Raw genomic sequence first — 53,066 nt, forward strand, 5'->3', positions numbered from 1 at the left:
AATTGCCACACACGTGACCAGTGGGATCTCATTTTACACCTGATCAGACATGTAGTCTCTTCTCTATTTACTTATAAAATTAGGATTAAATTTCAAACAGGTAATTTCTCATTTAATCTTCCTGATATGAAATCATGTATGCTGCATAAATGCTGATTACTTCAAATTTCTTTGAATTTCAACTCCTCCCTACACTAATAAGTTAAACATAAAGTATTGCGTTGTTTTCATTTTCACAATGACAGTTACAATTCATGAAATATTCAAATTTTAGTAGCCATAGAACTGCCATGCAAAACTTGTATATTACCTTGCATACTTTTTTTGTTCTTTATGACAAAAGAGATCATACTTCTTTTATTTTTAATCCTGTATCTCCTTACCCTATATTGGTATCATGTGGAAATAAGACAAAGATACTAATTTCATTTGTGAATTTAACTCTTGAAATAAAGTGGAAAGACCACAGAAGTTTTTATATAGGTGAAAGATGTGATGCTTGATTGTACTCTCCAAAGCAAAACATGAGTTGACAGAAAGCACTTGCATTCCACCATTCTGTTTTACTGTGCATGCCAAAGAGCAGAGAGTTGACTGTCTCACAGATATTTCTAGTTCTGGATGAAGAGCTCACGAAGAAAAATATCTTGAGGAAAACTGTCTGTTCTTTTTTTTCTTTCTTTCTTTCTTTTTTTTTTTTTGGGGGGGGGGGGGGGGGTGGATAATATGAATGTTACAGACAGCCTAGCCTCTAGTCTGGCCAAGCCTCACATCTGAAAATATATCCAGAAATACAATGTAGTATGTTATTAGATGTGCCTGCCATCTGTTACACTGTAGCTGCTGAGAAGGCTGAACAAGAGCTATCAGTTCATGTCAAAGAAACTTTGATTGACATTATTATTTCCATCTACAGAAAAGCAGCAAATGAAAGGTCATCCTTGAAAGACTTTCAGTGTCTGCATAACACAGATATTAGGAAGATCCTTAAAACATGCTAACACAAGGCAGTCATCTCTAAAGATGTGTGTTAACAGGCTTCATATGTGGCCAGCATTAACATGCTTTTTTCAATAAAAAATTACAGCAGGGTAGTGAAAAGCAAACGGCACAGAAGAAGAAAGCTGGTGAAGATGCTCTGGTTGTGCAGATGTGCATAAAAATGAGACAGGCTACCATTACGACAACATTTAGAAGCCAAACTCAAATAGCAGTTGCATTGAAGCCATCAGTCACACAGTCTGCTCTGAACACAAAATCTTCAGCAGCAGGACAGAAAAGCAATGGCTCCACCTCAAAAGTGTCACAGAAAAGTAATATCGCAAGTTCTAAGACAGCTTTTCCATCTGAGATTTAACCAAACCTGATGAGTGGATCTTAAATCTTCTTAAATTTCTTGCTTAAATTTCTTTCTACTGATCATCCTCTGATTTCTGCCAAATTTCTACTGACACTGTAGAACAATAGAACACACAAAGAAACATTTGCGTGGGACTGCATAAGAGGTCTAAAAACATGACAGGGTGTAAGTTACTTAATAAAACAAGAGCATCACTGTGCATTACTCCCAGGCTGGGATAGGACCAGGTCTGCGCCAACCACCAGGTGGAGCTCCAGGTGCTGGACTTGGTCCTGGTCTTGGTCCAGGCCTCGAACCAGGTCTGGCACCGGGCCTCGATCCTGGTCTGGAGGTGGGTATGGTAGATCCTGGTCTTGACGACATTGGAACAGTTGATTCAGGTCTACTGGTCAGTCTGGACCCGCTGCGAGGATAGTACTGAGGGCCAAGAGAAGGAACAGTTTGCTTGAGATCAGTAGGTCCACAAAACCATGCACACTTTGTACAATCATATAACATTAGTTATCAACAGCTTTTCAGTGCACTGCAACAATTGTCTTTACATCACAGAATAATAACACTTTTACAAAGCATGTTACGCTAATGATCATAAAACAAAGTATTGCCAAGTTGAAACACTAGTATGTAACCCATCCCATTTCTTGAAATTTTGTCTCTTCATGGCACTATGCCATCAGGCTTCCAAGTTGTTGAGTAGAGTATTTCAGAGTAATAAGAATGGAATGATTATATGCTGAAGAAATTATAGCAGGAGGTGCATCATCCAGATTTGGATTCAACACCTTCGAAATAGGGTAAAAACAGTAAGAAACAAAACAAAAAACCTTTGGGTGGATGGTAAAACACGTTAGGCACAATATCTGAATTTGGTACCCAGACTAATAAATAATCTAAGTTTTGTGGTAGTCTATTTGACAGTAGTTTATTGGATAGTACTTTTTTTGAGGACTTTACTTGATGGTATATCAGTTGTAGTTTATTTGATGGAAGTTTGTGCATTCACTGTAAGCAAGAGTTCACTAACCAGCTGTTAAACCCTTGTTTATAGGACTTCTCATTAAAACATCAATCCAAAGATATGGGGGGGGGGGGGGGGGGGGGGGGGAGAGAAATCTTTGTAATGATGTATGACAAGACAGATCAGGGCAACTACCTCCCGAGGACAACTACCCCTCGGCTAAATATTGGTTAGTGATAAGGACAGAGTAAAGATTCAGGTTAGAGTGAGGTGTAGGGTTAGACTTTGGGTTAGGGTTAGGTTTAGGATTAGGATTAGGGTTATGGTCAGGGGAAGGGTCTGGTGTAATTGTCTGGAGGGTAATTGCCCTAGAACCATGGCAAGGATTTACCTTGGGTTCATAATCTTCTAGGGCCATCCTGGAAGCCTCCTCTCTGAGCATTTCCTCGTAATCCCTCTCTGCCTGGTTCTCAGCCTCAAGCTCATGTTGGAGCCTCACTCTGGCTTCTTTCTTCCTCTCTCTTCTCTCCGTCATCTGTAAGAAAAACGTTTGACCATTGGTCATTCAGTCATGTAGTTACAATAAACACTCTCCTCCATCAGAGGCTGTTTATGTCTGACAGAGGAAGTAAGTCCTTAATGCATTAATTTTGAGACAAACCTTATTCACCCACTGAATCACAGATGCATTTAATGAAATTGCAATGCATCATGAAAGATTCAGAATTGAAAAGCTTGATTACAGCATATGACTCTCATCTACTGTATACGGCATATATTTTAGTGAGTGTCAATTTTTCACAAATCGGGATTTCTCAACAATTTCACGGGTGGTTAAATTCGCGATTGTAGATTACAGCACTGAACAGAAAAATGTGAGTGTGCAAGTCACATTCATGTCGAGATCAGAGTTGCTAGTTTCACAATTTTTAAATTCGTGAGTAGCACCCGACTCGCAAAATTCAGGAAAATAAAAACCTCAAGAAATATTTGGCATACATGTATACAATAGTCTACATACTAATGTACAGAAACATCAAACTCATGGCCGAAAAGTTCCGGTCAGATATCAATAACATCATTTTGTCATGAGTCAAAGGGAAGGTTCTAGAGGCACTGATAAAAGGACTGTGACAAAGTGGTAAAACCTTTTAAATACAGTCAAACTCGGATACCTCGAATTCGTCGGGACTGAAGAAAATGGTTCGACGTACGCGAATTTCGAGGTACGCGTACGTCGAATTTTCTTCGACTTATCCGATGTTTATCGATGTTCAACGTTTATCGATGTTCAACATGGTGTCTGTTATATTGCCTACTGATTGTTTGCATGCTTGTCAATTTGAATTGAATCAACTTTTATATGAATGAATTGAGTGAAAATCGGAAATGAAATCAAAATTTCAGAAATAAAGATTTTGGTGGCCCGATCGCGCCACCAAAAAAAAAAAAAAAAAGTCGGATGTTTGCCTTTACTTTTCAAAATGAACAGCAGTAACAACCGGCTACGTAAGATGCTAAAATAAATGTCAGAGTTTCGCGTTTACTTGTGGAAATGAATGACGGTAATATTCGACTCGGTATGATACTAAAATAAATGTCGGATGTTTGCTCATACTTTTGGAAATGAATAACGATAAGACTCAGCTCCGTATGGTGCTAAAACTAATGTTAGATATTTGATTTTGCGTTTGGAAATGAATAAGGATAACATTCGGCTCCGGAAGACGCTGAAATAAATGTCGAATTTTTCCTATGACGTTCGGAAATGAAAAACAATAACATTCAACTCCGTACAATGGTTAAATAAATGTCGGATGTTTCCTTATACTTTTGAAAGTAAATAGCAATGGCATTCGGCTCCGGAAGATGCTAAAATAAATGTCAGATGATCGTTTTTATGTTCGGAAGAAAATAGCAGTAATATTCTGCTCCATCATGTCCATATGATGCTAAAATAACTGTCTGATGTTTGCTTTTAAATTTCGAAATGAATAACAGTAACATTCAGCTGCGTTTAATGGTAAAATCAATGTTTGATGTTTGCTTTGACGTTCGGAAAAGAGTAACAATAACATTCAACTCCTGACAATGATGAAATAAATGCTGGATGTTTGCTTTTTTGTTCGAAAGTAAATTGCAATAACATTTAGCTCCGGAAGATGCTAAAATAAATGTCGAATGTTTGCTTTGATGTTCTGAAGTGAATAACAATAATATTCAACTCCGTACGCTGATAAAATAAATGCCGGATGTGTGCTTTTACGTTCGAAAGTAAATGTCAATAGCATTCAGCTCCGGAAGATGCTGAAATACATGTCGAATGATTGCTTTTACGTTTGGCATGTTTGGAAGTGAACAGCAGTAACATTCTGCCCCATACGATGATAAAAAAAAAATATTGGATATTTGCTACGGTACATTTCATAATAAATATCAGTAACATTCAGCTATACGTTTCATAGTCCAAAATGTCTGATATCTGCCTTGACGTTCAAAAATGAAAAACAGTAACATTCGGCTCCGTGCGATGATAAAATAATTGTCAGATGATTCATTTCACTTTCGGAAGTGGACAGCAGTAACATTCCGCTCCGTTCGATAATGAAATAAATGTTGGATGTTTGAAATGAATAACGGTAATATTCTGCTCCGTACGATGCAAAAATAAATAACAGATTGTTGCTTTAACATTTGGAAATGATTAATGGTATTAATCCGCTCAGTTAGATGCTAAAACAAATAGCGGATGTTTGCTTTCACGTTTGGAAAAATGGATTAGGATAGTATTCAGCTCCGTAAGATTCTAAAATGAATGTCGGTTGTTTGCTTTTACATTTAAAAATGAATAACGGTATCTTTCGGCTTTTTACAATGCTAAAACAAATGTCGGATGCTAACAAATGTCAGCAAATGCTCCCATTTTCTCATTTCAAACGTAAGTTTTGACCTCCTCAATATATGGGCATCAACTTTTATAATAATATCTACGCCTATTTGTCAAGTCTTTAAACACAGAGTAAGATGATTGAATTTTCTATTCATTTGTTTTAGACATGGACATCTGCATCACTTCAATAATGCTTAATATTAATTTGTCTATGTTTAGTAGGACCGATTTAGTTTTTCTAATGTTTTTCCTGATTTTTTTTTTTTGTCACCAGATTTTACTTTCGACCACCAGAAAATAAAAATCAATGATATTGGTGGCCCAATAAAACTTAGTGCGGAGCCCTGTGTATTCTATTCTTCATTGTGATCGGCCTATACTTCCAGATTTTCATAATCGCATTGCTGGAAAAAAAAAAAGTTCAGTGCTTGCGTTCTCGGGGAAGTAAACTTCGTGAAAGGCAAAAAAAAAAATAGTTAAAAAAAAGGCACTACGAGGTAGATTGATGTTTTGACAGTGGAGCGTGATTACTGGCAAAGATATAACTGTCAACGTAAGCAGGTGCGCCCCGACGGTTGAGAAATCTACGCGCACGGTATGACTGTCTCGATCAAAAATCAAAACACAGTGGTTAAAGAAAAGCAAATGATGGGGCTGCGCGTAGTGCTATCGTAAAGCACTCCATTGGCACGGGTGCTATGTGCATACCATGTACGTGTGTTGGTAGGTGTTGGGGATTTTCCTTGTCAGCTGTGTATCGGGTGTTTCTTCTTGGGCGCGCGATTGTTCTGGTCTCAGAATATTTACAATCGAGTGTGAAAACATGTGACATGTCTTCGCTGTCCACGCGCGCTTAATCGGAGATGCTGAGTGATGTTTACCATTTCGATTCGAGCAACATGCTGGGAAAAACAATAAGTTAATTAAGATCGGGACATTAGATTTCCCTTCGAGGTAACCGAACTTCGAGTTATCTTTTTCGAGCTACGCGAATTTTAATACACGGAAACTCCATAGGAACAATCCGGACTTTCATTTTGCCCCCGAGGTAAGTGATATTCGGCTTATCCGACGTCGAGGTATCCGAGTTTGACTGTACTTCTAAGTTTCCCTTCAAACATAGCTCTTTGCACTGAAGATATGTTCCTCTGGGGGCTCATCACTACAGCATGTGGTCCATCAGAGCATCCTTCTAACCAGTCACGCAATATTTGGAGCATCCCAGGTATGTATTGCATGTTTGCATGGACTTGGCAACCATATGAACAAAGAAACTATACAAACACCAATAACAGAAATGTCCTTTGTGCAACCGCATAGACATCTCTCTTCTGTTATTTAGTTTAACATTTCCTCATCTAAATACCACAATTATTATGAGGTAATCCACAAGTAGAAAGCAGTCGTACAGCAGAACAAATTTGTGTCAGATTTCCTTCACTAAAAAGTTCCAGACTCACTCCACCACATGACCTCAGAAGTTCCCTTTGTCTCACCTGTGCCTTAAGCTGTCGCCGGGTGTCGACTTTCTGCTGCTCTTGATCCTCCTTTTCCCTCTGGGTTAGCTGCTGTGCCACCTCCATCTCCCTCAGGAGTGCCTCCCGTCGCCGTAGCGACTCTTCCTGCCTCTGTTTGTTCTCCTCCATACGGTCTTGTAGCTGCTCCTGCCGACCTTGCAGCACCTTGGAGGAATGATGCGCATTGTGCATTATAATTTCAAATCATGTACATCAACATTTGAAGAAGAAGAAATATCTGTCTTGAGAGGAAATTAGAGCTTGAATTCAAATATGCAGGAAATGAAAGATAAAGCCCATAGGTTTTGCTGATTTATTTTCTCGTACATAAAGCCTTGTGTTATGGATGGAGTAAGGTTTCAGTTACATGGACATGGTGTAATGCATTGACTAAAAGCTAAAGGCTGTGCAGACCTTCAAAATTACAGTGTAATGGAGCCACTACCAAGAGAGCAAAGATGAAATTCTACTGTTTTAGACTTGCCATATCTCATCTGTTGAAGATCAGTACTGGCAAACTTCACAACAAACTATGTCATCTTATGCATACTATGACTCTGAACACACAGAATGTTGGCATACATGACGTGCACCTAGCATTTAGCATAACTTTTGAAGCATCATATGATACCGAGTTTGATCTATGAATAATTGTCATCAAATCCTACTATTCCACTGCAGCTTCTTCCCAATGAGTATTTCCTTCATATTCTTTCACACATTTAAGCTGCTTCAGTCCTTGCCATACACAACCTCTCTGGGAAAAAAATCCTATTTAGCTACTGATCTTTCCCATGTCTCAATTACAGTGTGAAATTATGTGACAAGATAGCAAATTTACTCAGCATACTGCAGCGAGTAGGAACAGTGAAACAAGTTCTGTCAGTGACTGTCATGAGGAGGAATACAGCTATCGAAGAAGTATGATCTAATGTGATTTGATGAGGGCAAGAAGAATACATTCTGTGTGGGTATTCTCAACACAGAAAGAGGAGAATTAGGAGTTTGGTCTATGCCTGTACACTGTATTAACTTCAGTTTGGTGTGTACTGCATAGATAAACATCTCATTGGCGCATGTTTTACAGTTACACTGATACAAGACTGCACCCTTAACAGGAAATGCTGATATTACAAAATTTACCACTAATATCTTATGCCATGGTCAGATACAGATTGAGTGACCACCTTACCTCTCCCATTAGTCTTTCCCTTGCCAACCTCTCTTTCTCCCATTCTGCCTCTCTCTTGGACCACTGCCTTGCTGCCTCTTCTCTGTTGAAATTTGGAAGAAACAAAATATATCTGATATGCACAAAAATTCTTCTACACATGTGCCTCTCAATCATGAAGTCAATTATAACAATGCGGAAACAGCTTACCATCTACTTTGGCTTCATACTGCTATGTTATACCGCAACAATTTCATCAGCATTTTGCCTTGATATACAGATTACACAATTCCCATTGTAAACAAGAATACACTTCCATGAAATTGAAAAAAAAAAAAAGAATAACAGGAAAACACTGAGAGCACAGAGGTAATCTTAGATGACTATTTAACACATCTTTTACACTATGTATTTTGCCACACAAACACAACTCTTCATGGGAGTTGGGAAAGCTTGTGAATGAGGATACTGCAAGTCACAAGCCACATAGAACTTTGAGCAATCCAAAGGTCCAAAGACAGTAAAGACATAAACAAGGTGATAAGGAATTGAGGGTGACGTACTGGAAGAGGGTGTCGAGTTCTGCCTCCCTCGCCTTCTCCAGCTTGAGCTGCTCCTCAATGACCTGCTTCATCCAGGCGGCATCAGCCTGGGCCTTTTGCCTCCTGGCTGATTGGAGGTCTTTCTCCTCAGCCTCCTTCTCTGCCAGTGACTCCAAGATCTTACGATCCAATTCCTAGAGATGCACATTATTCATGGTGGAAGCTCTCTTGAGACCTGAATCATTTCAATCTTAGAACTTTTCACAGCGTTTAATGAAACCAGTGGGACCATTTGATTCATTTCAATTTGGGAGTCAAAAAGGGGCCTGAGCTTTTGATCCTAGCAGAAGCTTTGTCAGAGGCAAAATGACCAACTGTCAGGGAAAGCAACCATGGGTATAAGGACTTCACACAACAAGAACAGTCACAGGAGGGTTAGGGACACAGAACAAAGAAAACAAAAGGGATGGGTATCATGGGCAAGGAGCCCAACAAGTAAGGGAGGGGATTAAAGCAGGAGGGTGGACAGACAAAAGGCAGAGGAGGGTCAGTAATAATCTCAAGGATCATAGGGGGCAACCTGTGAAGGATAAGGATGAATAGAGAGGCAACATCAAACAAGATAAGGAACAACAGAGGTTAAAAATAGGACAAGAGTGAAATAGCAACAGCATGAGTGGGGGGTGGGGGGCTGAACAATCAGTGAGCCCTAACTTGGTGTGCCAAGAAGAGGCAACAAAATGAAAGTGAGAGTCAACCAACAAATGCAAGTTACCAAACACATCAAAGTATGAAAAAATGACAATGATGATGACAATCATTTCAATTTTAGAACTTGTCACAGGGATTGATGAAAGCCAGTGAAACCCTTGGATTAATAAGGCAAAAGCCTGCTTTTGATTAACAGCAGATTTAAGAATCTGAATACAACATTGTAATACATTGGACTGACTGACCCCTCTTTAATAGGTATTTCCAAAGGCACTTTCCTCCAGGTAAGGCTGGGTTATATTCAAGAAGAAATATGTGATCATATTAAACATTATTGTACCCTCACTGTTTTATTCCGCAAGCGTTCTTTTGATGGTAAATATTTCAGAGCTGTGATGTACAGGACAAGAGTTTGGTCAAGTATCCCAGTAATGTACAAATTAAGTTCAAGGATGGGTGAATGTGAAAGAAACCTGGATATTGCTTGGCTGTAAAATTGTTGCCTACAGCAAGACTAAGCTCAGTAAAGTGAAAATTTGACTTTCAACATGCAAGAAGATGAGTCCATCCTTTCTTCTCAAGACCTACATTCGAATGTCAGATTTAAAAATAATGTACCTCCTGTGCTCTCCAGATCTTTGCATCATATCATATATCATGAGACATTATTTCTATTCATGTCAATATTGGAAAAATCTCTGCTGAGAAATTTGCTAACCAGTGCTTCTTGGACCTGCCGTGCCCGTCTCCTTAGCTTGGCCTTGTACTGGCTGACAAGGACACGCCCAAACTCTGCCTTCCTCCGCTGCTCCTCCAGCTCCTTCCTCTCCTCCTCCAGTTTTTCCAGCTCCCACTGCTCCTGGACCAAGTCATCCTGCTCTGTCTTGAGCCGCGCAGCCTGAGATCATGATGAAATAAGCATTGATGGCAAAACTTGAATAAATCTTCAACGAATGTTAAAAGCAAGACACCTATTGAACATTAAAGAAACACTCCATCAAAAGAAATAAGTAGAAATACTTTGTAATATTCTCAGCCTGTACCTTACTGTTGCAATGTCAATCAGGTTTTAGGAAACAAAATGTCTCTATTAGTACATGAACGGCTTGTTTTATGACTGTTCTTCGCTTCGTCAATTCACTGTATCAGTAAATGAGGGTTATTCTGTCTGGTACAAACTTAAATCCTTACAGAGGATATCAAAAAACCTGAAGCACACAAAATACACAAAAGATTTGTCTGCTAGCTAATAGGAGAAATCAGGATAGTGTATGTCAATAACAAATTACATGTACACTCTCACAAAAATTGTGCCATTGTTCAGTTTCTCAACATGCAATAAATGTAATTGAACACACACATACACACACACACACACACACACACACACACACACACACACACACACACTTTTGCTGCAGTGACTGACCAATGTTGAACATGTGTACTCTGACTGTTATTGACACCTTTTCTAAATTGTGTCCAAAACATTTGCTACATTCAATATTGCTATCAACATCAGTATATCCTTTGGATGATGAAAACAATCCATGATATCACATTCTAAGCTACCACGCTCTCACAGGACGTACAGTGTGTCTGAGAACAAACTGTGTCGTCAGCCGGTACCTCTAGCCTTTTGACAAGACCTCGTGGACAAGGCTTGAAAAAGAGACTAACTACGAGGGAACGAGTGAAGAAAGAGTGGCACAGCCATGAGGCCTTTTGGAACCTGACATGAATTTCTTATTTTGAATCTTGTTTCTTGTTGTTTTTGCCACTAAAATGATAGTAACCAATCAGCGACCTCATTGCTCGCAATGACATCAGCATATAATCAATATACATTAGTATGCATAGCGGCTTGCTCATCCAGGCTGTGCTGCCTGCCTTGAGATGTGATTCATTAGCATACCAACTGCAGATTGATTCATGAATACATGAATAATTTATGCATTGCATATGTTGCAAAGTGGCAGGAAAAAACCAACAACAACCACGTTTCAAAAGGCCTTGTGGCTGTCTGTGCTACTCGGTCTCGCATTTCACCCGTTTCCAAAATGCTCATTGTGGCAAGTTAATCTCATTCCTCAGCCAGGAGGCCTTGTCAAAAGGCTACTCACCTCTTGTTCCCGATCCTTGAGTTCCTTGACCTGGTCCTGGAGCTGGGCGGCCAGGGCCTTCTCCTCCTCCAGCCGAGACTCGGCCCTCTGACGGTCCAACTCCAGCCCAGCCAGCCGTTCTCGTTCCATGGCCTCATCAAGGAGTTGCTCGTGTGCCCTGGCCGAGGCTAGCTGCTCCTCTCTCTCATCTCTCTGGTCCTGCCAGGCATTGGTGACGTAGCGCTGGTGCATGTCCGACTCCAGCTATATAGATGGGAGAAACAAGTGCAGCACTAAAACACAACCACAGCAACAAACAAAAACAGTGATAACAACCTGACATCATACCATTAGAATATCTAATGCAAAGGAAAAATAAATACTTTGCAAGATATTTGACTTATTTCTTACAGTTCTATACTTCCAGGAGAGATGAAACCCTTCTGATTCAACATGTTCTCTTCCATTTAGCACTTGACAAACGAAGCTGTTTTGGGATGTAGGAAGTGGAATATTGTTTTCATGAGAACTTCTGTCATTTAGTCATTTAGTCAGAGATTTCATAATTACTATGACTATAGCCCATAGTCAACAATGATACTGAAAATCAACAGTTGCTTAATTGCAGCAGGTTCAAGAACATGCATGTTCCTGACTCATCCCTTACTTACATTTGAAGTCATTCTCCTTCTCAGTGAAAAGGTGGAAGCAATAAACCTTATCCATCTGAGTAGATAATAGATTTATATGCCATAACTTGGTAATTTAAATCTTTTTCATGCTTTTTGGGAAGGCTGCCTCTCTTTCCTTACCTTTCTCAAGTCTGGATTATTCTTTTTCCAGTGGTCATACAAGCGTTCATCTGCTATCTGCCAAACAACACAAGAAAGACAGATTTCATTGTGATACATATCATTTTACTTTAACACAGTCATACAGGCCTGTTAAAGAAAAGTCATGTTCACCTAAATTCAAGTGGAACAAACTGACATTATCAATAGATATATATCGCTATAGGTCAATTCCATTGTGACTTATGGGACAAAGTGACAATTTTCGGCAATTTCAAACCAATATTTTGAGAAAATAGTTGCATCAAATGCATTTTTCTCACTTCATGGTTAGATCCATCATATCACAGTTTATGAAAACGCCATACTTAGTTTGAAAAGTATCATTGCATTACGTACAGCAACGAAAAATTGCTGTCGTGACTTATGGGACATTTGAGGACCACCGTTTTTCACATGGGAAAGTAAGTTCTGAAATATTCTTACACACAGAGTCTCTGGAAAGATATTTTCTTTCCTGAATGTAGCAAAGGGTTGATGATTACCCTGAGCCAAGTGGTATGAATATCTACTCATTGGTACAGTAGCAGGATAGGGAAAACCAGTGTGACTGATGGGACACAAATATGTGACTTATGGGACGCTATCAACTACCACATTTTGAGATTGAGAGAATAATATTTACTGATGCCGGAACAAGTTCTAGAACATCATAAAACCAATCTATGACCAAAGAACATTCAGAAAATAAGCCATCTGAGAATTACACAAGCTGTATTATGGTCATAATAGTGTATCAGAAATGATACATAAATTTTTGCAAAAATTCGCAATTTTCATGAAAAATGAAGGTTTCTCGGACATAACTCCACTCCACGTTCACCGATGTTCACAAATGAGGTATCAAAATATCCGTTGTGAAAGGCTGCTTTGAGTAAACAATACCAGATCATCCAATTAAGCTTCATTAATCATCTATACTCAATAGTTTGATTTTCATAAAATGCAACCTTTCCGTGGAATTGACCTATATAGAGTTGGAGTCTACTTTTGATTTGTTTGATGCTAGATTTCATTGCTCATTCACAAACATGAGTCAATATAACAATGCTCTTTGAAAAATGTATCTTTATCATCATATAGCAAATCATGTAAGTCAAGAGTTTAAAAAACACCAAACAAAACAAAAACAAAAGCATAGACAATTACTTGTGGCTTTATGAATTCCATTAATCATGAATTATGACTTCTTTTCTCAAGATGAAGAACAATATTGTGCCTATATTCAACTCTTCCTGTAATTATGGATGACATGTTTTTCATCAATTATGCAAATGTGAATTGAAATGTGGCTTGATTATGCTTCATAAGTCTATCTTCCTAAAAATGTTATTTTGTTGTGAGTAATAAAATCCCGAATGTCAACACTACACATAATCTTAACCTGCCCTTACCTGCTTTCGATGGGTTTCTCTACTAGTCTTCAACTCCTCACTGCGATCTTTCATCTCACTGAGTCTCTTGTAGTTGTCTCCTGACAAGCCACGGAGCTCAGCCTCGTACGCATTACGTTCCTCTGTCAGCATGCGCCGCAGCCTTTGGCGCCTACCCTGCAGCTCCTTGGCTTTCATTTCTCTCTCAAATTTACTCTTGAATGCATCCATACTGCAATGAACATAAAAGCAGGATTGTAGAAGGCAGCAAACAAACAAATGACGTGTCAAACTCTCACAAAATCATGTCTGTGCAGAGTCAGGGCATTATCACAAATAATCCCCCCCCCCCCTCAATTACCAATCCAATTATTTGGATATGGTAAAAATTATCAAAGATTATGTGTTTATAGTACCAGACAACAAACATTAAGGAGTCTCACCTGTCATGGAAACTCTGATCTGATGTCCATGCATTCTGTTTGACCATTTGGACGTCACTTGTCTTGAAATACTCGGCTCGGTGTGACCACTGTTCCCGGAAGTCTTCCTCATGGTTACGTCTCTGCACCATTGCCTTTTCGTGTATGTTCTTGTACCGTGACGTCCAGTAGGATGGCAATGTGGGAAGCGCCATGACACTGCTTGTATGTTGTACTGCCTGTAGTGATTTTTCAGAAGCAGTTCAAGTAGGGTGATGATACAGTGAACAGACTTGAATTTGACACATAATATACAAACTTTGTAAACACATGGAATTTGAAATGATTTGGATCATGGCATGGCATTTTACCAGGTTCAAAAGGAGTGTCATTGTTATAGAAGATCCAGTCAATAGGTGGCATACAATATGTAAAACTGATATGATGACAGTACCCGTATTCAAGATGACTAACAGTCTAGATGGAATTCCTGTGAATTTGGGCAATATGGCCATCGATGGGACTCATCAAGCATTTTGCCAGATTTTTTTTTCTGAAAAACAGTTTAAGCTCCTCAAATTCTTGCATTTGATTGGCTAAGAGCAAATTTGACAAAATGCTTCATGAATTTCTGAACTGCCCCCCCCCCCCCCCCCCCCCCGTCATTGGTGAATGAACACATTAGCGGTTTAGTAAATAGCCAATCACATTGGTTTCCATGCTACACCCGACACCATCCTCCCTACAGTACTATTGGCTATCGGACTCAGAGCCTCCAGTCTGTAAATTTTAGGTGAGGGATTCCATGAAGAGTGAAGCCAGATGTAGTCTTTGTGGAACATATCTCCCACGAATACCGTTACAGCCTGATCTTTTGGTGTAACCTAGCCGTATCAGCGACCCTGTACAGCGCCCCGAGTGGGGTCAGGTCTATTAAACCCTGATCAATGACACTGCCCACTGCTGCACTGGCGATGGTATGATGATGTGGTCCCATCTAGTAGCAACTTTCTAGCACTATTGTGACAATGTCTTGCAGCTGCAGTAAAAAAATCTTGAACAAATGCCACCACCACGTTCCAGCCTGTTGACACCAAAATCTACCGGATTCCTTGTCTTATAACTCTTCCCGGGCAATTCTGGACAATGGAAAGAAAGATACAGATGTAAGCCTACGTCATAAAATGGTCTATCTAGAGCCAGGTTTCTTTAAGTCATGTTACACAGAGTTACCTAAGATCTATATCTACACACTATAGAGACACAAGTCTAACAATACATATAGACTCTACTCTAGTCTGGCAGAGCACTGAGACGGTGTGAGAGTGAGAGCTTGCATGAAATTGTGCAAAATGGGAACTCAGCAATCAGTTTTGATTCAGAGAGATTGCTATCTAAATACAAGAACTTAAAAGTAAAAGTATATTCATTCCGCCTACATCTTCGTTGGTGTTAGAAAGGACATGACATCTGAAAGCCAGCCGTCACTTACAACGGAATGCGAGGTAGTTTGGACCAAAGCCAAGTTTCAAGGGAGCAGGGACCGCTACATTGCATCTTTCTACATGCCACATAGACACTTGGACAGCATCCGCAAATTAGGAGACTCACTGCAAAAATTGCTGTCCCAGCCCAAGGAGAAGCATATAGTGCTAGCGGGGGATTTCAACTGCCCCGACATAGACTGGGAGCATCTGACAGTGAGGAAAAGAGCACAGGATAGGGAGGTACAACAAGCGCTCATTGACATTGCCACTTACTATGGACTGACACAAATCCATGATCAGCCCACCAGGTTAGAGAACATTTTGGACCTGGTCCTCACCAATAATCCATCTTTGGTGAAAACTTCCACAAGTATCCCTGGAATCAGTGATCATGCGATGGTGGTGACCGACTTCTGTATCTTGCCTCAACTCATCACACAAAATGCTAGACGTCTTTATATTTTCTCCAAAGCAGACTGGAAGAAAATTCATTCTGAAGCGACCTCATCAACCTGGGGAAGTGGGCTGAAACATGGGGCATGACATTCAACACCAGTAAATGTAAGATAATGAGCATCAACTCAAAGTCCACCCACTTTTACAGGCTACAGGATCAGATCCTAAAGCAAGTATCTGAACACCCTTACCTCGGAGTTACCCGGTACTCTAAATGAGAAGCTGAGTTGGAGCCCACATGTTGCCAAGACAGCTCGCAAAGCAAATGCAGTACTTGCACTTCTGAGGCATAATCTGGGGTTCTGTCCAAAGAACTGCAAGAGAACAGCGTACACAGCACTCGTCAGATCCATCATGGAATACAGTGCCATAGTATGGGATCCATACTTAATGAAGGACATAGACTCCCTTGAAAAAATCCAACGAAGAGGAGCCCGTTTCATCACTGGAGACTACCACTAGTACCAGTCAAGAGACCCAGGAAGTATGATGCCAGTCCGGGAAACCCGCTCATGAGGACCGCCCCCGCGTACGAGGATGGTCCCTCCTCATGAGGACCTCCCCCCGCCTCATGAGGCCCCCCGGGGAACGCCTCATGAGGCCCCCCATTCACTTCTTATTCATCTCACATCTGACGTATAAATTGTCGCAACTTTGTACGGTGATTTTTTGTTACACACACATGTCCACTATCCATGATGAAAAGAAGAAAAAATCCTGTCTGTTTTTTTTTTTTAAATCGAGTTTTAATCACCCGATGCAGAGCGCCCATCAAAACACGGGCGCCAGCGCGTTCGCACAATGTAAGACTGCCGCACCTAGCGGCCTGATCCGACTAAATATTTTCGATGCTTTTTTCTGCGGCTCTCACCTCTCCGCGCACGAATCAGCCTCGTGAAGCTGAAGTCTGACATCTTTTTACACAAATTCGTAACGAGAAAAATTAAATCAGTACTAACCTGATCTTGTCCATATATTCCAAGTTACTATTCCACACTGATAGAGTAGGTGGGTAGATGACATACTCCAGTTTGTTAGCAAAATAATCACTTTGTAGGTATGACGAGTTCACTTTCTTCGTCAATTCCGCCCACGATTCCGCCGTTTGGGCGCTTTTTCTGGAATCATCCCGCGACGCGACGTACGTCGCATCACATCACGCATCCAGCACATACTAAGTACCAGACTGGTATGTGCTGGATGCGTGATGTGATGCGACGTACGTCGCGTCGCGGGATGATTCCAGAGAAAGCGCCCAAACGGTAAGCGGGCGGCGGAATCGTGGGCGGAATTGACGAAGAAAGTGAACTCGTCATACCTACAAAGTGATTATTTTGCTAACAAACTGGAGTATGTCATCTACCCACCTACTCTATCAGTGTGGAATAGTAATTTGGAATATATGATGGACAAGATCAGGTTAGTACTGATTTAATTTTTCTCGTTACGAATTTGTGTAAAAAGATGTCAGACTTCAGCTTCACGAGGCTAATTCGTGCTCGGAGAGGCGAGAGCCGCAGAAAAAAGCATCGAAAATATTTAGTCGGATCAGGCCGCTAGGTGCGGCAGTCTTGCATTGTGCGAACGCGCTGGCGCCCGTGTTTTGATGGGCGCTCTGCATCGGGTGATTAAAACTCGATTAAAAAAAAAAAAAAACAGACAGGATTTTTTCTTCTTTTCATCATGGATAGTGGACATGTGTGTGTAACAAAAAAATCACCGTGCAAAGTTGCGACAATTTATACGTCAGATGTGAGATGAATATTAAAGAAGTGAATGGGGGGCCTCATGAGGCGTTCCCCGGGGGGCCTCATGAGGCGGGGGGAGGTCCTCATGAGGAGGGACCATCCTCGTACGCGGGGGCGGTCCTCATGAGCGGGTTTCCCGGACTGATGCAGATGCTGACCAATCTTGACCTTCACACATTAAGCATCGAGGCGCAGATGCGCAAGACTATCTTCCTACTTCAAAGTGGTCGGGGGGTTGGTACCAGCCCTCCCTGTAAATGATTTTCTCAGACCTATACGACTAAAAAGACAAATCAAAGCAAAGAAATTTACTGGGTTTGAGGCAGACAACCTAGTAGAAAGGCAAGTCACAAATCATAGTAAGTGTTTTGTTGTTGAAAGTTCAAATACAGATCAATATAAGAACTCTTTTTTTGTTAAGACAATGGTGGACTGGAATCATCTTCCAGACACCATAGCAACTTCCCAAACAGTAACAATTTTCAAGGCTGCAGTTGGAGACCAGTTTCTTCAAGTACCAGTAATCTTCATCAGCCCTCTCTCTCTCCGGTGCACTAGCTATACCACAACGGTCCTGCACTGTACACATCCAGATCCAGATCCAGATCTAGGCGTAGGGTTAAAGCCTATGCTAAAGTCGAAGAGTAACTTTTAGCTTAGGTATATTGTGAACACATAGACATTGAACCGAAGCCAGCACTAGCAGCAGCAGAGCCGAGGCCGAGGTGCAGGGACTGCGACTGTAGCTGCCTGTATCGTAGGTAGCTGAGCGGCATAGAATCTAGTAGTAGAGTCTCTGGAGTTTTTAAATGAACAACCCCGCAGAGCTGAGCATGCATAACTGGATTGTAAGGAGTTAAATTTAGTTGTAACGAGGCGGGGGTAATTCAGCTCAGTAACGGGTACCTACAGGCTACAACCATCAACTCCACAATGGCATGCAACTGTACAGAAATCATTGTCATTACTAAGACTAGTAAGAGAAGTAGTTATCGAGCATACAGTTCAGTTGTATATCAATATCACCGCAGGCGCAGCGGCACCGCGTACGTACATCCACTGAGAAGCGTCGGGTCGCCAACGGGTTGCTACCCTCAAATCAACAAGCCCAGCAGTTTAGGGGCGGAAACAAGCAACGATCTGTTGCTTGTTGCACACTCCATGAATTTCATGAGCGTATTTACTGTGATATTCGATAATATTCATAATACCACGGCTTTCTGCTGCAGAATTGAATCAAATCCGTATGAATAATTCACAGAATTGAAATACGAATGACTACATACCTTTTTACAACACCTCAAAACTCACGGACCAGAACCTGGGTTCCGTTCAGCTGTGGAATGCTATTTACGTTTCAAATATGTATGTTGCCGATTGCATTGCCTGCTCATTATAAGAAACGACTTTCTTATTGTTTATTAAAATCAATACATTTTGATGTAAAAATTAATATAATACTAAATTTTATATTTATTATCATTTTCATTCGAAAATATGTTGATTAATTTATCAATAAATAAAGGCATTTTTTTAATAATCAGTTGGTCGATTCTGGAGGATCAGTGGATAAGTTTACTCACAAAACAACACAGGGACAATATTCTGTGGATGAAAGCAGGAGCATACAGTAATATCATCGAGCGAACTGAATTGTTGCCGAAATGTGCTATTGTCACAACAGTTTATAAACTTAGCAATTCATTGTTTTTATCTACACGTAAAGGGCCTTCAACAACAAGAGTTCTTAAAAAAAAAAACAACAACAATGCCAATGTTTGGGTCATGTCAGGGTATGTCTCATATAAATTATACTAAACACAGATAGGCGGCCGGTATAAACTGAAAAACTATTAAAACTATATAGAAGATAATCACAGGACCATCCATCTTGTGAGCCTTAATTTTAAGTCCTTTTTCATCATACATAATATTATTGTTTATCGTCTTTAATAAAATCTCTGTAACCTTGCTGATCCCTTGCATCTCGTGCCTCTATAACGTGGGCTAAGTTGGTTATTGACCTGCCCTCCATAACTCCTCTTCCTTCGCCGCTTTTCCCTGTTATGTCCTCTTCAGTCTCTTCCTGTGTGTTTTTCCTATCACATGCTTGTCTTTTTTTTTTTTCACGAGAGAGCTGCCTTGTGTTTGTTTGTGTGTGTGTGTATTTCTTCTTGTCTTTCTTTTCTTTAAGGCAATCTGCCTCGTTCGTTCGTTCAGCAATTAGTTACATCCGTCCTTGTTTATGAGGAGATTGGAAACAAAATAAAATATAGGGTCCTACAAGCTCTGATTTTTAGCAGTCCCCTTGCTCCACTTCCAACAATTTGATTCGGTATTTGTCAAAGAAGTCAAAACATCCATATATTGCACTTCAGTTCACATTATTTTAATGGTTCGATGTTGTACTGGTTTTGTACAGTACTTGTATTCAAGTGTCTAATTGCAATATCATTTATCTTAATGCAATAAATGAAATTAAAATGTAATGAATGATTGATAATTATTAATTATGATATCAATAAAACTATTGAATGACAGAAAAGCAGTGAGAGCCTGTAGTATGAATCACTTAAGTGATATTAATGAAAAACTGAAATTATGGTAAAAAGCGGGTGATTCAAAGGTTCAGGGTTTCCATATTAACCAAAGCCCAAGGGGGAGGGCGCATTGTGCCCCCCTACCATAATAGATTATTTTCATTTGCCACAACTACGCCCTTAACCCAATTTCAACCAAATTTGGTGACTTTTTGTAAAAACTTTATTGCAAACATTACGATATATAATTCATCTATGTTTGATATTGCTGGTTGTCATGGCAACCATAAGCTGACAACCCTGTCCGCCGGATCTTGCATGTTTTTTCTGTTCCAAAGAACATAATAGTTGATGAAATGTACATGTACATATTAGATTTTATCTATATAATTATTGTAGCGAATATCACCCCCATGTGTTAAAATTGAGAAACTTCAACCATAACAAATAGTGAAGTTTGACTTGCTCTGTGGCAAATGTGAAAATGATTGGTCTAAAACAAGGACATAACTGAGATGGGGGTGGGGAAAGAAATTATAAAGAAAAAACATAATTTCATAGCACATCTCTTATTTATTTCTTTATATTTTGGTGAATAGCCCCATCAGTGGGTGACCTTGAGAAATTTCAGCAAGTATTGAATCATGTAGAGTATCATGAGTTGCTCTACCCATGTGCCAAAGATGACGGTGATATCTAGGATTCATAAACTTCATATAGAATCAAGGGTCTATACTACTATTGAACCTTTCAGATGCTAGCGTTCTGAGAAGAGGATATGATAAATTGTGGCGTTATATTAGTGTATCTCAATATAATCTGACCACTCAAGCGCGGTCTCGGGGTGTCTGTGGGGGAGGGGGGAGGGAAACATTATTATTTTGCCCCCCCCCCCCCCCCATAATGCGGGGGATACACACGCTGGGACAGCCGAAATGTAGATAATACAAGGCAAATTGTAAACAAGCGATAATTAATGCATTTAGATATTGAAACATTATCAAAATTGTGGTGGTTTTTTTTATGATTCGCACAAATCCATCCTCCAGTGTTTAGTGGCGAGCGAGCAGTTACTATAGACCTGTAGACCGAAAGATCACTGAGCTATCCATTATTGTATGCGCGGAGACTTTGTCTGGCTTCAAGGAATCCCTCTCCTATACAGGAGAACTGCCATAGCAAAAAAAAAAAAAAAAAAAAAAAGACACACACACACAAAAAAAAGGGTCATAAAACTCCTCCAAACAGACGGATTTTTCTGTCTCAATTTGTCATAGCGAGCAGCTGGTGGAGTTGATCAGAATTAGCATGTATAGAGGCTTGCGGGCGCGGTTCTACCCCTCCCCTTAATGATAGTAGAATTACTTTCAAATTGCTCAATGCAAAAAAGCCCAGATTTTTTTTAATGTAAATGGGCAATCTTAGCTGTATAATGTCAACATCCTCGTATCAAACTACACTGCCTAAGATCTTGATCCCTAATAATTCAACAGAATTATTATAAATCCAGCTGGCAACGGATCAACGCCCTGCATTATACAGGATATTTCGAATACCGTTATCAATTTCCTGTTGACATCTGGTAATGTTGACTATTTTGCCAGTTTGACAACATCGTTGCGTTACTTGTCATGATAACCCCTCCTTTATTTCTGTATTTTATTGTATCTTAGTGGATTTATCGCTGAAACAGCTGAGAGTGCTTGATTATTACATCATTGTGCATGGATGAAGTGATGATGCAGGAAAGGATAATAATTTTTAATCACAATTGTAAACAAAACTGCAATTGCAAGATGACTTTGTTAAAAATATGCAAATAGTTAGACCTGAATAATACACATTTACACCCACAAAAGACGAAAGTCGTGACATTAAGTTGGTAATAAAAAAAAAGGGATATGATATTTTGTTCATAAAATTTGGAACTTACCTTTAGGAAATGAAAAGAAGATCATTAATATTTGGCTGTCTGGAGACCCGGTTTGACGTGGTGTGAACATTTTTCTGCTATTGTTTGTATAAAATATCTCGTTCAATATAGGTTGTATACACAGGATTAAACATTTTTGCTGTCATTCAAATTAAGGAAGAATCTATATTTTGCTATGATTTTACCTCATTTTTAATATTGATCATTGTAGTGCATCTTGGGGAAACTGTGCAAAAATCCATGGGGAAAAGATACAAAAACTCCTGATAAATATGCCGGAATGATGTTGAATGCTGATTATTATATGCATCTCAAACTTCCTTGTTACTAACGCTGGAATATCAGTATAATGAGCAACGTATAAAATATCAATATTGTGTTCTTGTTCTTTTAAGATTCAAAATAATCTATAGTACCGACTCATTTAGAATCATTGATATTTAAACGAACTGAAACGTATACATATATACGACACGTTATTCTTTGAAATGCCCCTTCAACTTTCCCGCCCAAGGACATAATAAGCAGGGGCGGATCCAGGAATTCCGTATAATCGAGGGGGCGCCTTTACAAAATAAACGTTTATTAAAGGGGGGGGCACGCACATCTGTCCCAATTTTTTTCTTTTTATTTCTTTTGTTTTAACAAAAAATGCGGGGGGCGTCCGGTGCGCTCCTCCTTGTTATGGATCCGCCACTGATAAGGAATTCTCTCGTGCATAATCATTTCGAAGCCATTTTGTTTAATGCCCTCTGCAGTGTAAATGTTGCATATCCTTTTATGGACAAAAAACAAACAAACAAACAATGATGCCAAGCCATACTGAAAAAGTGCAAATTTTCGCGGTGCTGGCATTTTCGCGGTGCTGAAATTTTCACGCCTTTCGCGCAACCAGAAACTATAGCGCGAAAATAAAAGCACGCGAATATTTTTGCTTGCCTTATGCTCCAGTGCATGGATATCTTGATTCCGCGAAATAAAAAAACACACGAAACTCTTCTTGCCCTGCCGAGCGCGAAGAATATCCACTTTCATACAGTAGTGATTCAAAACAGTGCTACATATACATGTCATGTGTATCCATATATCTACATAATATCTTATCTATCATTAATCCACTCCAATGTTTATTTATTTTTCTTTATCCTCCTTCGAGGGACTTTATTTCATTTCAAATATCTAAAAAAGTTCACAAAGACATATAGAGAGCAGGATGTACGAACATAGAAAATAGGGGTGCGAACAATTAATTGTCAAAATCATATCGTCACATAAATTGATACTTCAAATAGATTATATCCAAAATTTTCCCTGAATGTACCTCAGCATATCAATTTGTGCATCCACAGGTAATCAAATATAATTCTTATGATCCAACTTTTGCTGTAATTCACAAAGTTGCCTTTCTGTGAAATTAAGTAGCTTTTAAACCAAAAATTTCAAATTCATAATGAGCTCTGTTCTAAAATCTGTCAATAGTGCGTAAACATTCGTTGCCACTCCAATGTTTATAGTTTGTTTTTATAATGTTTTGTATTTTCATGCTGTAGAATGATGTTTGGTATAACTGCAGGGTACATACCTTTTGAAAGCAGTTTTACAAAACTGACAAGCCACCCTGCAGTATAAAGTAAATAAAACAAAATGAATATGAATAAATGTTAATGAACATAAATTATTATCCATTAGTTGAATAATTGTAGAAAAAAAATGATATAGTTTTTGTTTTTGTTTTAGTTGTAACTTATGATGTCGGGTTAATCATCTATTTTGTTATGGCGTATGTGTTGTTTCAGTTACAGTAATTTGCACCCTTGTATGTTGATAGGCCTACTTCATGTTTATTTTGTGGTAATGTACGAAGAATTTCCATTGCTGACAATAAAGTAATCAATCAATCAATCAATCAATCAATCAATCAATCAATCAAAACCGCAATCTATAGAGGAGTACTCTTCATAGAGGGTAGTACCATGAAGCTCAGTGGCGGATCTACGGAGAGGGGGAAGGAAAGAGGTTCTCCCCTCCCCTGGAGGTCCATGTTTGTTTGGTTGTTTGTTTTTATTTTTTTTTTTGTATGTCTGCCGATTTGGGAGAGAGACCCAATGGGAGAGAGAGTTGGCAGCAAAAAATATGAAGACTTTTTCCCCCTTTCTTTCTTTCTTTCTTTCTTTCTTTCTTTCTTTCTCTTTGCTTTATGACCCATCGTCCCTGGAGCTACAACAGATTTCACCAAATAGAATCTGTTTTTGTATCCTCTATTCATTCTTGTCTTCGAGGTTTGAGGAATTTTTGTGCCTCTCATAACTCCCCCCCCCCCCCCCCCCCCCCTTCCATACACATCGTCACATACTAGTACTAGTAGTATAGCATCAACACTGCATACAGTAGGCCCTACATCGCAGCACCTTGCCCGATCGACCATGGCATGCAGCAGCCGTGCGCCGTAGTGCCAGTGCAACACTTTTGTATAGTCACGCAGCACTGTGATTTCAGCAAGGATCTCAAGCTGAGCCCGAGCTCCCGATCCCCCCCTCTAACATCAGCTCCATTGACTACTACAGGCGCAGAGAGGAAACGCTGATGGTATTGGTGTGTAGCATTTATTCAGAATTTTTGTTTTCATGTTATCATGTTGACTTGCTATGTTTTCTCTTGTCGAATGCGCCGAATGTTCACTGGTAGTGAGGCCAGAGTCATAGTTAAGACGCTTTCATGACTTGCGAAGAAAAAGTTCAAGATGCAGCATGCAGCTCATCGAATTGTTGACACCACTCCAGCGGGACGGAGCCCCACCTTCGACCGCGAGCGAGCGCTTGATTCCAGCTGCACTGCTGGGTGTAATTTTTACGTGTCTTGCATTACATTAGACCGATAAATCTGCCTCTTGTTCGGTGGCCTCTGCTCTGGTCGGTAGTATGGTTGGCTATATCACGATTATGCCTGGTTTTGCCTTACTTCGGGTGAGGTAGTACTGAATTATCAAGGAATCAAGCCATATCGAATAAAACGAAGAAATTTGTGCAAATTGCCAGTCCACTGTATTTAGTTCAAACTAGTTAGTCTACATTGTATATTTTAATCTTTAAGAAGTGTTTAGTGTCTGTGTTTGTAAGATTCAGACAGGACTCAATCTACAACTTACAAGTCAAGTGGAATGTTCTCAATATGCTTGCTCTCTAAACGTTATGTTGTGGTAAGTTCAAACTGAGAACTGTCAATAGCAATATATTAGTTCTTGCAAACATGTTATGCATAAGTTTTAAAATTCTACCTTTTTTATCTACTGTTCATATTGTGGTCAGTTTTGCAGTAATATGGAAATATGGGTGACATCAATCAGGGTGCTACATAACTTTATTTTACCACTTGCCCAGTCGGGCAAGCAGATTTTCAAATTTGCTGCAAAACACTTGCCTAATATTCAATATACTTGCCAAAAAGAAATTCCAGAACATAAGGAAATAATATAGAAAATCATGTGTTTATAGTCAAGGGCTTGATGAAACACAGTCATTTGAATAAACAGCATACATTGATTCACATGCTTAAACACAATGGAGTACCAAACTTGGTCTGATCAAGTATTGCTGTTGCATTGCATTGGGGCTTCTTCATGTAAGTGTTGGAAAGTTGCTGAAATGAAATATAAAGTATGTTACATCACTATACAGCCATTATCTTTGGGCTTCTGTATGGTTGACTTTATGGGTTTGTTGGGGGAGGGGGGAATAAGTGGAAAAAAAATGGCTTCAAAACTTTTTGCTTGCCCAATTCGGGCAAGCATTTGTTCTCATTCAAAAACACGTGCCCGAATTTGATTTTCACTTGCCCCGGGCAATTGGGCAAGTGCGTATGTAGCACCCTGCATCAATAACTTTTTAAAAAAAGAAAATTATATTCATAATCCTTGATTAAAAATATTCGCTCCTATTCATTGAGGACGACTCCCGAGTATACTCGGGCAGGTGTCTATGGAAAATGTGTGTTATAGCAAAATCAGTCCGTCCTCAACAGGTTAAGTTGATAAATAATTATGCATACAGTACAAAATAGATCCAGTATTTCAAAGATTTGTGAGTAAATATGGTCTTATGTGAGTTTTTGTCATCTGTCTAAACACGTGTAAGTAGGCTAAAAGATAGAGGTATAAAAGGAAAATATAGTTCATATTGTCCTGATGTAGCTACTATAGAAACTCAAGCTGGGAAAACTAGAAAGAGATCTACTGTAAACCTTTGTATGCTTTTGGAACAACTTGAATGTAAATCAAAGAGGAGGCTTTTAGCACACATATTATCAACTGTCTGTATAATACTGTCATGATTGTCTTTATGAATGTAATTTGCTTCAACCCTGCCATAAGTATCATGCAGATCATATGATCATATGTGTCACACTACTCACAGCTCATTAATTTTTTACTATATGAAAGTCCATTATTAGCTGTTTGCGAATTATTGTTCTTCCACAAGTTACAGTTAGAGTTAAAAGAATAGCTAGAAGGGGGAAAATATAGGGATTACCCAGTATGTTATTTATAGGTGGTGCTCACAATGGCCTATGAATGAATGTAAATGGGAAAACTCTTGGCACTAATGGCAGTTTGTACTAAAGCATGCTATCCAATACTAGTACTTACTCAGAAGATGCACACACCCAGCAAAACAAACACATTACCAGCTTGTACGAATTAGCTGAGCGTGTTTGCATAGACTAGATTGTATGCTTTGTTCTTTCTAGGGTAATCTCTTGTGAGGGATGCTTTAATTATTTGAAGAATGTACTAGTAGGGTTATGTTTCAATCATTTATAAATTTCATGTGACCAAATGTTGCCAATATTTTGTTGCTGCTGTATGCATGCTGGTTTAGTGACCGCTGTATGCATGCTGGTTTAGTGACCATGAGTTTAATGACTCCTTCATTGTAATCTGTCAATCATTAACTATAATGTGTGGTGCATGCTTAAGTGGCAAACAATTTATACTAGTTATACTAGTTAGCTCTCCTTCCGTTTAAAGTTCTCCATGGGCTCATTGAAGACACTGACACCAAAGACACTGTATTTAGGGTATGACATGTAAATATGCAATCTAGTTTTACCCTTTTCAGTAACTCCTCTGGCTTGGGCCAGGCCCGAGCTTAGTCGTAAAAAATAATTTTGAGTTTAAGAATGGGTCGGGCCAAAGTGGCCCATGCCAGGAGCGGGCTATTTTGGCACTGCTGAAGCTAGCACCAGGTGTGGGCCAGGCTCGGACCAGGCTCGTGCCTGGTGCCGATCAAGGAGTTTATGAATGATAGCAACGCCAGGCCCGGGCCAAAATTCCTTGCACGGTCAAAGGCACAATTACCTGGCTGTGCCTTCCACCAGAGCGTGTGTGCAGTTAACGTACCATGATAGTTATCCCTTACGTGGCTGAATTCGTAAATGGGTCATCGTAAAAGTAGCCCGGCTCTGCTGTAGGTACTGAATGCAATTTTTACCGCTTGGCGCGAGCCAAATTAGCCCGGGCCAGGAGCTGGCCAAAAATGCATTCACGTTACTGAAAGGGGTAATGTTTAACCAAACAAGTATAGTTTTCATGAGTGGGAAGACTGATATCATTTTTTTTTTTTTTTAATGCAGACTTAGTAATCTGAGCTTTTAGAGTTTTGATACATTTACATGTATTATAGAAATATATTCTTTTTTCACAATCACGAAAATTATTTTGTATCTTAGTGAGTAGCATCATACTGCCATCTATGATGCAGTGTGAAGAAGCTGCCAGTTGAAGGCGAAAGTACTCACTAAGGTACAAAATGATTTTCGTGATTATGAAAAAAGAACATATTTCTATGAAATCACCAATCAGATGAAACTCATTCATGTTTTAATACATTAATGTACTAGTAAAATGTATCAAATTCCAACCTAAATTCAATTCACTACATGCTTGAATTCGTTATAAAATCAACTTGTAAACAGTGTGCTTTTATCAGTCCTGTGCATAGGCAAAATAGCATTAACATAGAGCATTTTGACTTTTGATAGAGAGTAACCTTTTTTATGGGTTCAGTTATATTTATAGATTAAGTTTGCCAGATCTCATGTGATAATTGTTAATAATCTAAAACATTGAAAGTGGGCTTTGCCCACTGCTAAGGTTGGTGATTGCAAATTGTACATGCTGAAATGTGAACTTCATGATCTTGAAATAGATAACAAGATAACAATACTGTTTACAGAGTGTTAAGGTCTCATCTGCCATTTCCTCATTAACGTCTCTCCTCCACTTATAATCACTGTTTTCTTTTGCAATAAATGTATCGCCTTACATGATTTTGCTTTCTCTCGTGCAGGTCTGAGATTATTATTGCATCCTTCCGTCTTCCTCTGTGGTTATCTTGCTCTGGACTCTCACTGGGACGTTAAGTTCTTGGTCTCATCATCTTGACATTGCACTCAGCAGCAGGATGTCTTTCTACCAGAGGCTGGAGACTCGCTTCAGGGACGTGCCGGCTGATGGAATCATTGAGACTGACAATTTTCTGGAGGCCAGCAGAGTATCCATTATTCCTCTACTTGGTCAGTAAATTTCTCCTAATCATGACACTGCCCTTTGTATCATCACCCTATCATCATTCTTGTTTTTTGGGGGTTTTTTTTAAATTCTCTGAGCTAGAAAATGCATGTGAAGGCTAGCATTGTCTGGATGGTTTCAAACGTCACACTTGCCAGGTTATCATGTCTATAGTAGATCATGCTATCTTCAGTGTTGTGTCCATGAAGTAGCCAGTTTCTCTGATATTGCTGTCATTCTTTTTTTTTAGTACACAAAATTTGTACAAATTGTCTTTTGTTTGAAACCTAAACATGTCATGATTCTGATTTTGTATGTTGCACATTGCAGTATTGAAAAGAGTGATTGTTGGTCTCTGAACTGAGCGCAGAGTAAAACTTAGATATTTTATAGACCAATTCCCTGTGAACAGAATGGCAAACTGATATCAACTCCAATAGATAAGGAAGGAACTTAGTTTTATAACATTTTGAACTGTAAGTGAATCTTATTTGGATATCAAATACTGTAGATAAGCTCACAGTAGTTTACGTACAGACTATGTTTGAAGATTGCTAAGTGTTAGTGTATCATTTCTGTTCCTAACAATGGACTCCCATTGTAACAAATTCCTTGGGGCAAGAATTTTTCTTCTGTTATATATCAAAATTTTGTTATAACTGAACAAATGAGTGATAAAATATAAAAAGCATACAGCAGATAATGTTGCAGCCTGAATTTTTATTTCGTTTTAACCAGAATTTCATTATAACCATGTTCGTTATAATGGGAGTGCGCTCTAACTGAAAATTTGGTTTCAAGGTATTTTGTTCTTTTTTTCAAAAGTACCGTAGTGCAAAAGTTTGAAGACAAGATCACAGTTGTGTACGTTCAGGCCACATCAAGCACTAAGTTTTGCAATTCAATTGTTGCTTTAAATGTGAAGATGGCATACTGAAGACACTAGGTGCAACAAGTATCATGTTGATATAATGCTGCTGTGTATTCAGAAATCATGTGTGATGCACAGCAGTTGACGATGACAATACATTACTGTATACGCTAAATATTTCGCAAGTCTAAATTTTTGCGAATCGGGAATTCCCGACGATTTTGCAAGTGGTTAAATTTGCGATCGTAGAGTCCTGTACTGAATGGAGAATATGCATACGTCACATTCACATCGGGATCAGAGTCAGTATTTTTGTATGTCTTTAATTTCACGAATAGCACCCGACTTGCGAAATTCGCAAAAATTAAATATTCGGCGTATACAGTAATCCACAAATGACAGCTCGCATTTCATGGACAAAGCCTGACTGACACATCATTAGCTAATATTTACTGTTTTCTGCCAATCTCATGTGAAAAGTACAATTCAGTTTACAGTTTAAGGATGCATAACTTTGCACAGTACATGGATGGTTTCCACTACTAATCATGATAGTAGAAACAGTGTACACCTGAATGTATTGATATATACTGCTGAGTGCATAGTTTGGATATTATGTGATCTCAGTGTTATTGATTTGTAGACCTACTTTTGATGACACATAAACAGAACTCTGGGCAGTTGAGTCATTGTTCAGGTGACCGTACATGTGTTGCTTTCATGGGATATATATTTTATTGTTCAAGTTGATGATAAGCTATGCTTTCTACCCTCGAGTACCCTCTATATGACTACCATTTCAAAAACAATCTCAGATGGTGTGATCGTGCGATGTATGACATCATATTTGTAGAGGGTCAGACTTTGTACCAGACTCCCTTCTAACAAATAATGATTGAATTGTCACGGTGTGAAACTCTATAAATAGAAAATGAGCAAATGGTCACTGATATTAGCAGGTAAATATTGATAAGAGTCCATTAACATAAAGTATTCTACATTTTGTTGAATAATGCTTACCTGTCTTTAAAGCTTGAAGTGGGGTTGAGTGGTAAATTGAAATTCCTGTGTTGCGGACTGATCAAAAATGGTACAGTGGTATCTGTGATCTATATATCACTTTTATTCCTCCTGTTGAAGTAGAGAAGATAAGAGGGAAATACAGTAACCTTATGTACAGCATACCTGACTACGTGATTACATGATACAGCTCTATATGATATCTGCTCCATTCATAATGATCTTAGTAGCCGGTCATTTGTTGATTTTCTAACCTCTCAAGAGGAGACATACATGTATTCTTTGCTCATGCACAGTAGAACAATCACTACTCCTTGTGGACAGGGTAAGACAAAGGGGCTAAGGGGCCTTGATTGTTATTTATTCAGCATCTTGTGGACTTTATGAACAGATCCATCTAAAAGAACATTGTAATTAAAGGAAGCATTTGCCCTGTTGCACTAAGTTTCATAAAATATTTCAGCAAAGGAACTTAGAAAGTTGATCTGCCAATAAATAGATTTCAAAGAAAGTCCTAGATGAATTCATCAGCAAGAAGAAGAATGGAAAAAATGTATGTGTTCAAAAATAAAATAAAACATATTTCTTTCTAGGTTTAAGCACAGTTGCCACAGTAATAAGCAGCTGCCCATTAACTTTATATGTAAAACCAGCTGTGATGTGCATTTGCAAGAAAAACAAGCCTTTCCAGAGGATTGTAGGGGTTTGTCTTTTGAAGTATGTATATGTTGATAGTAATAATACTGTATGTGATATTCAAAATTTGGGTATTGTATGTTGCTTCAAATAAGAAAGTAACTATTTTTTGATATTTTGTATTAAAAAGCCTTCATGCCATAGACTTTGAAATTTTGATTTTTGTTTTTCAGATATTTTGGGGTCCACAGCATTCGGCTTTGTGAAGAAAGATGTCAATGGAAATATTGAGGTGAGAGACAATAGGTGTCACAGTATTTATTGCATAAAAAGTGTCCTCCCCCCCCCCCCCCCCCAAAAAAAAATGTATCAATGGGTGAGAATTTTGAACGATGTACAATTGCCAATTTTCGCACCTTATGACATTCTTTCCCTTAGAACACGCCAGGATGATCTAAGAAACCGGATTTTTTCATGTCATCTCAAAGATTGGTAAATTTCCTTTCAGGAAATATATGGTTTGGTTGACTTTTGCCTGATATTTTTCATTTGACAAGGACTTAAATCGTAAAAATACGGTAAAAACGCTATTTTCACAATAATTTTTGTTTTTCAAACTAATGATGTGCATTTTTAAGCGTACGTGGCATCTGATATCTGACCATGTTCTAGATCTGACATATCATGGGTATAAACCACAAGATTATAAGAACTTTATGAGCACGTATAAAATCACAGAGAACAATTGAAATATCAAAGTCCTAAACAGACGAATGTCCGTGGTGCTTTTATTTCTATCGCTGCTGCAAATTCTACTTTGTTGTCCCAAATGTAATGTATACGAAAATTTGGTGTTCCACCTAATGAACATATCCTGCAAAAATTGTACGTCTCCTGGCTGTACATGGGACGTAATATTCTTTTATGCAAAATTATACTCAGTTTTCGTCACGGACGTGCTTCCACTATTTTCTAATAAAAATCGTATCACATTAAACGCTATTGGTGATATTGTTCTGAGTCGTAATCAACTAAGATCTAGCCACACGATAATATGCTTGTTTTGAGTTTCTGTCCATCCTTTGTCAAATAGGAACCGAAATTATATTTTTAGACGAACCTCCGAGAAAAAAAGAACGTCCGTGATGAATTAAACGTTTTCGAGTGGGACACCATCTTGCTTTGATGACGAAGGTGCATTTTACCTTTGGCTCTCTAGCCAAGGAGCTGTATGTTATTTTTGGAGCGGACTGAGGCTTGTCCGCAGTTTTTGGACAATGCAATTCACCGAAAACCAAGCAAATAATTAATATTTTCTCTAAAAATTCACCTCCTGATCCCCCTCTGAGCAATACATATGTTGTAAGGATGTCAAATTTCTTATAATTTGCAATGACAATACCTTTTCAAATTTTTGAAAGAGTTAGGAAGGCTAGGTACTCTCTGCCGATTAGTTATCCGTCCTGGAACATGACCCTATCAGTAGAACGAACGTCCGTGACAATTCCAGCGAACGTCCGTGACGTATGCAATCCCTTCGATAGGGATAACTTGTCCCGAAAGTGTCCTGTATTCTTTAAAACTTTTAGCTCCAATAGTCACAAATAAAGTTTTACAAAGCAAACAATGAGTTTAAGGCAGTAGTTTCAGAATTTTTAAGGCGTCATGTGATCATGATGAAGAAACAGTTGAAAATTTACTCACAATTTTACGCTTGTTTTCCCTCTAATTATACAAAAACAGCTAAACATTGAAAACAAAGTTGTAGGGAAATAGAATTTTGCGTAATCTGTAATTTCTGTGCATTTAAATTTCTTTCTAATGAGGATCTGGAGACAATTTGTACTGTTACAGGTTCTGAAAGTTTCGCTCACGGACGTTCTGTCCGAGAAAGGAAATTGCTGATAATTACAAATATATCACTGCACATAAAGTTAATGTTAGTTGAAAATATTACCAAATCACCGAGCCGCTCATACCCAAAAGTGAATAATGTTCAGCACTCAATTTACTTGTAATAACAAAAGGAAAACGTTTTGGTCACGGATGTTCGTTGGTAGAATAAGTCAATGGATTACATAGTAGGAGAAAGAGGATCAGTGCCACTTTTTAGTGACAGGTGCGCCAAGTGTTTATCTTTTGAGTATGGTAGCTGCCGTCTCAAACAGAACACGTCCAGTTTTGGCCTCCATAACGGACGTTCGCTGTAATTGTCATGATATTAAATGCCTTAATTCATTCTTATTTTTCTCTTCATGACGATTTTTCTCTCATTCTTTCAATAGCCTGGACATGCTGCGACCAAACAGAAAACAGAAACAAAACAAAACAAACCAAAATAAATCCGAAAAGTGCTACGTAATCACATGCAGGATAATGACGGAAGAAGTCTGTAATGGGCATGTGTTGAATAAAAAATGGAAAAGTTTCAAAAGTATATGGAAGCAGTTAAATAAAAGTGACTGAGAAATAGAGAAGGGATCGAGCTCCAACACACAGAGAAAAGAATTGCCAGTGCACTCCCGTTGTACCAAATTCCTCTGGAGAAGTTTTTGTTTGTTTGTTTATGTTTTTTATTTATCGAAATGTTGTCACAAGCGAACAAAAATAATGCAGTATACAATTATTGTATGATGAAAACAAACAAATCCTCCGCTTATCATCACATGGTGTTGTTTTATACTCATCAATGAAAAGCAATGTTCATTTGTAATTCTTTCCAAGATTTTTTTTTTCATTTTACATTTAAGAGACAGAGAGATCATCAATTTGTTTGTGCTTTTGTGCTTACTTTGAAAACACATGTTAAAAAAAGTAATGATTGAGAATAGGTTTAAGGTTGCACTTTGATACGTTCGCTCTTCCTAAGATTCGTTACTCTGATGTCCAAAGGTTTGTTATTCCGAAAATGAAAAAAAAAAAGTTTGTAGTTAATTAAGGAGGTTTGTTATTAACAATTTTCTTATTCCGAAAGTTTGTTAGTCCGAAAAATAAATATTAAGGATCATTATTTTTAGGTCCGTTCTTCTAAAAGTGGAAAGGGCCTGATATTCGTTTAGGTGAAAATGGTTATTATGAGGTTTTGAAATTTGGAGGATTTTAGTTGTTAACTTAATTGTTTCTCCACATTTGGATAAGCGAACATGATTTTTCATGTTCCAATTAATAAACCTTTCAATTAACCTTCGGAGATTCCTATTATTTACCGAATAAAAAAAAGCTTCATAATCATACGAACTCTATCAATTTTCGTATTGACAAACTGTATGAATAACGAGCCTCCGAAATGACGCGCTACAACATGTTTGTTATAACAAACCATATTGTATAATATCGAAGTCACAAACATCCATCCAAGTTATATGGACTTATTGTGTCTTGTTATAACGAAACTTCGTAGTATCGAACCTATTATCATTTCTGACTAATATAATAATACAAATTCTCCTCGGTAACTGTGTGTAGCACAAGGAGCAAACATTGGGGGATTTCTTCCCAACGTATTCGTTTGCCCTCCCCAGCTAAACTTCGTATTTCTATAACAGAGCACATTTCTGTTGTCTTTCTATGTTAATTCTTTGTCATAATTTTAGCTGTGACCATGTTCGTTATAAGCAAATTTTGCATTGTAGACTTTAGATAACAAATTTAGGACCTGAATCTTTACTTCATTATAAAGAAATTTTGATAAATATATTCGTTCTCAAGGATGGACTACGTCACTGAGATTACACGTACGGTTGTACGTTCATTTACGAGAGATGGAAAAATTGTTTTCTTTGATTCCTCAGTATGAGAAGATAAACAAGCTTATATAATTGAGAATTGGTAATATCTGTTCAGGATTTTGCAGAGGAGTTTGTTCTCGACATGAAATTGCTGTTTGTTGTGAGTAGAATGCGTTTCCAACTCAAGAGAGCTGCATCTTGTTTGTTCCGAACGTCCGTGAGCTACATGCGAACCTCCGTGATGAAAACTATGCTATGTTCGTTGGGTTATAGAGACTGCCTAGATCAGATACATCTTAAAAAGGTATGTTATTATTTGGGAGTGGGGATTGAAGTATGGGATAGTGAAATAAGAGGTCAAAATATTGAGTTTCAGTAAAATGCGCGTAAAGTGGAGAAAGTGTTTAGCGGAAGAGCAATATTTCAACAGAAACGACGAATTTAGTTAAATCATCAGTTGTCTACCATTACATACAGGTTAAGAGTACAAGCTTAATATTCTGCAAGCACGTTCACATGTCCCTTAAGATACTTTGTTAGGATTTTGAACTGAATCAGATCTTTGCAAACTATGTTATATGGTATTCAAGTGTATGTGCTGTACTATTCCTCACGGACGTTCGCTGCTCTGGACATGGTAAACTTCAGCGGTGAATAAAAACTTGTTCCTCTGGGAAAATCCTAGTATAATTGGGTTCATATTAAAGCTTGAGTTATACTCTTTCAGGTAAGATGAATAATTTGGAGAATTTCCTACTTTTTAAATTTTGCCTTGTTTTGGCTCAATTGTACATCGTTCAAAATTCTGACCCATATATATATATATATATATATATATATATATAATTCATCACCCAAACAGTAAAATATAAGTATCTGACCTTGATCATTTACTTCGAGCTTCATTATACTATTTCCCTCTCTTACATCCTAATCAAGTTCTACACTTGTACCACATTTGAAGAAGCTGTATATATATATATATATATATATATATATATATATATATACAACTTCTTCAAATGTGGTACAAGTGTAGAACTTGATTAGGATGTAAGAGAGGGACACAGTATATATATAAATATATATATGAATATACAGCTTCTTCAGATGTGGTACAAGTGTAGAACGTGTTTAGGAAGTAAGAGAGGGACACTGTATAATGAAGCTCGAAGTAAATGATCAAGGTCAGATACTTATATTTTACTGTTTGGGCGATGAATTAAATGCCCTGCATGATTCCATTAGTATGTGGATGAGGTGTTGAAAATCAAGCCTGGAATAGATGATACAGAAAAATCTGTCAGTCTGGAGGAGTTTTTTTTTTTAAATCATTTTTTTACTTTTATGGCTCTCCTCTGTAAGGATTCCGTGAAGCTAGACATAGTCTCTGCAGAACATATCCCGATGAACGAGATACAGAACGATCTGTAGGTCAAGGAATAGATCTTGTACAAAGTATGGCCAGGATCTGTATAATCTGCATCTCAAACTACATTGGATGGTTGTAGCAAGGAAAACAAAACATATGTGGGATGAGTTCACCCTAAAAGTTTAAAGATGGACCTCTTTATAGAACAGACACTGTACTTATACACTTTTTTTTTTTCATGCCCTGATGCTTGCTGGTAGGAAGCCTGATATGTGTGCTGGTATGAAGAATTCATGAAAATGGATACCAGCACTTTCACTGTATTCTCCCAAGAACTTCTATATGGTTGTTTCAAATGTTGTTATAAATGGATCTTTTAACTCGTACTGTATGTCTGTAGTTTCCAGTGGTACTGAAAATGTTGTTGGTATATTTACTATTATTATTATTATTATTATTATTATTATTATTATTATTATTATTATCATCATCATCATTATCATCATTATTATCATTATTATCATTGTTATCATTATTATCATTTGCTACTTCATGTGTCTTTTGCAGAAGCTGAAGAGAAAATATGATGAGGACCCAGAGGAATTCAGGACCCTGCAGGCCATTGTTGATCATGAGGTCAACCAAGGGACGACATTAGCCACAAACTCAGCGACAGATGCTCTCATGTGGCTCACAAGGTGCCATTTGCTTGCTGCCAATTTGAAGAAATAAGGTGTTGCCTGCCCGGCAGAAGGGCACTAGTAGTATGAAATTTTGGTATGTGGCTTAAATCGACAAAGGCCTAACCATTATTTTATTGTGATTCTGCGAGGGCACAAGCCGTAGGGCCCTTCTGCTGGGCAGGCAATGAAGTGATGATGTGATAATTACATTTTTGTCCCCGCCGAACGAGTTAGAGCAGGGGACTATGAAATGGGCTCCGTATGTGTGTGTGTCCGTGTGTCCGTCTGTGCGTCCGTGTGTGATCAAAATGTTCAATTTGCTACTTCTCTGTCAAATATGAGCCAATTTTGATTCTGTTTGCTTTATATGATAGCACTACATGGGAGCTTTGAAACTTCTACGCAGAATTTCAGTTGTGACCTTTGACCTTGACCTTTGACCTATATTGTACATTTTGCTTCAAAATGCTACTCCTTCGCCATTTCTAACCCGATTTTGATTCTGTTTGCTTTATGTGATAGCACTAGGTGAGGGCTTCAAAACTTCTACACAGAATTTTGACCTTTGACTTCTTTGACCTTTGACCTTGATTTTTGACCTATATTGTACATTGGCTACAAAATGCTACTCCTTCGCCATTTCTAACCCGATTTCGATTCCGTTTGCTTTATGTGATGGCACTAGGTGAGGGCTTCAAAACTTCTACACAGAATTTTGACCTTTGACTTCTTTGACCTTTGACCTTGATTTTTGACCTATATTGTACATTGGCTACAAAATGCTACTCCTTCGCCATTTCTAACCCGATTTCGATTCCGTTTGCTTTATGTGATGGCACTAGGTGAGGGCTTCAAAACTTCTACACAGAATTTTGACCTTTGACTTCTTTGACCTTTGACCTTGATTTTTGACCTATATTGTACATTTTGCTACAAAATGCTACTCCTTCGCCATTTCTAACCCGATTTCGATTCCGTTTGCTTTATGTGATGGCATTAGGTGAGGGCTTCAAAATTTCTACACAGAATTTTGACCTTTGACTTCTTTGACCTTTGACCTTGATTTTTGACCTGTATTGTACATTTTGCTAACCCGATTTCGATTCCGTTTGCTTTATGTGATGGCACTAGGTGAGGGCTTTAAAACTTCTACACAGAATTTTGACCTTTGACTTCTTTGACCTTTGACCTTGATTTTTGACCTATATTGTACATTGGCTACAAAATGCTACTCCTTCGCCATTTCTAACCTGATTTCGATTCCGTTTGCTTTATGTGATGGCACTAGGTGAGGGCTTCAAAACTTCTACACAGAATTTTGACCTTTGACTTCTTTGACCTTTGACCTTGATTTTTGACCTATATTGTACATTGGCTACAAAATGCTACTCTTCGCCATTTCTAACCCGATTTTGATTCCGTTTGCTTTATGTGATGGCACTAGGTGAGGGCTTCAAAACTTCTACACAGAATTTTGACCTTTGACTTCTTGACCTTTGACCTTGATCTTTTTACCTATATGGTACATTTTGCTACTAAATGCTACTTCTGGCGGGGACATATATTACACACCGCGTAATTTCTACTTTTCCTTGTTAGCTTTGCATCAGGAGTGATGTGGTGTGTCGAAACCATTGTCATGATCCAATGCAAGTATTCAACTTTGATCCATGCCTTCATAATTTACATTGTTAAATAACTGCACAGCTTTTCAAAGAATTCCACAGATTTTTTGTTTTTTGTATTTTTTCCCAAATCCAGTTGTCCTTAAACCAAGCACTATCTTGATAGAATTTTGCTGTTATCTTATGTAAAAACAAAAGTGTGTACACTGGTAGCCAGTGGGAGATCTATCTAAGATTCAAAAATTTGTTATCAAGGCAGTTAATGGAGGAAGTCTCAAACTGACATTACTATATCTGCTCCAAACTAGAAGAATAAACTTACACAGTACTACTATTATACAACTATGGTTATGGTATTTTGTAATCACACTGAAGAAAATTAACAATATACTTGCTTTTGTAACATCAACACCACAAAATGACTTCGGTGAGTTCTGCCTGTCATTTATCTGGCAATTACATTCCAGGTAAACTGAGCCTACAGATGGGTGGAACCTCCTTAAAGTTTTGCCTAATGATGTACAGTATGTCCCAAAATAAATTACAATCGGGTTTTTGCATTGATAACACCCAATATGATTGAACTGTCTTAATGCTACTTTAGGGTCTTAAAGCAGAATGCTAAAGGAAACGCATATTTTGTTGGATTATTCCCCCATTTCATGCTTAGAGCATGTTAAACACAGCGGCCTTTCATTCATCCATTTAGAAAATTGCGTTTGGAGAACGGCTGCTTAGAAAAATTGTATCCTGAATCATGCTCAATCGGAAGATCCGTGGTTATTTTGGGGGCGTGTCCATGACGTCATGGGCTGAAGGGCAAACCCGGAAGTATCACACAACAGCCTAAGCTTACCTATGTATGCTCTCGATGAGAGCGTGATGTCGAGGCTCATACCCCGAAATCCCAAGACATTTTTTATCCGAATGTCACAAAAAATGAAATAAAATTGCTTTCTACTTCAAGTCTCCTGTGAAATCACACATTTCCTTGTTTAAATAGAGTCTGTTACGTGTTATTTAGGCCACGAATACAGAAGTTGTCAGGCCTAGTGCCTGTAATGGTGCTTCGTAGTCGATCAGTCACATGCATGCGCCCATCACAGGCCGCGTATGTTGCAGTGCAGTAGCCTCCGTGTATCAAAGAGCGGAGAAGCCTTGGCTTCGTACCTCTTTGGTACGTACAAAATGTACTACTGTATATCAGCAGTTCCTTGGTAGTACTCAGGGAGGTGACTGTGTACGCCATATACATGTATTTAGCGAGTCTTTTTTTCGTCAATCGGGACTTACCAATAATTTCGCGAGTGCTTAAATTCGTGGTCGTGGAGTACACTACGGAAGGGGGAAATATATACGGAAAGAGAGTTAATATTTTCTTATGTTTTTAAATTCGCAGAAAGCACCAGGTTCGCGAAATTGGCGAAAATAAAAAAAAAACCCTCGCGAAACATTCGGCGTACGTGGATCGCTAATACTAGATACCACGCATGCAATCAATGCGTGGGCATCAGCTAAGTTAGCCCGACCAGACGCTGTAAGTACGCTGTCGCGACGTACCTACGTACAGCGACTGGGCTGTGTATAGTTACGGCTAAGTCGAAGTCTTGACTAGGCCGGCCGGCCTATCTGGTGATAAAATAAACGATAGAGAGCACTGCGATTTTCATCGATAGTGATAAAACTTTGATGGACTCAGTGAAGTAATGAATGGATCGTGCAGTGAATTTGTGAGGGTACCTAGCTCTAGCTAGATAGAATGCTGATGAGCTGTGAACGGGAGTACGGAGTGAGTGTGATGTGATAAGATACGATAATACGTAGCCCGACCAGACGCTGCGCTACTTACAACGACTGGGCTGTGTTCAGTTAGGCCTACTGCTGCTCTAAAGTACGAGTTCAAGTCAGCACTAAGCTCGGTTCATTTTCAGTTCAGAATAAAAACAACTCTTACCAATCTAAATTTTGAAGTCTATCTGGCATTGGTCCTGAGTCACCAACATTGTCCTCTGGCCTGCCGTGTGGCAAGGGCTCGTACTGCCAATCTCCACTAAGTCCGTCCGTTTCAACCGGACCGCCCTGGGCCTTCCCCACTAGCTCGCCCGTAGCATCTCCCTCCTGCGCCCCGCCGTTCGGCTTGTCATCTATCTCTCCATCTTTACCAGGGTCATCATCACTAGTGTGTACTGTATCACTCAGTTCATCATCGCTCCCACATTCAAATTCCACCAAGAAATCATCCCGATCATCACTTCATGGCCTTAGGGTACGATGTCGCGCATTATCGAAAAACAAACTTTCAAAACTTTATATGTAAATACTAGCTACAACAACTTGTATGATACAATGCGTGCATTATGCGCGCGGGGGCCTGCGGCGCTCGAGACCTTGCGCGATGTCCTTCAGCCCATGACGTCATTGGCAAAGCCTTGAAATTTACGCTGTGACCTAGATTTTAGGGGGGTGACAGGTGTAAATCTTCAATATACTCTAACTTCACTTCAAAAAGGCCATTTTAAACGATGTAAACGACAAATTGTTCTATGTGTCCCACTCTTTGACTTCATATATAATTTTATTTCTTCAGTATTTCCCCTTTAAAACATAACATCTTAGCTCTATTTTGAAGAAAACCCCATTCAATTTGGTGAAGCGGTCACAGAGAAATGTGGATTGTTGTAAAGCATATCATGAGTCTGATTCTTCCAAGTTTATCACTTGGATGCTTTTGGATCTGCAATGTGTGAACACAATAGACAGAACTTGGAGGGAAGGGATTCCTGACATGCTTAACAAAAATCCTAATTTCTCTTTAACCACTGAAGCAAACTGAATGGGGTCTTCTGTAAGATGTGGGCAATGAGTTATAGTTTCATACCCTGAAATTGTGTTTGGATTGATTACTATTTTTAGCTATTGTGATCGCCCTTCGTCCGGCGTCCGTTGTCCGTCGTCCGGCGTGCGTAAACTTTTTACATTTTCATCTTCTTTTCAAAAACCCCAAGACCGATTTTCACCAAACTTGGTAGGTAGCATCCCTAGGGGGTTAGGAACTCAATTTGTGAAAATGGGCACCATGCTCCGCCCAGGGAGCCCCAGGGGGCCCAAACCTCCCAAAATGAAGGAATCTTTAAAAATCTTCTTCTCTAGAACCAGAAGTAATAGAGCTAAGTTAATACTATGAACTAGTACATTGATGACTGTAGTTTCAAGTTTGTTCATGGCGGAATCAGGGGTGCCCCCCTTGGGACCCAGGGGACGGAGGTGGGGAGAGGTCCTAATGTGGCCTAAATTGTACATTTTCATCTTCTTCTTGAGAACCCCAAGACCGATTTTCACCAAACTTGGCAGGTATCATCCCTAGGGGGTTAGGAACTCAATTTGTTAAAATGGGCACCATGCCCCACCCGGGGGACCCCCAGGGGGGCCCAAACCCCCCAAAATGAAGAAATCTTTAAAAATCTTCTTCTCTAGAACCAGAAGTGATAGAGCTAAGTTAATACCATGAATTAGTACATTGATAACTGTAATTTCAAGTTTATTCATGGCCGAATCAGGGGTGCCCCCCCCCCTTGGGACACAGGAGAGGGGGTGGGGAGGGGTCCTAATGTGGCCTAAATTGTACATTTTCATCTTCTTCTTGAGAACCCTATGACCGATTTTCACCAAACTTGGCAGGTAGTATCCTTACGGGCATAGGATATCAATCTGTTCAAATTGGCACCATATCCCACCTGGAGGGCCCCAAGGGGCCCAAACCTCCTAAAATGAAGGAATCTTTAAAGATCTTCTCTAGAATCAGGAGTGATAGAGCTAAGTTAATACTATTTATGACTGTATGTATCAAGTTTGTTCATAGCAGATCCAGGGGTGCCCCTCTTGGGGGCAGGGGGGACTGATGGGGAGGTCCAAATGGGGGCCTAAATTGTACATTTTCTTCTTCCTGAAAACCTCATGATGGATTTTTATCAAACTTGGCAGGTAGTATCCCTAGGGGGTTAGGATCTCAATTTATCAACATGGGCACCATGCCCCACCCAGAGGGCCCCAGGGGCCCCCCAATCCCCTCAAAATTAAGGAATCTTTAAAAATTTGGGCCCTTATTGTACATTTTCATCTTCTATAAGAATGCCTGGTCAAATTTTGGTAGAGCTGTGAATAATTTAGATTAGTGACCGCGTGAAAGGTGAACTTGCGATACTCAGGTGAGCGCTAGACCCTTGGGTTTCTTGTTAAAGTTATCATTGCTGAGGGTACTGTTGTAATTTTGGGGGGGACATACGGTATAACGATAATATCAGTGATGATATTGAGTATTTGTCAATCGCCATTTCTACTGTACATAGATGCTCAAAGGTGTTGTACAATACATCTGTACAAAAACAAAGAAAAGACAAAGACCATGTTTAACCATACAATTACACAATATGTATTTTATTTACCATGTTTGATCAGGGGGCTGAACTTCATTTGTCTCTTCATCAAGAATGTGATAGACAGGAAGAATGATGGAGAGGACATCAAACCCTGCATCTTTTCTGCCTATGACAACTCACTGAAGGAACACCACAATTGGATTGTGAGGAAAGCAGCTGGGGTAAGATTATACAGGCTTCAAGAGACCTTTTTTTCTTTGGAGGGGGGGGGGGGGGGGGGGGGGGGGGAGTTGAACAAGTGTGCATTCCTAGCCATATACTTTAATGTGTATGTGTGTGTGTGTGTGTGCATAATATACAGTCAAATTTGTCTACAGTGACGTCTAAATTGAGACATTAAATGTCATTGTAGACAGGCTCATTGGTGGAAGCCATCGTTACATAAATTATGTTAGTGGCCAACAAAGCTGGAGTAATCTGACCACTCTGCCATCAGATGGTTATCATGCACAGTCATTAATCGTCGAACAGAAACCAACTTTGTGCTCACTGGTAGCATTAGGCAGGTGGTCACTATACACAGGTTCTGAATTATACATGCTTTCCTATTGAGGAATTTTTATGTACTGGTAACCACTTGTGAACAGGAAGTCGTTATAAACTAGTGGTTGTTATAGATAAGATTGGTGGTCGCTAGGACAGATTTGACTGTATACATGGGTAAGGGAAGAAACTGAAGAGGAGCTCCTGGAAGGTACTTGTTAACATTTCTGCAAAAAAAAAAAGAAAAAAAAAAAGAAAAAGGAAAGGCCATCAATATTTTCCCCATGCCTGTGAATAATAAAATATAATTATAAAAGCATATATAGTTCCATGGCCCATGCTATATGCAGTGTTTTAAGTATAGGAGACATTTGAAAAGGGGATAATGCCCAAAGCTGTTGATGCTTATGTTCAGCTTATGATTCTAACGTGATATGTTAAAATAGTTGTGTGCTTGCTAAATATGGCTGGTGTGAAAGCAATCTGATATAAGATTTATTCTTAAAGGTAGTTTAAAATTAAATCCATGGTATGAATTTAGTCCATGGATTAAAACAAGGGCAAAATACTCAAGAGCAAATACCTTTCACATGCATTTGTCAGCATATGTTTATTATGGATGCCTCTTATTGTATGTGATATGTAATTTGCATGTATGCACTCAAAATTTGCATAATCCATAAAGGAGATTTAAAATACCTTTGTGAATTCCGTTCTTGGAATGCTTCTGTACAGCAGACATACACTTAAACACACATGTACACCCAATATGGTTTAAACAATTTTCCCATACTTTTCATGTTGATAATGATCTGGTATAGCTGTAAACAAGATGATCAGATGATGTGTATACTACCACTGTCCCTCCCAAACATAATGTGGCATACTTCTAGTATCAGTTTGGAACCAACAAAGTTTTATATCTTTTCTTTTGATTGACAGCTGGCGTTCATGGCCGCTCCATATTACAGTGACCTCATGGCGGCACTGAGAGGGGAATCTGACGAGGAAACACTGCGCAGGGAAGTAGAGGAATACCATAGGTTATTACAACAGCATGTGAACACCATCCAAGATATTTACATATCACGAAGTATTCAACCACGCCCCTTAACAACGTAGCATTCAGTGTGGTGTAAAAAGTTAGTGTTCATGTGTGTAAGTTTAGTGTACCAAGCCCTAATGAGGATTTATACTGCCTGGTTGCCTAGAGGGTCCGTAGAAGTTCTGACTCTGTGCAGATTCAATGTTAGAGTGTGTGTAGCTAGTTGCAGAAAACACAAATCTACACAATACAATCAATGTTATTTTAACGAATCACTTGAAGACGAATTAGACATAAATTCAGAGATTGAAGATAATTAGTCAACACTTAAAACAAGTCAGAACAGCGTAATGTACTCACAGAAATGTCAACATTTTGTGAGTTGTGTGTGTATACCAATTATCCACACACAGTCACAGACACATTATAAGTGAGTATTGAAGCGCAGTAATCCCTTCTCCAGTCCACCAGATCTTATTACTGAAAGTTTGAAATTGAATTCTGTCTTCAGCCAATCATTGATGCCTTTGACAATTAAGCAGTATTTATAATCAGATTCTATATTTTTATAATTTGTATGTTTGTGATTTGTCATGAATAGCCAGCAGATCTAAATGAATAACAGATTGCATTTGAGGCCAAGTAGACCAACTTTAGTGAGGACTTGCTCAGGTTATGTAAAAATACTCATTTGTAGTTCTGAATAGCAGTGGTAAGTTGGCAAAGAATCTGTGAATTCTTTACTCATATTTTGAAAATGTGATTATTTTTTTTCCAAAAAGGTTTTGAACTTAACTTATATGATAGGTAACTTTTAAATACATAGAGGCAGTTGGCTGCATATGTGAATTCAATGTGCTGTTACAGAAATAGAGTTTTGTGTTGTGTAATGTACATCAACATTGTGCTGGATATCATCGTAACATGTGTCAAAAAGACTGTTACAGTGGAGTGTTCAGCTCTCTGCCTCATTTTGAGAGGAGAAGTCATCAATCTATGAAAAACACTATAAATAGCAAGAAAAATGACAGCAACAACAACAAATTAATGTTGAAAACACCTAAAATATGGCAACTCATTAAAGAAGAATGACATTCAATTACAAGTGACCTTGTCAGAGACTCCAACCTGAAGCATCTCTTAAACTAGAGATTTCATGTAAGATAAATAGTAGTGTTCCAAGAAGCCAAATTGCAGATGATGTCCCCATTCTTCATGGAGAAAGAGGTGATGCAATATGTGCAGAAAACTTGAGCTGTCCCTTGTTAACTCCTTACCCCCATCTAGGGAGTCAAGTCACACAATCTGTCTCCTCTGAACTATTCCTGCTTCCATGAGCAAAAATAGTTCTTTTTGACTTCTCTTCTTGACCTCTCTATTTCAGTCAGTGTTACCTGCCGCTTCTTTTGCGTTTTTATGCTTGATGCCTTTGTAGACATCATGAACAAATATACAGAGTGCATGCTGTACTTAGTTTATGGTCTGCCGGCCAGCTGGCTGCGTAGCTGCAATGCAGTGATAGCTATCGCTATGTGCTCTTTAACAATCACTTTGCCAGTGCTGTTCATATTCTGTATTCAGATCTTTGGTAGATACACACGGTATCATGTAATTGCAATCTTTACGTTCTTAATGTATATTTGTATGCAGTTCCCTAATGCAGTTCACCCAAGCCAAGAGACCTATATTAACAGTTGAAGAGGTCTCTGTTTTTGTTTGAATTTAGTTTTATATTTTAAAGCTAGGTAGTTAGGCGGGGAATAGCTAAATTCTAAGCTGGAGAAAATACACTTCAAGTCAGATACACAAAGATGGAGCGGGAGAAATTCAAACTCAAGCAGGAGATTTTGCAAATATGGCCTCAAAGTGGAAGATCTTCTGAAAGATGGAGAGTTGGTATCTCTGCATGATCATATAAATTATGGAAATGATGCATTTCTTTCTACTGTATTGAAGGGAATTTGTGAAACAATGATAACAGCAACAACATGAAAAACAAAAAAGAGTACGAGCTAGGACCTGCTGTTGCTGTTGTGTATGTGGTTTGTTTTCTTTTTTTTTTTGCATGCACAACATGTATAAGAGACATCAAAAGAATTAAATATTAGCAGACACCTGTTGACAAGCAGCTATTATGGAATTCAGAACTTAGACCCCGTTTACAGTGCGAGGCTCGGCCGCGGCTCGGCCGCGGCCGTGCCCAGCCCCGCTTCAGTGTAAATGCGCAAAAGGCCAAATGCGAGGCCAAAATTGGCCTCGCATTTGGCCTCGCTCTGGAGGTGGTCTCGGCCGCAGCTCGGACGCGGCTGAGCCCGGCTTTTTCTTGGTGTAAACGCAAACTGGGCCAAATGCGCGGCCAATTGCGTGGCCAATTTTAGTCTGGCTTCCAAACCCTCCGAGCCGCGGCCGAGCCCGGCCCCGCACTGTAAACGGGGTCTTAGTTTCCTTTGTTTGGGGAGGGGGCTCTCAGGTAGTTTGGCCTTTATGTGAGCAGGAAATTATGTTCTGTGCCTTGAATAAGATAATGACTAATATTTTCATGAGCTTATTAGATCAGAACTTCTGTAGGACTCCTTCAAAATATTAGTTATATTTGTTGTGTTTGAATAATGCTAATGATAATAATGACAGCAATACATTTATATAGCACATATATATACTTTTATAAATGCGCTTTACAATGGTATCATTATTGAGACAGTAAAACGAACCAGGAGAGAGTTTTATTTTACACAACAGTGGCAACAACAACAGCAACCATAATAGCTCAATCAGGGTCTCAAAGTGCAGATGTTGAGAGAACTTGCACACAGTGGTCCTACCATTTTAAACAAACCACTGTAAAGAGTGTTTTGTAGATAGATATTACACTAGTCGAGTCTAAAGTAACCTATGCTATTAGAAAATGAAAAAAAAAAAACATGAAGGTGAATGGTGAGTGATCATCTGTCAAAAATATCATGGCATAATTTCATGAACAATATGTCAGCGCTGCTAAAATATTCTATGCTGGTGGATGAGAATAGTGGGATGGTACTTAGTATTAGCTCTTGCAGTGGTAGCTGCAGTAGGTGATAGTCACTTTTACAGTAGTCTTGCATGCATAAGTGCGTAGATGCTGCATGGCACATAATGAGGCAGTTTCTTACTTGGAAACTTGAGTTTCATCATGTGGTTGATCAATATTTTTATATGCTTGTTTCATGCAGCTGATCCCAGAGCTAGCTGAAGTGTCAATTATGCATGAACTACACTGTATTCCTATCCTCATACAAGCATACAGTTTGCAACAAGTTATTGACCTTTGAACGCCATCTTGCTTTTAGACAGCAAAAAGAACTCTGGTTGCTTCTGATCACCAACATGAAGATATTTATTTTTGTGATTCTGGCCATAGTGAGCAAGAGTTATATGAATAAAACTACAGGATCATCTGCATGTCTACACCTAATGTTAATAGCCCAGCACAATGAACACTGAAACAATAGCATCATGTCTGCTAGTAGGCATGATTCCCACGTACAGTGTATCTCAGGATATCAGAGACTCCAACCCCAAGCACCTTCTGATCTGGATATTCTCCCGCCCGAAACCCCTAGCAAACGGGAGACTCCAAGTTGATGTGTGCAAAGTGCGAAGTTCCTAGGGTTCTAGATGTTCTCTGGTGCTATCTAAGGCTAATTTTTTCAACATACGATAGCAATAAGTAAGAAATCCTTTCCACCGGGAGACACAGAGCCAGGGCAGGAGAAATCAAATCTTCAGCGGGAGAACGGGAGATTCTACAAAAGTGGGCTTTCGGTTGGAGATCTCCCGTCGAAAACGGGAGAGTTGGAGTCTCTGGGATATGTATACACATGTACATAAGGTATTAGGCACTAGGTACCAGTATATGTTTTGGTAAAAGAACTAAGGAAGAGTTATGTCTGGTAAGAGCATTTGAAATGTTATCCCCTGCTAGTGTGCAAGTCACTTTAGAGGGTTGGTTTCACTCTTTGATTGCACATACTTCCTTATGGTTTTATAATTTGTATACCTGCCTTCTCTTGATGAAAATGTGTTCCCGCAGTTATCTTATAAAGTAACACATCTGCATTGCAAAGCTATTTACTTTATTCTCCCAAAATGGAGTTTCTGTGATTAACACTTGTTTTTATGACCCATTAACACTGTATTGAAATCTTCAATGAGAATATTCTATGCATGTCCTTTGTTGTTGAAGGGGAATAATTAAATGTTACAGTGCTTTCTTAGTCTCAGAACTGCAGACCTTACTTTGTAATTTCATTACATGTCACTCAACAGAATGCTATTTTTCATATTGTGTGTTCATACCTCAGATTTGTTTTGTTTGCTTCTGGTGATCAGGAAACAGCATTGCATCTGTTTATATTTTACTCTTTTTATCTTGGTATATTTTACAATGATTCACCAATAACATTATATGATAATTCAATTCATTGAAAGTGTGTGACTTTTCTATTAATTTTTAGCAATCATGACATAAACAAAGATCAGTAGGTTTAGGTAGTGTTCTATAAAATTCTTTTGCATACCAATTTTAAGAATATTTAAAGACAGCTCACTTGTGCAGTAGCACACCAGCAGATAGTATGCCATGATGTAGGATTCTACTCAGACAATGTGCGACAGTACTATTAACTCTTGCCACATTTTGCACTGTCCCACTTTGAACAATGCTCCATTGTCAAAGCTAGCACTCACTTGCTGCATGTATGCACAGAGAAATTGTCACCTTTCTGTGAGTTGAGAGTCTAAATGAAGTTGAAATCTGCTTCCTCATAGATGAAGTCGTGAAATGTTGTTTAGGCTGTATCTATGCATTTTACAATAGCTTTGATCATAATGTGACCCGCTACAACAAAAGGATCCCAAAGTCGCTGACGAGTGAGCGGAGAAAATCGAGTTTGAAGTCAGATCATCAAAATCTGTCAAAACATTCGGATTTCTGTTTTTGACATAATTTTGTCATCTAATGTATCTTCTATCATCTGCCAAAATTTCGAAGCTAAATGATCAAAAGATAGGCAAGAAAATAGCATTTTTTCTGGGCCATGATTTTCCGACTTTCAACGGAACAGAAACGTGCCCGAAGATTTGGACTTAGCGCCGCAGCTAGACTCCTCCCCTAGCAACGAGGGAGTGATCTCATTGGTCAGTGCGTGGCATCCTGGTAACTGATTGGTCGTGTGTAGACCGCTGGCACTAAGCTTGAATGAACATCGCGGAGGTTGCTAGGAGCGTACCTTCTATAGTCAAACGTCAAAAACTGTCTTGCTTCCTTTTAATCATGATAGCGTTGGAAGGAAAACTATGAAGGCAGTTTTCTCGAAACGCTGATTTCTTAAACCACTCGACATGCGCTAATAAAATCATCCATATCTCCGCAACCAAGTACTTTCATGAGTCATGTTATATATGACATAAAAGTGAAAGAGTAAGGGAATAATGTCATGTCTTTTTCAGAAAATTGTCCTTCCCCGACTTTCGGATCCTTTTGTTGCAATGGGTCACATATAGTTTGAATGATCAAGGAGTGGAAATTTCATGAACTTCTAAGGATAACAATAATAGTAATTAGCAATGATCTGCTTTTGAATGTTTCTACAACAGATATATGGCGCTGTACAAATGCTATGGATCATCATCATGATGATCATCAATGCTCTGAAATATAGCATGTAAAACATAGTGTATAATGTCCCTTTGCACTCAAGAAAAGGAAAGAATGATAGAATATACCATTGCAATTGCAGTGATACTGAGTTTTATATTTGTTTAGACTGTAAAAAGATGCATTTTCAGTGTAGACTTTATGTGCATGCAAAGCACAGTTGGAGAGATGCTTTTTAAAAGACAAAGACACAATGCACATGATAACATTATGAAAGCGTAACAATGATTATGTGTGTACACACTATGATTATTATTCTCTAGTACATGCATGTACTGGAAAGCAAAAGTGATACATCGTACAGCATACTTTGCCACATTTGTATCTCATTTGACTAGTCTTTCCTTATTTTCTCTTATGAGTCTATCAGGGGTTGTGGAACAATTTTCACTGAAGTATGCATCTTCTATTGTGCAATGTATGAGTACACTTACCACCTGTAACTCTTAACAATTACATTATTGTGCGATATAGATATATCTCTGATTATTTTTGCTCCTGTCTTTCTCAGCATCAGCATTGTCTTAGGCGAACTGATGTTTAATATCGTATTGGGTATATTTAGTCGGGTCAATACTTGCATTTCAGGTATATAACAAGGTATGTTACTCAGTTATTGTGGGAAATTAAAACCAGTTCTCTAGGAAATACAAGGATTTTGTATGAAACTGTGTTTTCTTGCTTTCACCTTGAGTGCAATAAAGAATACACAACTCTACTGTACTCTATCTCTTCACTGTACGTGTATAATGGTCTTGTCTCTGCAAATCTGTCACCAGGGATAGTGCTTGTCGATTTTCACAGAGGACTGTCTTCTGTAAAGACTAGATGAGCCAGTGTTGTTGTGCTGTTTGGTGACTGTCATCAGCTTAAACCCAGAAGTGGCATCAGAAATATTTTTTAACGCCCCATTGTCATGGATATGATCCTTCTGAATTCCACAATTCCTGCACTAATACTGGTGATTTGAGAGAATGCCGGGGTATGCATAGGTAAAAAACAAGAAGAAGAAGAAGCTAAGGAAAAAGGGAAATTGTTGAGAGGAGAAACTGATTCTCTTATAGGTGATTGCAATTTAAAAAAAAAAAAATCAGTTAAATGCAGTTAGCATTAAGGGTCCCCTAGGACATTTTTATTATGTATTAGTGTAGAGCATGGCCAGACAGGTATTTTGTTTTTAAGTTTTAATGTATGTACTTCCTACTACTTTTCTAAGTTTAAATTTTGCTTGTAGGCCTATTCATAGTCCAAAGAGAAGGGGGGGGGGGGGAGAATGAGTATGGATTGTGACTGCAGGGAGATGGGGGCAATGTATATGTATGATCTGTATGTGTGTGTGTGTGTGTGGTGGGGGGGGGGGGGGGCTATGTAATTATTGTAATGTTAGTGTGCCGCCCCCCCCCCCCCCCCCCCCATCATGATGATGACAAAGTATTATGTGAGTGCAGTACCATCAAATCTTCCCTCTGAAAAATGTAAATCAATTATACTGTAACTAGATATACATAGAATACAAGAAGTACCAACAAGAAGCTAATTAACCCTCTGTATATGTGCTACGTGGATTTCCTGGCCATAGGTTTGTGAGAGAAATGTGTGCAAATTTGACTCGGCACAGAAAGGGTTAGAGTGTCATAGATAAACAAGAGACAAAAATCACTAACTGACATACATTTCAATGCGTGAGAGGAGTTAGAAATATTAACAACACCTCTTGCGTAAAACAAGGGTAAAGGAAATTGGAATGCAAAGTCCTTGTCACAGGAGTGGCACCAGTATTGTGAGCATGTTAATTATACCAGTAATGACTTTAGAAATGTAATGTAATATTATATATATATATATATATATATATATATATGTTGTATTTGCTCCGCGTATTGGCAGTACTAGAAATAGCAATAATAATGTCACAATAGAGGAATGCATTAATGCCAATTGCCTTGATTTTAATTCAAAATCCGAATTTTCGGGGGCCTCCCCCTTCGTCAGGGATGACAGTGCGAATGAATTTTCACAGTGATATTAACAGTTATATTATTCGCACTGTCATCCCTGACGAAGGGGGAGGCCCCCGAAAATTCGGATTTTGAATTAAAATCAAGGCAATTGGCATTAATGCATTCCTCTATTGTGACATTATTATTGCTATATATATATATATAAGTATATATATTGAGTAAGTTGTCCACGTGTTGGTGTGATAATATCATAAAAAAATAAAACTGAAACTAAGTTCATGCTGTATTCACCAACAGTTTATTTCGGCACAAATTTTCGAGCGATTCGCTCTTTCACTTGAGATATATTTATGTATATATATTATATATATATATATATATATATATATATATATATATATGTATATTATATATATATATATATATATATATATATATATATATATATATATATATATATATATATATATATATATATAGAGAGAGAGAGAGAGAGAGAGAGAGAGAGAGAGAGAGAGAGAGATGGAGAGATTATATGAACTTATACTCCGGTGAAAATAGTTGCGGTATAGAAACAGCATCAAGAGGTTCAAAGAGTGTGTCTCTTCACCCATTCACGATTTGAACCTATATACATCATTTTTCTATCCCAATATGTTACCACTCTTCCGATACGTGTAGGGATCTTTTTTATTCTTATTTTGTACGTTAAGATGACCTCATACATTTCTATGTTTGGCATGAGCTGTGATATCGATTTCAGGTCGTAATGTTTTCACGGAAGTAGGCAGCTTAATTTCCCGCGGTCTGCTACGTAAGGATGGTGCACAAAAGGCGGGCAGACGGCGTACCATGTAGTAATCTGAAGGTCGAGTTGAATGGCGG

The 53,066-nt window shown here is 38.7% G+C and overlaps 2 protein-coding genes across 3 annotated transcripts; one reads left to right on the forward strand and one right to left on the reverse strand.

Moving 5' to 3' along the window:
• Positions 1-1,451: 1,451 nt before the first annotated feature.
• LOC139729682 (trichoplein keratin filament-binding protein-like) lies at positions 1,452-18,937 on the reverse strand. Of its 2 annotated transcripts, none has more exons than XM_071640611.1 (11): positions 18,875-18,937; positions 13,919-14,136; positions 13,497-13,707; positions 12,064-12,120; positions 11,273-11,515; positions 9,868-10,047; positions 8,460-8,632; positions 7,918-7,999; positions 6,705-6,890; positions 2,710-2,853; positions 1,452-1,777 (listed from the first exon to the last, which is right to left on the reverse strand). In XM_071640611.1, exons 2-11 carry the CDS (start codon positions 14,110-14,112, stop codon positions 1,562-1,564), a joined length of 1,686 nt encoding a protein of 561 aa, XP_071496712.1. In that variant the 5' UTR covers positions 14,113-14,136; positions 18,875-18,937; the 3' UTR covers positions 1,452-1,561. The 2 variants fall into 2 exon arrangements, with proteins under 2 accessions (XP_071496712.1, XP_071496711.1); XM_071640610.1 differs by lacking the exon at positions 18,875-18,937 and adding an exon at positions 16,032-16,150.
• Positions 18,938-24,570: 5,633 nt separating this feature from the next.
• LOC139729683 (pleckstrin homology domain-containing family A member 8-like) lies at positions 24,571-45,318 on the forward strand. Its single transcript, XM_071640612.1, has 6 exons — positions 24,571-24,653; positions 28,406-28,631; positions 31,387-31,445; positions 36,821-36,951; positions 43,017-43,158; positions 44,423-45,318. The coding sequence occupies exons 2-6, from the start codon at positions 28,520-28,522 to the stop codon at positions 44,600-44,602; spliced, it is 624 nt and encodes a 207-aa protein (XP_071496713.1). The 5' UTR covers positions 24,571-24,653; positions 28,406-28,519; the 3' UTR covers positions 44,603-45,318.
• The last annotated feature ends 7,748 nt before the right edge of the window (positions 45,319-53,066 follow it).

This window comes from Diadema antillarum, unplaced genomic scaffold, assembly GCF_040938485.1.
Source record: "Diadema antillarum isolate AM-2024a unplaced genomic scaffold, OU_Dant_1.0 seq00000250_RagTag, whole genome shotgun sequence".
Taxonomy (NCBI): Eukaryota; Metazoa; Echinodermata; class Echinoidea; order Diadematoida; family Diadematidae; genus Diadema; species Diadema antillarum.

Excerpts from the sequence above, each read along its gene's own strand:
- LOC139729683 (XM_071640612.1), top strand. The coding sequence starts at position 28,520 with ATGTCTTTCTACCAGAGGCTGGAGACTCGCTTCAGGGACGTGCCGGCT. Across the intron at positions 28,632-31,386 it reads ATCCATTATTCCTCTACTTG|ATATTTTGGGGTCCACAGCA; the intron begins GTCAGTAAATTT and ends TTTGTTTTTCAG. Across the intron at positions 31,446-36,820 it reads ATGTCAATGGAAATATTGAG|AAGCTGAAGAGAAAATATGA; the intron begins GTGAGAGACAAT and ends TGTCTTTTGCAG.
- LOC139729682 (XM_071640611.1), bottom strand. The coding sequence starts at position 14,112 with ATGGCGCTTCCCACATTGCCATCCTACTGGACGTCACGGTACAAGAAC. Across the intron at positions 11,516-12,063 it reads ATAATCCAGACTTGAGAAAG|CTGGAGTCGGACATGCACCA; the intron begins GTAAGGAAAGAG and ends CCATCTATATAG. Across the intron at positions 6,891-7,917 it reads GGGAAAGACTAATGGGAGAG|GTGCTGCAAGGTCGGCAGGA; the intron begins GTAAGGTGGTCA and ends CATTCCTCCAAG.